Source organism: Temnothorax americanus, unplaced genomic scaffold, assembly GCF_048541705.1.
Source record: "Temnothorax americanus isolate GAGA-0224 unplaced genomic scaffold, ASM4854170v1 Scaffold222, whole genome shotgun sequence".
Classification (NCBI taxonomy): Eukaryota; Metazoa; Arthropoda; class Insecta; order Hymenoptera; family Formicidae; genus Temnothorax; species Temnothorax americanus.
In genome coordinates this window covers 14,096-83,002 of record NW_027509363.1, presented here as the reverse complement: position 1 = coordinate 83,002, position 68,907 = coordinate 14,096, and the positions used below count along the sequence as shown (strand labels likewise).

General features: G+C 37.5%; 11 protein-coding genes across 30 annotated transcripts; 5 read left to right on the top strand and 6 right to left on the bottom strand.

Moving 5' to 3' along the window:
- Window positions 1–3,597: 3,597 nt before the first annotated feature.
- On the top strand, window positions 3,598–4,800 carry LOC143898218 (uncharacterized). The gene has a single exon (XM_077407529.1). The coding sequence runs from the start codon at window positions 3,598–3,600 to the stop codon at window positions 4,798–4,800; it is 1,203 nt and encodes a 400-aa protein (XP_077263655.1).
- A 995-nt stretch (window positions 4,801–5,795) lies between these two features.
- LOC143898206 (uncharacterized) lies at window positions 5,796–6,996 on the top strand. Its single transcript, XM_077407501.1, has 2 exons — window positions 5,796–5,944; window positions 6,055–6,996. Exons 1-2 carry the CDS (start codon window positions 5,811–5,813, stop codon window positions 6,611–6,613), a joined length of 693 nt encoding a protein of 230 aa, XP_077263627.1. The 5' UTR covers window positions 5,796–5,810; the 3' UTR covers window positions 6,614–6,996.
- Window positions 6,997–8,836: 1,840 nt separating this feature from the next.
- On the bottom strand, window positions 8,837–13,471 carry LOC143898209 (uncharacterized). Of its 9 annotated transcripts, none has more exons than XM_077407509.1 (7): window positions 12,969–13,463; window positions 12,753–12,899; window positions 12,421–12,665; window positions 12,230–12,325; window positions 11,559–12,046; window positions 11,348–11,474; window positions 8,837–9,420 (listed from the first exon to the last, which is right to left on the bottom strand). In XM_077407509.1, exons 1-7 carry the CDS (start codon window positions 13,022–13,024, stop codon window positions 9,293–9,295), a joined length of 1,287 nt encoding a protein of 428 aa, XP_077263635.1. In that variant the 5' UTR covers window positions 13,025–13,463; the 3' UTR covers window positions 8,837–9,292. The 9 variants fall into 9 exon arrangements, 8 of the variants coding, with proteins under 8 accessions (XP_077263635.1, XP_077263636.1, XP_077263634.1 ...); XM_077407510.1 differs by having other exon boundaries at window positions 8,838–9,420; window positions 11,694–12,046; window positions 12,969–13,457; XR_013257139.1 differs by lacking the exon at window positions 11,348–11,474 and having other exon boundaries at window positions 8,843–8,951; window positions 9,292–9,420; window positions 11,694–12,046; window positions 12,969–13,444.
- Window positions 13,472–16,346: 2,875 nt separating this feature from the next.
- On the top strand, window positions 16,347–21,843 carry Tos (Exonuclease tos). Its single transcript, XM_077407503.1, has 8 exons — window positions 16,347–17,004; window positions 17,090–17,209; window positions 17,487–17,748; window positions 18,818–19,033; window positions 19,202–19,486; window positions 19,607–20,617; window positions 20,773–20,882; window positions 21,257–21,843. The coding sequence occupies exons 1-8, from the start codon at window positions 16,754–16,756 to the stop codon at window positions 21,273–21,275; spliced, it is 2,274 nt and encodes a 757-aa protein (XP_077263629.1). The 5' UTR covers window positions 16,347–16,753; the 3' UTR covers window positions 21,276–21,843.
- A 1,153-nt stretch (window positions 21,844–22,996) lies between these two features.
- L(3)neo43 (cytochrome c oxidase assembly protein COX16 homolog l(3)neo43) lies at window positions 22,997–25,692 on the bottom strand. 4 transcript variants are annotated; one of them, XR_013257140.1, is made up of 5 exons: window positions 25,308–25,686; window positions 25,113–25,230; window positions 24,466–24,537; window positions 23,674–23,883; window positions 22,997–23,453 (listed from the first exon to the last, which is right to left on the bottom strand). XR_013257140.1 is itself a non-coding variant. In XM_077407526.1 (5 exons), the coding sequence occupies exons 2-5, from the start codon at window positions 25,358–25,360 to the stop codon at window positions 23,815–23,817; spliced, it is 312 nt and encodes a 103-aa protein (XP_077263652.1). In that variant the 5' UTR covers window positions 25,361–25,385; window positions 25,490–25,692; the 3' UTR covers window positions 23,631–23,814. The 4 variants fall into 4 exon arrangements, 3 of the variants coding, with proteins under 3 accessions (XP_077263653.1, XP_077263652.1, XP_077263651.1); XM_077407526.1 differs by lacking the exon at window positions 22,997–23,453 and having other exon boundaries at window positions 23,631–23,883; window positions 25,308–25,385; window positions 25,490–25,692; XM_077407527.1 differs by lacking the exon at window positions 23,674–23,883 and having other exon boundaries at window positions 25,308–25,681.
- A 516-nt stretch (window positions 25,693–26,208) lies between these two features.
- On the top strand, window positions 26,209–31,327 carry LOC143898214 (uncharacterized). Of its 3 annotated transcripts, XM_077407522.1 has the most exons (7): window positions 26,217–26,315; window positions 26,401–26,551; window positions 26,746–26,875; window positions 27,280–27,525; window positions 27,863–28,034; window positions 28,130–28,200; window positions 28,314–28,486. In XM_077407522.1, exons 2-5 carry the CDS (start codon window positions 26,528–26,530, stop codon window positions 27,982–27,984), a joined length of 522 nt encoding a protein of 173 aa, XP_077263648.1. In that variant the 5' UTR covers window positions 26,217–26,315; window positions 26,401–26,527; the 3' UTR covers window positions 27,985–28,034; window positions 28,130–28,200; window positions 28,314–28,486. The 3 variants fall into 3 exon arrangements, with proteins under 3 accessions (XP_077263649.1, XP_077263648.1, XP_077263647.1); XM_077407521.1 differs by having other exon boundaries at window positions 26,240–26,551; XM_077407523.1 differs by lacking the exons at window positions 27,863–28,034; window positions 28,130–28,200; window positions 28,314–28,486 and adding an exon at window positions 31,202–31,327 and having other exon boundaries at window positions 26,209–26,551.
- Window positions 29,819–31,323, bottom strand: LOC143898205 (uncharacterized). The gene is made up of 4 exons (XM_077407500.1): window positions 31,185–31,323; window positions 30,467–30,875; window positions 30,153–30,387; window positions 29,819–29,959 (listed from the first exon to the last, which is right to left on the bottom strand). Exons 2-4 carry the CDS (start codon window positions 30,856–30,858, stop codon window positions 29,819–29,821), a joined length of 768 nt encoding a protein of 255 aa, XP_077263626.1. The 5' UTR covers window positions 30,859–30,875; window positions 31,185–31,323.
- Window positions 31,328–34,361: 3,034 nt separating the features above from the next.
- LOC143898212 (uncharacterized) lies at window positions 34,362–39,073 on the top strand. Of its 5 annotated transcripts, XM_077407519.1 has the most exons (7): window positions 34,362–34,677; window positions 34,765–34,968; window positions 35,083–35,283; window positions 35,363–35,460; window positions 37,700–37,879; window positions 37,971–38,054; window positions 38,118–39,073. In XM_077407519.1, exons 3-7 carry the CDS (start codon window positions 35,132–35,134, stop codon window positions 38,336–38,338), a joined length of 735 nt encoding a protein of 244 aa, XP_077263645.1. In that variant the 5' UTR covers window positions 34,362–34,677; window positions 34,765–34,968; window positions 35,083–35,131; the 3' UTR covers window positions 38,339–39,073. The 5 variants fall into 5 exon arrangements, with proteins under 5 accessions (XP_077263645.1, XP_077263644.1, XP_077263642.1 ...); XM_077407518.1 differs by having other exon boundaries at window positions 34,417–34,672; window positions 37,971–39,073; XM_077407516.1 differs by having other exon boundaries at window positions 34,417–34,677; window positions 37,971–39,073.
- Window positions 39,074–39,113: 40 nt separating this feature from the next.
- On the bottom strand, window positions 39,114–41,999 carry LOC143898217 (uncharacterized). The gene has a single exon (XM_077407528.1). It carries the CDS (start codon window positions 41,997–41,999, stop codon window positions 39,114–39,116), a length of 2,886 nt encoding a protein of 961 aa, XP_077263654.1.
- Window positions 42,000–49,538: 7,539 nt separating this feature from the next.
- Window positions 49,539–53,765, bottom strand: LOC143898211 (uncharacterized). 3 transcript variants are annotated; one of them, XM_077407513.1, is made up of 8 exons: window positions 53,609–53,756; window positions 53,259–53,385; window positions 53,019–53,183; window positions 52,723–52,912; window positions 52,277–52,617; window positions 52,151–52,204; window positions 51,675–51,920; window positions 49,541–49,904 (listed from the first exon to the last, which is right to left on the bottom strand). In XM_077407513.1, exons 1-8 carry the CDS (start codon window positions 53,621–53,623, stop codon window positions 49,726–49,728), a joined length of 1,317 nt encoding a protein of 438 aa, XP_077263639.1. In that variant the 5' UTR covers window positions 53,624–53,756; the 3' UTR covers window positions 49,541–49,725. The 3 variants fall into 3 exon arrangements, with proteins under 3 accessions (XP_077263641.1, XP_077263639.1, XP_077263640.1); XM_077407514.1 differs by lacking the exon at window positions 49,541–49,904 and having other exon boundaries at window positions 49,918–51,920; window positions 53,609–53,765; XM_077407515.1 differs by lacking the exons at window positions 53,259–53,385; window positions 53,609–53,756 and having other exon boundaries at window positions 49,539–49,904; window positions 52,723–52,902; window positions 53,019–53,062.
- LOC143898207 (uncharacterized) lies at window positions 53,751–56,210 on the bottom strand. The gene is made up of 2 exons (XM_077407502.1): window positions 54,096–56,210; window positions 53,751–54,022 (listed from the first exon to the last, which is right to left on the bottom strand). Exons 1-2 carry the CDS (start codon window positions 56,208–56,210, stop codon window positions 53,765–53,767), a joined length of 2,373 nt encoding a protein of 790 aa, XP_077263628.1. The 3' UTR covers window positions 53,751–53,764.
- Window positions 56,211–68,907: the final 12,697 nt, after the last annotated feature.

The window sequence follows — 68,907 nt, the reverse complement described above, 5'->3', positions numbered from 1 at the left end:
CGTTGCACGTCGGTGTTGTAATATTCCTTCCCCATGTCGGTTTGTAGATTACTAGGGCACCTCTCGCTATCTCGAATTATCTCAGCGATAGCGTCAGCCGTCTCGCTGCCACCTTTATTCTTGAGCGGCACGGCCCACGCGTACTTGCTCAACACATCGATAACGGTAAGTATGTAGTGGTAGCCTCCGTTGAAACGCGAGTACGGACGCATCTCGACGATGTCAGCCTGCCACAGGTCGTCGTACCCTCGCACTATGACGTGTCTTCGGGGAAAATTTCTTCTCGCCGGAGCGTGCAATTCGTCCACCAACCGTCGCTTTTCGATATTTTTATCCACATCGGTCGATTTTAACGGTCTCATGTTTCGTTGTCGCCGTTTCTGCTTCTAGTGCATCGTTTGTAGCAGTTTCTGAACAGTTCGTAACCGCTTCTGAAGAGTTTGTAACCGCTTCTGAACCATTCGTAACCGCTTCTTAACCATTCGTGAATCGTTCGTCGTCGTTCGTCGTCGTCGTCAGTTAACTGCTTCTTACCACTCATCGTCGTCGTCGTCGACGTTCTTTAGCCGTTTGTAGCCTTTTCTGTCTCCGCGTAGTTCGCAGCTGTTTCTAAACCGCTCGTAATCGTTTTTAAGCTGTTTTTGAACCGTTTGACAACCGTCCGACAAGCGTTCTCGAACCGCTAGACAGCCGTCCGACAACCGTTCTCAAGTCGTTCGTTGCCGTTCCTCGCCGTCGTTAATGAACCGTTTCTTCTCTTCACTCGACGCCTTTCGATAGTCGTTTTTGCTGAACCGTTTGTCCATTGTTGTTGTTGTTGTTGTTATTGTTCGTTGTCACGTCCGATTCAACGGTACGCGAATGGCGAAGCTTGTTTATCGCAGTCCGTAACGCTTGCAGATCCTTCTCGAACGCAGTCAACTTCTCGTCTGATTCTTTTCATTGATTGTTCAACATTTTAAAGAATTGATCAACGTACAGTTTGTTAACCGCGTCACCGTCAGTCTCAGGTTGCGCTACGCGACAAATCTTGCGCGACTTTGCGTCAAAGTCCGTGGCGGCGCGACGCAGAGCGTTATTGCGCACGAAATTTCTCATTAATCCGCTCCATCGATGGTACGAAATAGCGTTCGTCGCGTCTCCGCTGTGCTCGAACAATCCAAATTTGTTGATCGGCATTTCAACGCTGATTGAACGGATTGCCGTCGCATGGTTTAATTTATATTAAGCCCGGCTTCGCGAAGTTCCTCGATGATCGACATGATCTCGTTGTCGTGGGCATTGTTGCCAGCTTGACGCGAAGCGTCGAGCAATTGCAGACGATCCACTAGCTCGTTGGGGTCGTCCCAGTGCACGTAGTCGATCTTATTGTCGGTTAGCGTCATCGCGCGAGGCATGGATAATCCCTTTCCGGATTTTTTCTTCTTGGATTCGGTAGACATCAACGGTGAGATATCCTAAGATATCCTTTATCAATGATAAAAAATTGCGGCGAATGTCAACGAAAAAAAATGGCGGAGGCCTGTTAAATCGCGCTATAAACGCACTTCCGTTCGAATTACACATTCCCAGCTATCAATTTTGCGGTCCGGGAACTCGTTTACAAGAACGATTGGCCAGAGGCGATCAAGGTATTAATCCATTGGACGCGGCGTGTCGCGAGCACGACATAGCCTATTCGCGTAACCGATCTCACCGAGAGACACGCGGCGGACGAGATACTCGCTGCGGAAGCGCGAAAACGCATTACCGCGAGAGATTCGACTCTCGGAGAGAGAGCTGCCGCTACAGCCGTCTGGGCGACAATGAAGACTAAGACGAAGCTCGGAATGGGTTTGAAAACGAAAAAATCGAAAACTGCAAAGAAAAAAAATCTAACAAAAAAACGGATACTTCCGACAGCGAAACGAGGCGGCGTATTGCCGATTCTACCGTTGTTGGGAGTTCTCGGTTCTCTGGCCGGCGGAGCGGCGGCAGTCGTAAAGGCCGTGAATGATAACAAAGCCGCGCGGCGTCAGCTGGAAAAGATGCAACGTCACAATCGCGCCGCGGAAGGTCGCGGACTTTATCTCGCTCCGTACAAATACGGACAAGGGCTGTATCTCGGCCCGCACAAACGCGGGCGAGGAGTAGCGTCAAAAAATAAAAAAAAAACGTCAAAAAAACGTTAAATATGCCCGCGGGTATTACGACTAACGTACAATTGAATCGACTGGCAAGGCGTTTGCGCGTACCGTTCTTCAGAGGTGTCTTCATGCGTGATTCGTTACCGATCGGCGGTGTACGTCGAAACGAAAGCGGTATCGTGAATTTGGACGACGCAGCGGGTCCCGGTACTCATTGGGTAGCGTACGCGAAGAGGGAAGATTGAGTCGTATATTTCGATAGTTTCGGCAATCTTCGACCACCGAAAGAACTGGTGCGATATTTCGGGCCGAGCGTGACGAAGATCGAGTACAATTGCACGTCTTATCAGCGATACGATCAGAACATCTGTGGACAATTGTGCCTACAATTTCTCCGGACGATCGACGCTAATTTAAAGCCTGACGGTGCGCCGTGGTGACTCAGTATTCGTTAACGGTTTCCACCGACATGTCTATAACGTTTACGCTGACGGGGAAGAGCAGCATCCTCGCGGAGCACTATTTTCCCGCAGTGGATCTGAGCGACGGTGACTACGAACTCGGTCTAACGTGCTTTGAGACTTATCACACGATAGCGAACGTGAATTCTTCGAACAATAAATTTTATTTCGACGAGGATGACACGGAAATTACGATTCCCGAGGGATCGTACGAGATACGAGCCATAAATGAGTTTTTGAAACGCGGAATTTCACGAAAACGCCCGCGACGCGTAAATCGTTCCAACGATGATCGTACGTCGGTCGCGAATATCGCGCGAGAGGCGACCATTCGCGCAAACAGCTACGAAGACGAGGCCGCGGAATACCCGATAGTGCTCCGCGCAAATTACAATACGATGAAGAGCGAGATCAAGTGCGCTTTCAGAGTGAACTTTAACAAACCGAACAATGTCGGATCGCTGCTGGGATTCTCGTCGAAGCGTATATTGCAGCCGAGACAGTGGCACGAGTCGGACGCGTCGATTAATATTATCAACGTAAACATTATCCGCGTGGAGTGTAACGTAACCGCGGGTGCGTACAGCAACGGCAAACGCGTTCACACAATACACGAATTTTCAGCGAGCGTACCACCGGGATATAAGATATCGGAAACGCCGGCGCAGATCATTTATCTGCCAATCATCGCGCGAAGCGTTACGGATCTAACGATATGCGTCACGGATCAAGACGGACGATTGCTCAATTTTCGAGGAGAAGAGATCACCGTCAGATTGCACGTACGACGGCTACAGCGATAACGCGCGACGTGTGACATGCTCGTGTTGAACGACTCGGAGCACGCGACAAATAAGAATATCTTTACGACTGCGACGATCGACGATATCATCAAATCGACATTCGGTAGCGTTAAAACTGAGACGAAAACAGAGACGAGAAAGAAGCTCAACGCATCGAACGTTAAATTTTTACAATCTCTGGGATTCGCGGTACGAAACATCTGAACGATGACTGAAATTCTTAACATCGGAGGCGAGCCGGTCTTTGACGATCGCATCGTCAAGATCGAGACTCACACGTACAACCCGTACGTCAACACAACGTTCGAGTATAGCGACGAGATACGAATACCCATACAACAGCAGAATATGTATACGTTGCCGTGCGAAAGTTTTCTCTACGTCGAAGGAACATTGACGGTGACCAGAGCAGCTGGTCAAGCCGATAACGTGGTATTGGGTACTAATTGCGTCGCGTTCATGTTTGACGAGATTCGATACGAGCTCGACGGTATGGAGGTTGATCGTTGCAGAAACGTAGGAATAACCAGCACGCTCAAGAACTACGTTACGGTATCGTCCGACAGAAGCGTGATCCTGCGAAACGCGGGCTGGGAACCACATAATAACCCGAATGGATATTTCAATTTCTGCGTACCGCTCAACTTGTTACTGGGATTTTGCGAGGATTACAAACGTGTGGTGATCAACGCTCGTCACGAATTGATCTTGATACGAGCGCGCAACGACAACAATTCCCTGGTGGGAAGTCTCGCGTTGGAGCCTACTATCAAAATACTCAAGATACAATGGCGAATGCCTCACGTGGTATTGAACGAGATCAACAAGCTGTCGATGCTGCGCACCTTGGAAGACGGACGATATTTAAGTATGGGTTTCCGTTCGTGGGATCTGTACGAGTATCCCCTGTTGCAGAACACGACCAAGCATTCGTGGGCCATTAAGACCGCGACCCAGCTCGAGAAACCGCGATACGTCGTCTTCGCTCTGCAGACGGGTCGGAAGAACGTCATGTCCGCCGACACAAGCCGATTCGACGACTGCAACTTGACCAACGTAAAACTCTATCTAAACTCGGAAGTTTATCCGTACGACGATCTGAATTTGAACTTTGGTAAACACAGATGGGCGATTCTGTACGATATGTACGCTCGTTTCTGCAAGGGATACTACGGATACGAATATCTCGAGCCGAGTCTCACCGTTTCGACTTTTCTACGTAACGGTCCGTTTGTGATCATCGATTGCTCTCGCCAAAACGAATCCGTCAAAAACGCTACCGTGGATGTTAGACTAGAATTCGACTGCATGGAGAACGTACCGCCAAATACCTCCGCGTACTGTCTCATCATACACGACCGCGTGATTGAGTACAACCCGTTGACGAACGTGGTGCGCAAAATAGTCTGAATGTTCGCGGCAACGTCGACGTAAATATTTTCTCTCTCTTTCCATCAATCTCCGATACAATTATTGAAAGGGGTAAGGGAGGGAGAAGTATAAATCAGAGTGTCGCGAGACGGTTTGCAGAGTTGCGCGTCATTCCTCTCGAATGACGCATCGACGAGCGAGAGAAAGATAAAGAAATCTCGTCATGTCCGTACCAACGTTCGTGGACCTGCAAGGATTCCTCGTCGGGATGAAATTTGTCGTGAAGGAGGTGGCGGTGCTGAGAAAAGGTTGCGTTCTGACGCATCACATCTTTAATTACCCCATGCCGTGGAATCTCCTCACAAAATCCGACAAATCGTGCGCTACCTGGTTGATTCGCAATCACCATGGATTACGATGGGAAGACGGAAACGTGCCGTACAGTATGGTAAAACGCCTGATTACATCGGCCGTGCTTGGTATAGAAGAAGACAAAAAAGAAGACAAAGAAGACGATGACGACGAGATGCCGACTCTTGTGTACGTCAAGGGATGCCAAAAACGAGAATGGCTGGTCGATCTGCTGGAGAATTATGCGCGAAAAAACCTAATCGTCGAGACTCTGGATGCGCATTACGAAGATATCGAATCTTTGAATAAACTAGATGACACCAATACCATGCGATGCGGAAAACATAAAAAGAATTGCGCGTTACAAAATGTAATAAAACTATTTAACTGGTGGTCGCGCGCGACGCCATAAAAATTTGCGATCTTTTTTTAATAAATAAATTATATATAACTTTTTATAATGTTTTATTTCTTACTCCCCTTCCCCTCTCCAATTATCATCGATAGAGTAGGCTTTACTTCCCCCTCTCCTAAAAAAATCCACTGCGCAGTTCTATAAACATTATTTCCCCCTCTCCCTTTCCCCCACCACATCATTACTTTGGGAATTGTCGCGTATACTCGATTAATTTTATATGATCAGTCTTGTCGCGATCGTTTGTATTGACGGTCAACTTCTCAGAGTCTAGAGAGCGAAAATGTTCTCCTTTGAAGGATGCAATAGCAGCAGCAGCAGCAGCAACAACAACGGTGCAAAACGCATGAATACCATGAATTATTACGTGCCGATTCACGACGTTGAAACTCAAACGTATGAGAAGAAATGTAATAGGTAAGTTTCGTTTAGGATAAAAAAAACATATAAAGCCTACCCCAGTTTTTATATCTTAGCAAATTGTAATACTTACTATAAATAAAACTAATTTCATTTATTTTATACAGCATTTCGTTGGATCGTCGCGCGGTTCGTATACTCAGCAGACGATACGCGCTGACAGCTATGGAATACAAATTCCTCGAAATTGGTATCAACGTGGGTCCACCGAGCTACGTGGAGATCGCCGTTGGAGATCCTCGCCGAAGAAAGGAACTGCTGTTGTCTCTCGAAACGTGGAAGGCACTATACGAGCAACGGCAAAATATTCAGAATTTCTTTTGCAATGACTTCAAAGATATTCATAGTTTTATAAACGTTGGACCGCTAACGGTGAGAGTTTGTACAGTTAATAACATTAAACTCATACGTCTCGAATCTGCAAACGTATGCTTGAGAATGACCGAATCGACGATGCATCGTATGTTCGATCTCGATCGGTGCATCGATGCGAGATTCGATCGTTTGATCAGAATACTTGCGACGGTCGATGCAAAGTTTGCGCAGTTCTCCGATATCGCGTCCACTGTGAAGGATCCCAAGGAAGCGTCGAATGTAATATACGCTAGCGATGCGTTCAATATGAATCAGATCGTCGATTGTGAGCTCGCAGCTTTAGTTTTTTAGTATGTAATATATATATTATGTAAAAAAAAGAGTTAAATAAACAGGCTTTTTTACAACTAAATGAACGATGTAATTTCTTTGCGTGTATGTCCATCCCTACCTATATTTTATCAAATGTTGTTTACGACGAACATATATGTTCCAACAGGTTCGATGCGTTATCGAGTCGATCATCGTCCCGATGACGTCGTTTCTTCCTTTGTTTTTTTACGTACTGCGTCGTAAAAAATAGCGCGAAATTGTTTAGTCTACGAGATAACACCCCCATTTCCTAGAAAAATGTTGTTTACGACGAACGTGTCTCGACAGGTTCAATGCGTTATCGGGTCCATCATCGTCCCGATGACGTCATTTCTTCCTTTGTTTTTTTACGTACTGCGTCGTAAAAAATAGCGCAAAATTGTTTAGCCTACGAGATAACACCCCCATTTCCTAGAAAAAGGTTGTTTCCGACGAACGTGTCCCGACAGGTTCGATGCGTTATCGGGTCCATCATCGTCCGATGACGTCATTTCTTCCCTTTGTCTTTACATACTGTGCAGATAAATTGTTTAGTCTACGAGATAACACCCCCTTTTTTCCTAGAAAAATGTTGTTTACGACGAACATGTCCCGACAGGTTCGATGCGTCATCGACAAAAATACACGCTCCTACGCAGTGCGCTATCGAGTTAGTCTTACCCATTGTACGCTGCCTAGCGGCGTCGTTGCGAACGAGGCCCCCGCGACCCGACGGACCCCGCGGCGCAACCGCGGACCTCCACGCGGCCCCCGCGGACCCCCGCGAACCCCCACGCGGACCCGCGGCGCGACCGCGAACGCAAACGCGGACCTCCTCCCCCCCGCGCGGATCAGCGGCACGGGTGAGTCATCCCGGTGACTCATCCCGGTGAGTCATCCCGGTGGTATGTCAAGGTCAACCCCCCCTTCCCCCCACCCCGCGAAAAAATCCGATATTTTTGTGTAACCCGATATCCTTGTGTAACCCGATACCACGCCCCTCCCCCCACCCCTCACCCCAGCGAAATCCGATATCCTTGTGTAACCCGATACCCCGCCCCCTCCCCCCACCCCTCCCCCCCCGCGTAATCCGATATCCTTGTGTAACCCGATACCCGCCCCTCCCCCCACCCCTCACCCCCCGCGTCATCCGATACCCCCTCCCCCGCACCCCCCCGGGGAATCCCGACCCCCCCCCCCCCCCCCCCCTCACCCCCCGCGTAATCCGATACCCCCCCTCCCTCACCCCCCCTCGGAGCTCCCGGATTGGAACTCCCTTAGTTATACTACTGATAACTTTAAATTGGTAATTCTGGAGTTTGAGTGTCCATCTCGCGATGCGAGGGTTAAGATACGCTTTATCGACCGCGAAAACTAAAGCGTGGCAATCTGTAATCACTGTATAAATTCCAACCCATATAAATAAATATGGAATCTTTCGATCGATCTAACTACCGCTAGTGTCTCTAGTTCGAAACTGTGATAACGGGATTCAGCGTCATTCGTCGTTTGACTGAAAAAGGCTACTGGGCCCCATTGTCCTGATTCTTGCTTCTGAAGCAAAATACCTGCAATCGCGATAGCACTCGCATCTGTATGTAATTCTGTCGGAGACAAAGGATTATAGAGCCGCAAAACTGGATATGCTGTGAGCTGCTCTTTCAATTCATTGAAAGCTGCAAGACATTGATGGTCAAATTCAAAATTTATATTTTTTCGCAGAAGCTTTTGCAAAGGATAGACCGTAGTCGCGTAATTCTTGATGAATTTACGAAAATAATTAGTAAGGCCTAAGAATTTTTGCAACTCGACTAGCTTTTTGGGCTGAGGGAAATTTCTGATTGCCTCCGTGTGGCGTGCACTAAACGTGATACCGTCTGGTGAAATTTCATATCCTAAATATTCTGTGTTTTCTTAAAAATTTGCATTTCTTATAGTTTAACGCAAAACCGTAACTTTTTAGCGCGATCAAAACTCGTTTTAGAATTTTGAGATTTTCCTCAATAGTCGCAGTAGCGATTAAAATGTCATCCATATACATTAATATCTGGTCTAACAACTGGATGTTCGATTCATCAATTCGATTCGACTCGATTCGATTCGACCGTAATAATCTTCTTTCGACTTTTTGATGAATCAAACTAGCCGCGAAGTATCACAGATAGGCTCACGCATACACCAACACATACATGTATATTGAGTTAGTGTTAGTGACGCTGCCACGACAGGACTGGACCACAGTATAACCATACCCAGTAGCGACACTGAGTGTCGGCACCTTTGATGTAGTTGTCCTCAAGTCACGTGGTACGTCGCCATATTGTCAGATGTACCGGCGCTACAATTGAAATGTACATATATAATTAAAAAATGTATATGAGTATATATAATCAAAAAAGATTTTTTGCGCAATTTTAATTATAATCCAAAGAATTTCTTGAAGTAGAAGAAATGAAAATAATACTTCTGTGTATTTTGTATCATTTTATTTCAAAATTTTTCGTAACTTATTGTGTAAATAGAATTGTAAAATGTATACAAAATATATATAATTATTGAGCTCAAAAGCGAATATAGATCATTGGGCGCAAAAGCTAATATTTTTATTTGTTCTGTCATTGAGTAAAAAATGCATAAAAATATTTAAAAAAATACTTATGTTTATTCCGAATACTTGCGTTAAAATTTCATAATTTTTACTGAAAATTTTAGTAATATATAAATATTAAGATATCCATTTTTTTTAATTAATTGTTCCTCATGGACATCCTTCAGTAGAAAGAATGTGCTCCAAATGTCAATGTCAACTGAAACAATAATTGGAATAAGTGAAAACATGTAATATTCACTATCATTATGTGCTGTTACTGTATAATACTTACATAAAAAATAGTAAAAATGTTAAAAAAAGTAGCAGAAATGTTAAAAGGAGTAGCAGAAATATTAAAAATTTATTTCAGAAAGTAACACATGCATTTTGACATTCACAAAGTTGCCAAACACATTTAGTTTTATAACAATAAAATTATAAACGAACTTCAATAATAAATTTAATTAACGAAAAACACATTTACTTTTATAAAAGTAGATATTAAATAATTTGCATTTATAAGGAAAATACAGACATTAAATTCTAATCGTGACGTAAAATTATAGTTTTTCTGTGTCCGGATTGCGATTTGAAACGTTTATTAATAAATTTTAATGTATAAAATAGTCGAACTCGAGCATATAATTTCAATAAATAATTATGCGGAAAATGTTGACACGGATGAATAAATTCAACTTCTTTAAAAATGGTAATGAGGATACGAATTATATGCTTTTGTACAATCAATTCCTCATTTTTAGCAAAAATAAATTTTCCAACGTTTTAAGATATATTACGAAATCATCGTGCGGCATAGATAAATTTCCGAAAGGATTATCTTCAGTAGAATTGTAAGCCCTAAAGAAACAGTAATATGAAGTTTCATTTAAGTCGATGTACGAGTGTGCATATTGAGAACAAATCTCACACGAATGTTTTTGAAGACATTTACGTATTACGTATCCACAAATATATCGGAACGCATCTTGTTCGTTTACGTCCATCTGACGATAATCATGATCATCCAAAAGTATTGGTGTAATGTCATCTGTCTTAGGTTCAACATCCATATAATTCTTCTCTCTAAAGTTTGTAATAGCTACAAATATATCAGCACTGTCTCTTTCACAATTTCCAGTTTCAGCAGTACAATATTTCATAGAAAAAAATTTTTTGAATGAATAAAAAAACTGAAAAGGGGTAGGATTAATAACATTGCCGTTCAATCCTCGAATAGCCGAAAAAAAGTGTTCCAAACAGTCCTGAGTAAAACGGCGTAATAATAGAAATTGCATTTCTGGAAACACATTTTGCAAATGTTCCCACATTTGAAGAAGAGAATTTATATTGTGTTTCATGCATTTGAAAACTTGAACTTTATTAGAAATATTAACACCAGTTTTATTAAATATCGTTATTTTGGATAAATAATCTTCAATTTTTGAAAGAAATTCTAATTGATATTGCGCTCCCCGAAAAGCTTGTTTAAATTGTGATGGATGTTGAACCGAAGATGAATTGAATAGATCAAAGTAATCGTTCATATTTTGGATAAAATCTGCTGTTCTAAGTGCAATTGGAGCAACCGCAGGTTTAAAAAGCTCCAGAAATTACCATTTTCCTCAAGCTACTACTCACTGTAAAACTCAAAATTTGTGTAGCCAAATATACTTTCATTTTATCGAAATTTGAAAATTTCATATGCTTATCAGTGAGTTTAGGTGCAAGTCGAAATTGCCTAGTTTGATCTTGTTGAAATAAATCATCAACGCACTTCCAAGATATAGGTTTAGAGTCATACTCAATAATATTGTCATGGAAATTATTCCTGACAGCTTTAATTATATGAGGTGAATCAAAAAGATGTGAGATTCGCTCGTTATTAACAAAAAAAAATGGATTGTTCTCTGTCACACCTAAGTATTTAGCGGTTAATTTAAAATTCCCTCCCATGTCTGAAACAAACGCTACTACTATAAACCCCGCATTTTGCAGTTTTGTAATTGCTTGAGGAATAATGGTTGTTAATTTCCTAGCAGAAAATGAAGAATGAAGAAAGAAGTAAGCCAAAGGTTGTTTCCAATTGTTGCAAATCCCTCTGATCATTAAAACTGCAACATTACATGCTGGAAGATATGATTTACCATCACCCAAGTCTTCAAATCCAATGACTTCATCCTGACTTATATTATAATACAGATTTGCTTTAATTGATGCTTCATCAATGCATAAAATGCAATACTTCTCGAGAGGTGACGAAGAAGCCTGTAACTTTTTTTTCAAAACATCGAAAACAAAATCATGCAAACCTGGAGTAATTTTCAAATGTTCAATCATGCGTTGTAAGGTTCTTACACTGGGAAGGATAAATTTTTGTGCAAAAGAATTATAAATTCTGCCTCCCCCAGAAAACAATATATCTAAACAAAACTTTTTAAATGGAAGCGAATATTTTCGTCCTTTGGCTGACTTATATCTACTAAGACGTACTTGAGTTTTTACAAAATTTGCAATCTCTGGTGGTAGAAATTCGTCTGTAGCTTCACAATATTCATTCAAGGACATTTTTTGTCTTATTTTTGAAGTTTGTATCTTATTTTTCTGTCGTTCTAATTGTTGTTTTAATTTTCGAATTTCTCGATGTAACGCTTCAATTCTGCCTCTCAAAATTCTTTTGCGCGGGGAATGATTAGAAAATTTTGGCTCTGTTTGACTATATTGATGCAACTGTTGTGGTTCTGTTTGAGCATATTGATCCAAATATTGTAGCTCTGTTTGAGCATACTGATGTGACACTGATTCCACTTGCTCATGTTCATATTGCCCATGATGGTCATCGTTAACTATAATATTTAAAAATACTACATCACTTATGAAACTTAAAAAATTAATGATTATATTCCATTCATTACAAAGAAAGAACGAATATATAAATTATAATAACCATACATCAATTTTATTTTCTAATTCACAAAAATTTCATGTTACTAGCATTAGTTAATTCTATATTGAACTAAAATTATTACCTAATATTGACTGACATTCAACTTTGTCTGAAAAGCCAGTTTCAAATAATTCCAATTGTTGCTTATCATAGTTAGATTTAATGATATCACACTCAACTGAAATATAGTAATTATGTTCACAAAATTTTTGATATTTCCAACCATACACACACACACACACACACACACACACAGAGTTCAAAACTGCTTACCTGATATTACTGTATTTTCCTCAGAATCATCACTCAAATTAAATGTTGCGTTGTTTTCACTTGATAATTCAAAAGATTTATCATTTTCCATTTGTTCGGGGATTGCATGTGGTTGAAGTCTGTTTTTCAAATCGTTTAAAAACATCGACGATTTAAAATGATCACCACAAACTTTGTAATTTTTATATAAATTTTCTGGTGACGTGTTAATTTCGCGACCACATTTTTCCAACCACAATTTTGCTCTGAAAGATGTTTTGTATAAAATATTAATGAAAAAACACTTGATATATAATTCAATTAACAAATCCGCTAATGGAAATTATTTTTACCTATCTGGGTCTTTTGGAAAACGAAAAAAACTGGGACCAGATTCACGCCCAGAAATATTTGAACAATTCTTCATGGCACAACTATATCCACCTCTCTTCATTAACTTCATTTTAATGTAGCACGTCACACCCGGAATTTTCTTATCACTAATAAAAAGACACAATTTATTCAAATAAAAAATATGTCATAAAACTGTGGAGGTTGAGGTTACCTACGATGTTCGAGACGCAACTGGGCGCAACCATGTTGTGAGATGTACGGACTCGCACATGCGCACTAAAATTTTATTCCGGGTCGGACGGCTGAGTGTCGCTACTGGGTATGGTTATACTGTGACTGGACGCCATGGAGCCATCTGCCCCAAGTTTTACACCAAACATTCCTAATGGGCGTTACCGTCGCGCATGCCATCTTAACCGCGCGCAATACAAATGAGGCCTACGACCTTGGCTGACGTTTACAATATATTTATATAAATAATCCCACAAACCTCGCGCAACCGATGCCAGCTGTCACATCACACGACACATACACTTATGTATGTATGTACATACACGCACGCGACGCCACGCGAAACTCGCAGCGCGATCTCGATCGCCGCATCGTATTGACCGCACGCACGCATTGGCCAATCACGCACGCGGAAAAACGGCAACAATAGGTCTGTTTTCTGTTGCTGCACTGGGTCATGTTCCAAAACTCACTCTGGGTAACTAAAATCTATAGTTTACGTCACGTACACTATAGCATTTTAGTTAACTAGAGTGAGTTTTGGAACATGACCCTGCTGAACTAGTGCACACTGGTGCAATAAGTTAGAATGGGACAGGTATATTTTGTTTTACTTTAACTCACTGCACCAGTGTGCACTAGTTCAGCAGTGCAGCAACAGAAAACAAACCCAATACTACTCGACCACGGGCCAACTTCTCGCGTCTACATGGATTTTTTCATTATAGATTTAAATAATAATGGATATAATCGAATCCGATTCGCATTCCGAAAAGGTATTTGTGTCCAATAAACAGCGTGCTCGTTTCAAGTTTCAACGCACGCAGTTACTTTTCTTTAAAGATTTAGAAGAGTATAAAAAAAAAATATACACACACACACACACACACACACACACACACACACACACACACACACACACGTTCTTTTTGTTCGATTTTTCATATCTAAACAGCCTTTTTATTACATATAATTTGTTACATATCGTTTGAAAAATTATAAAGCTGTAAAAGCGGGATGATATTGTTACGCGATATACTATAAAAGAGAGAGAGAGAAAAAGAGAGAGAGAGAGAGAGAGAGAGAGAGAGAGAAAGAGCGGGAGATTTATACATTATATCTCCGTCTGTTACAACTCGACTTATATTTCGCGTAACCGGCGTAATGTCATTTCTTCCACTTTATTTTAGACGTCCAACTATTCTTATGCGTACTTTATTAAGCAAAGGATCTTAATATACGTTTAGATCGAACTAACAGGGCACGTAACATTTTTATCCTTGCACCTTGCAACTACACGATCGGTCCACGACACGCAGACGCGGTCGTGAACGTCGCGTTTTACATTACGTTAAATTTTCGCGTTATAGAAAGCAGCGTAGTGTACATACTTTTACTACGTTTACGCGAGCGTTACTTCTGTAGTAACTTACAATATATTACTCGTTTACGCGGAGTAAATTATCGTAAGTTACTACAAAATCCCGTTTACGCCAAGGAAAATCCCGTTTACGCGAAGGAATTATCGTAAGTTACTACAGAAGTAACGCTCGCGTAAACGTAGTATTTGTCGCAAATGAATCAAAATAGTTGATAAGTTTATCTCTTTGTTGCTACCGCTCTGGTACTGATGTTTGACGAAACGATTGGACTGTAGGATAAGACTCTATCAATGTTAAGAATGAAATATGTATTACGTTAATAGACCAAATGTTGCATTGACAAAAGACGATGCTTTGTACTCCGTCCAAAAATAAAGCACAATTATATAAAAACAGACGATTTATAATTTATATCTACGTTATTACTGCACCGAATAATTTCGTAGCTATCTCAAGTAAGAATCTTCGGAAAAGCAATGATCTTTGGCAGCAAAAAGAAGAGAAGATTGCAATTAGGATTTACAAACATTTTTTGCCAAGATGGCTGCAGTGAGTGAACAGGAGCCTTAATATTTTATCTTTTAGACAAGACCTGTTAATAAGGTAAATAATAAGGTAATTAATAAGGTTGATTATAGTTAAGTCTATATGAATATAATAATATTAAGTAACTCAAGTAACTCTAAAGTTCAAATTAGTATAAAGTCTGTAATAAATACTGCATGCTCAAATGTTTTTTTTTTTTTTTTTTTTTTTTTAGATAAAGAAAAAATTTTGCTATTTTTATAATTCTTTCTCTTTATAACATTTATTTATTTAATATTTGTTTTTCCTGTATAAAAAAATCGAAATAAAATGATGTATATATAAATAAACCAAGATTTTTATAAAGAAAAAAGAACCGTAAAATGAACCGCACGAAAGAACCGAACCGACTCATTTTAGGGAGTAAACTGACTCCGAACCGCTCACTGAGATGAACCATTTTGCCCATCTCTCTGCGCTGAATAGGCTTTAGCGTCAGGGCGCTCTGTGCCTTCGGCGACTCGCGCCGGGAAGAATTGCTCGAGCCCGTAGGGGGTCTCCCTTTATACTCGTTGGTGCAAAACAAACTCGCAAAGCTGCCCCGGCGATGCGACGTCTAGCGGCGTTGCTGCAAACTGCCGGTATTGCAGGCATCGCGCAGGGATGTATCATTATTGGTGGCGTGGACCGCCACACATAGCATAAGACCGCTGGACCAATGAGCACATTATGTAAATCAATATGGCGACTCTATGCTGGATGCTCATTGGTCCAGCGGTCTTATGCTATGCTTATGCAGCTTATGCAATTTTGTGTGCGATGGCTTTTAAGGTCTATCCAGACAAACTTGCATAGGTGCATCACCATGTGCATAAAGAAACGGATTGGTCTATTTCCTTATGCACATGCATTTAGACCAATCAATTCTCTTATGCTTATGTTTATGCGCTATGCAAGTTTGTCTGGATTGACCTGTAAAAGGCCATCGCACACAAAATGCATAGCTTAGCATAATGCCCGATCTACAATAGCTGTAGTAAGCTGTAGTAAGCCTCAAGATGTAAGAAGTTGACCAATCACAGTCGATTATTCTTCTCACATTTGCCTGTAATTGGTCAATTTCTTACGGCTTGAGGCTTACTACAGCTTACTACAGCTATTGGTCTAGTTTACACCGATCTCTTGATACGCGTATTAAATAGTATATTTGAGTTGATCAGCCAATAATCGAACTAATTTACTAGTTATTTACTATTTAATACGCGTATATCAAGTGCGCGGTGTAAACTAGGCCATTGTAGATCGGGCATAAGCGTAGCATAAGACCGCTGGACCAATGAGCATCCAGCATAGAGTCGCCATATTGATTTACATAAGATGCTCATTGGTCCAGCGGTCTTATGCTACTTATGCAGCTTATGCAATTTTGTGTGCGATGGCCTTTAGGCGTGAAGGAGTGAGAAACGGACCGAGATATTCGCTCATGCGATGCGCTGCGTTTCATGCGGTTCATGCGTGAAACGGAACGCACCCTACTTAAGGGGCCTTTTCATGCTGACGCTCGACGCTTGATTTAAGCGTCAAAACTGGTCACGTGACCAACTTCATCGGTAGGCGAAATAGCATCAAATATGCGAGCGTCGAAACAAGCAATTGACTGAAACGAGCGTTAAAAAGACTGTCACGTGACCTATCACGTGATCAAGTGACGCCCAAATCGAGCGTCGAGCGTCAGCATGAAAAGGCACCTTTAGGCCTTTCCGGCCTTTACGCTCACGAGCAATCTATTCTATAATTTATGGTATATACTTCGTTTACATTAGTACATGCGCAATGTCTGCGAATCTGGCGGCAATTAGTGTATGTATACGCCATACGGAAGATATTTGATGTTGTTTAATATTGTTGGATTTAATTGTTATAAACTGCGACAGAGATTAATTTTTGTAAATATGGGTATCACCGGGTTGCTACCATTCCTAGAGAAGTCTTCTAGAAGGACAAATATCAAAGAATTTTCTGGTGGTACTGTTGCAATCGATTCTTATTGTTGGTTACACAAAGGTGTATTTTCCTGTGCTGAGAAATTAATGATGGGACAAACAACGAACGCGTAAGTAATGATTATACTTATTTACGGATGTTAACATTCTCTTTTATGATTCTGAGTAGTTAATAACTTTTCTTTTACATCGTAGGTATGTTTTATATTGTATGAAGTATATAAACATGCTTTTAAAATATAAGATAAAACCCATCTTGGTGTTTGATGGCCGACGATTGCCTGCTAAAGAGCAAACAGAAATCAAGAGATGGGAGTACGTATAAAGAGACCTGTTTAAATATCGTGAATTTGAAAAATCAAGTCAGGATTATTCTATTTTAAAACTGTTTCAAATTCAATATATAAAAATTGATACAGGATTACTACAAATTCTGAAATAAATCTATAGGCCTGTTCATTTCTGCTGCACTTCTGAACTATGCAATAAGTTAGAATAAAACAAATATATTTTCTTTCATTCTAACTTATTGCAGTTTAGAAGTGCAGCGAAAATGAACAGGCCTAATATATACAACTGTATTTTTTCATAGATCTAGACAAATAAATCGTCGTAAGGCGATTGAACTAATACAAATGGGTCAAGTCACAGAGGGAACAAATTTGTTGAAACGTGCCATAGATATTACTCATGAAATAGCATTAGAATTAATCAAACATTGCCAGAACGAGAACATTGATTGCATTACAGCTCCTTATGAAGCTGATGCGCAATTAGCGTATTTAAATATCAATGGTATAGCTGATGTTGTTATCACAGAAGATAGCGACTTGACATTATTTGGATGTAAGAAAGTTAGTATATTGTATTTTCTCGTACTATGTTCTTACTTAATTCTTTGATAAACTTGGATTTTATTTTCTGTTGCTTTTAATAATGATGTAATTTTAATTATTTTAGATATTTTTAAATACATAATTATCATACAGCCTTAGCCAAAATTATTAGATACCCTATTAAAATAGTTTTTTCAAAATAATACTTATTTTTGAAAGAAATAAAACATTGCTTAGGTTCAACAACTTTCTTTTATATAATTTATTAAATAATTTTTAAACAATATAGAAGTCTTTATTAAATTCATTACAGCATAATGATCATGAGGATGCCTAATAATTTTAGCCAAGACTGTATAACATCTGGCAATAGAACTGTCAAAAAAAGAGTTATATACAATATATATATATATATATATATATATATATATATATATATATATGTGTGTGTGTGTGTGTGTGTGTGTGTGTATATATATATATATTTTTTTTTTTATTTATATTTATATACTATATCTATTATAAAAAGAATTTATTATTTAATAGCAATTTTGATACATTTGTACTTTTACTAACAAGTAAGATGGATGAAGGATTTATTATATGTACTTATTGTAAATTTTAATTTTAAACATATTTGCAACTAAGCCTCCAAGTTAATGAAGAATTTGATTTTATTTATTTAGTCTTATTTTGGGAATTTTTTATTGACTTTAACGATTACTACTAACAATTTGTTACTAAGGAAAAATTTGTCCAAAAATCTGTTGTAAGAAATTGCTAGATGATATACTATATATGATAATTATAACTTAAAAGTCAAACCGTGATAAACTTATTAATAACAATAATAATACTGTTATTGAGATATTAAATGCTAATATGTATAGTACTAAGAAATTAATAGCTTAATGTCTCTCTTTGTGTCTTTACATTTATTTCCTATTATAATAATTTTTTTGCTAGACATCAATATTCTAAAAATTCTTAAAAACCAACACCAATACCAACTACTAGATAAAAATTTTAAACATGAGCTTACTTTTCTATGTATTAATGAAAAGTATTTTGCTCCGTTTTATTGTAGATATTTTTTAAAATGGACTTTAATGGAAATGGAGTTTTGATCGAGCAGGACCGATTATATTTGGCAATGGATATGAGACCTGAACAATTTGATATGGATAAGTTCCGTCATATTTGTATTTTGTCTGGTTGTGATTATCTTCCTTCTCTTCCTGGTATCGGATTGGGAAAAGCACGAAAATTTATTACGAGAAATACAGATGGCAACATACATAAAGTTAGTTGTTATACCAAACTTAACAGTAAAGAATTTTCTAACTTTAACAGCAAGAAAAACAATTTAAAATTTTATATACATGTAAAAGAAAATTTATTTCTGAAATATGAAAAAATTCTGTGCCTGTCTTATCTGATTTTAAGTTATGTTAACCCAATGTTTTTTAAGGCATTGACACGTATAGGCTCGGTTCTCAATATGAAATCGCTAGTCGTGACACAGGAATATAGAGACGCATTTATATTAGCCGATATAACGTTCAAGCATCAATTAGTATTCTGTCCGTTACAAAGAAAACAAGTACGGTTGAATCCACCTCCTACTAATATTACTGAAGACCAATTGCAATATGCTGGGAAGGAATTAGATGTAGACGTCGCTTTACAACTAGCCCTCGGTAATTGCGATCCAGCTACTTTAAAAATGGTTCATGATTTTAATCCAGACAAAATCGTAAGTAGTTGATTTAACTGTTACAAAATTGTACATTAGATTTAGATCATCTTTAGAAATAATACGGTACTCTAATAATCAGAACAAAACGTTCGTCATATTTTTATTATACCTTTGTAGGAACGAAAAAGAAAGCGAAATGCAGAGACAGAACAAACAATGGTGATTCAAACTAGCATTTGGTCAAGCAAATATAAATTGAAAATGAAATATCAAATCACTTCTCCTGAAAATGTTTTAAACTCGTCGGTTATTGTTGGAAAAGAGCTTACTAGAAAGAGAAAGTCTCTAAAAGACGCATATGTTTTATTAAATTCGCATAATGGTTCAATCATACAAAGTGATAAGCTTCCAGAGGATCAAGATTTAAACAAAACTGCTATTTTGGATATATATAATTTGAGTCAAGATGATAAGCTGATTGCCAATACTAAAGAATCAGAAGATTATTTATGTTTAGCAAAAAATAATACGTCTCCAGAGTTATTTAGACAAAAAAATCCATTTATTAAGCGAGTGTCCGATCTTACAACTTCACCAAGTGTTTTGTCCAACGGAAATTGTCGAAAAAGAGGAAGAAATTTAATACGCATCAGACGAACTATAATAGATGAAAATGCTATGATAGAAAGTAAATATTTCTTAAAACAAGATAACAAAGAGCATAGTGTACTTGAGTCAAAGAATAAGGAAATTGAAGTCAATTCAAAAAGTACAATATACAATACAATTCCAAACATGGATGCGAGTGTACATGATATAAGTCAGGAACAACTAGAAAAAACATCTAAAACAGACATTGCACAAAATACAAGCTTAATAGAAAATGTTAATGATGCAATTTTATCAAATCAAAACAATTATTTGGCTAACACTTACAGAAATATTCCTGAGAAATCAAACTCTAACAACAGGATGAACGATGAATCATCAATGACACATCCAACGATTGATGAGAGTTACATTTCAGATAATTACTTAGTATCAAGTTCTAATATGGAAATTAATGATATAACCAATTATGAAAATGCGGGTCGTTTGCAAAACGATTTATCTAAATGGTTAAACACGGAAAATAATCAAAACTTTTCTAAAAAAGATATATTTAAGAAACAAGATTCAACGAATCTGGTAAATATATATATACATATATATATATATTCATGCATATATACATACATACATATATACATGTAAACATATATGTATGTATGTATGTATGTAAACAAGTTTTTATAAAAAAGTCAATAGGAAATATTAATAAATTACTTAAAATATCCCTTTAGGTATTACGAGTTAATTCAGTAACAAAAAGGAAACAATTATGTCAAAATAAACAATTGCCATCAATTCCCAAACAACAAAGTTTATTAAGTATGTATGGATTCCAAAAGAGGTAAGGTAAAAAAATCATAGTCTTATATAAAATAGATTGGCTCCTGCAGTAAGAGGCATCGTGGCAGCATATACGGTGCAGACATTAACTTTCTGATGGATCTGTCTCTTTCTTGTGGTGTTCAGAAAGGCTATATCTATACACCATATATGCTGCCACAATGCCTCTTATGGCAGGAACTGGTCTATCTATATAAGTATAGTAAAAATTATGCCAAGTATTGGATATGAGTTTTTTTCCCAATATATATATATAATATAATATTATATACTCTTTTATGTATACATATTATATGTAATTTTATATATAAATATATATATATATATATATATTATATATATATATATATATAATTTATATAATTTTATTTATAGGACATCTCTGAAACATTGATTTTGAGAGTCTGTTAGAAGTATTAGACCTACATAATTTGGTGTTTTGCAAAACTCAACGTGTGCTATCAGTATTTTAGCGTGATAAGTATTGACAAGTGTTTTTCAAAAAAATTCTATAAATAATATTCTATAAAAAAGTAAAATCAGAATTATGAAAAGAAAATTGTATTGACTAGGAATTAAAAAAAGATGTAATACGCTTATATTGATATAGACAAGTATTAATATTCATTTAAAATGAGTTTGAATTACACATACACACATGTGAATCCTACAGAGCAGCTCGAATTTTCATTATATTACTTCACTATCATATGTGTATAAATTATCAATTAAGTATTATCAATTAAGCATTAGTTTTAATACTTTCTAATGACATACATCAAAATCCTTTAGAATAATCCTCCACACTCTACGTGACTCACGAGGTGAAATCATCCTCTTAACATTTATCTTAAATGTATAATCTCAAATAATTTCGAAAATAAAACTAATTTTATACGAAAGAAGATACAAAGTCTATGTAATAAAGGAAAAAAGAATAGACGTTGTTAATTACTTTTATATGAATTGCTTACATTAATTGTTTCATTTTCCTCATATATCCTTTATTTTAAATTTGCTTCATCTTTTACTCAATTATATGTATTGAATTTGGCTTGGATTGTTTCTTTATAAGTGCATCTTTCTATAGCATACATATAATAATTAATAATCTCTAAAAAATTTATTTAAGAAAGGATTTACATTTAGTTGGCTAAAGAATTAAAATTTTTACAAAGTGTTTTTTGTGATGGATATCTTGCAGTATATTTATGATTAATTAATTTATCTGTGTCTATGTTGGGAACTAAAAATTTTAAGATATTTCATGGATGAAAGTATTTAAACCATAGATGAATTTATCCTTTGTATATAATTAATCTTTATATCACACGTGCGTGGAAAGTGGCCCATGGCGTGCGCGCGCAATAGGCCACTTTCCACGCACTTTGTAATATAAAATAGGGTGTGTAACACGTGCGGGTTGAAACTCGCCTTTGGCTCGTGCGTCCACTCCTCACTCGTGTCCAATTCTCAACTTCCCGCACTTGTTACACAAGTAATTATTAAGGGGATCCTAAAGCCGTCTGTAATACCGGCTTTTTTTCTTAGCACTAATCTTTTAATTGGCTTTATAGAAATGCAAAATTCTTGTCTAGAATTAAAGTACGCATCAAAATCTAGGTCATGGTGGTCGAATTTATATCGAAAACAAGAAAAAATTAATATTTTTGTTAATTTTTGGTATACGTGACGACAATATTTGCTTTGTACAAAAATTCCACAATAAATATCCACAAACTTAAGACTGGCATGACTTAGGGACAACATTCAAGAACAATATCGTGCATTTAGATCTAAGATTAAAAGCCTAGAAAAAAAGATTAGTTTAAATAAACTTTTATATGTGCAAAAGCACATTCAGGTTGACATAAATATCCCAAAGAAAAATACCCTTAAGGTGGTCCTTTAAATATCCCAAAGAAAAATCCCCTTAAGGTGGTCCTTTCGCGGACCCAGCTAGTCAAGTAACAGTCCGTCATGAGGTAATTGAAAACAAACATAGTGACAAACATTTCACAACATCCCAATAATTATAATAATATAATATGATTTTACACGCACGATTTAATCGTATTTAATTATATACTAATTAAAAAAATATCACAATAGTAGTGCTGTTGGACTCGATTTATTATAGATTAGGTCAGGCATGACAGTACGAGTAAAGCAATATGCGATTGGATCCACTACTTATTTAACCTCATATATCAGAGCAAAACATTCGGCAAGCCCTTATTTTCAAGGTATGTACGAAATCCGGAAACTTCAGGGAATATTTTAAGACATGAATAATGTATTCATCTGATCGCTAAGTACACATGTATTATTCGTTGAAAACCTCGGTTGTGGCGATTTGCATCATTCTATCTTTCTCGTTCATTAGATGTAAACAAGGATAGAATGACAACGGCACGCTCCGCGAACGCACATTTAAGAATGACTTATTTCTTGTAAAGTGTCGGTAACCTCACTTGATTTTTCGTACACATGTCCCTTATTACTGTATATTTAACATATATCAAATTTAGGTACTTGTTCTCACGAAAGGGCCACCTTAAAACTGATCAACCTATGAACGATATCATTTGTTAAATTTATATTTATATTTTTATGAAAAGGATTTATTTATTATTAATTTTATTACATTTATTTACTATTAATTAAAAAAAATATATATATATATATATATATATATATTATTGAAAGGAATTTTATTTTACACCCACGAAATATACGTTTTGCAAGATTGAATAAAACTCAATTAATTATTAATTAATATTTATAATTACAATTTTAATCTTCCATTTCCTTCGTCCAATCAAACCCCTGTTTCATATACAATTTTTTGAGATTCGGTCAATTAATTTCCGAAAAATTGGAAAATTTCGGTACCGGCTTCCAAAAAGATCGGTAACAAAAAATTATACACTTTATGGCACTCTCCGGAAAATTCTATCCCTGTTTGATCTATAAATCTTTAAGATTCGGTCAATTATTTCCTGAAAAATTGGAAAAATTAAAAAAACCGGTTTCCAGAAAATCGGTAACGAAAAACTATACACTTTATGGCACTCCCCGGGAAATTCTACCCCTATTTCATGTACCCTTGGTAAAAATTCGGTCCACTAACGAATGAGTAGTTCGCGGTCAGACATACACACATACAGACGACGGTACTTTATATATATATATATATATATATATATATATATATATATAGATTTATATTAAAGATAAATGTAAGCTTCTTTTCTCATATGTTGCATTAGTCATTTATAATCATAAACTTGAAATTTCTTCAAAACTATGAACATTGTTCATGTAAATCTAATTATATATACATAATATATCAAGAAATAAGAATTTATCGGTTACTATTGTCATTAAATTTCTTAAGATTATAGCAGAACAGACTACATGAAAAATTATCATATTTATTTAGTAGTAATATTTAGTAAAACAAACTCATGTAATTAAAGTGATATTACGAATATTTATTCTGAAGTTTGATGAATTAATCACGTGTTGTTTCTGCTAATTGTATAATGATTACTATGTGTCAAGAACATTTTTATTCATACTTGAGCTCTTGTATTTTCTGATTCTTCCCATGGTCTTGATATCCGAACGTTCTTCCAGTTGTCAAGATCCATCTGAACATAAGATATATTGTAGATGCTTTCAATTTTTAATGACATGTTTATCTTTGTTATTCATTGAATGGTAAGAAAGATAAAAGGTTGTATCAATTTCATTGTCATTAAATGAAAAGAACTCTATACAGACAGACTGTATGGAATTACTTTCTTTGTATATATAAGAACTAATGATTTATATAGTAAGAAGTATATTTGTAGTATCAAAATTGTTTACTCAATATTTATATGTAGATATTATTTAACAAACAAGCAGGTCAATCAAGTATGTCTGACATATCATATATTCTTACAAATAATGGATGGTTAAAAAATATTTTTCATAAAAAAATATAATATATATTTTTAGATTAATCAAAATATTTTATTAGTCATTTAAATGTTTTATAACCATCTCTACTACTTATACTTTTAGAGACTCTAGCTTATGTTATTATTGTTATAATTTACTTAACTGGTATAACAATAGCTTAATAAGCAGTAGAAATAGTTTTCGACATTCTAATCGCTCATAATAAATTTACTTCAACCTTTGTTCACCAATTTAATATAGGTAATACTAATCTACATACCTTTTCCAACTTTTCATATTCTTTCTCTAAAGTAATTTCTTCTGGTTGTTTCATTTGAAGTCCTTTCTTTTCTAATTCGTCGCGTACTTTATGTTCATGTGTACGTTTATATCTATAACTGAAAATTCGTTCAATAAAGAAATCTTGATAAAAATGCTTTGATTAATAAACTCAAGTTTATCTCCTAACAATTACCGTAATTCCGTAAATTCTCGGAGGCCAAGCGATCCACCGAGAACAAAAATCATAAATGGTATGCCATACTGCCAAATTCTAGAACGTGACATGACATTCTTTATTTGATATCACATAAAGAAGCATGACAATTAAATCCTTGATTTAGATTAGATTTCTCTTTCTTTCTGTTTCTTACGTGCCTTATGTGGAGTAGTTAGGTTAGGTTCAGTAAAACACTGGCGTCCCATGAAGCAGATAACGCGGAACGGAACGAGGCGTATCACCAATCACGGGACCGTTTCGACGGAATCTGACAGGGTTTTATCAGAACAATCCCGTGATTGGTGATACGCTCGTTCCGTTCCGCCAAATCCGCTCCATGGGAAGCCAGCTGAGTCTCGGGCCAATTTCACATTCGACTGTGATTGGTCAATTTCTTAAAGATTACGGCTTAAATCAACGGTAACGGCCTCTATAAATTAGCCTTAACAAAGTTTTAGTTATAATCGAAAGGCCGTAAAAAAATAGACCAATCACAGTCGATTATTCTTCTTGAGCTCGAAGAATAATCGAGTGTGATTGGTCTATTTTCTTATGCCCGGTGTCCACGATGCAAGAACTTGGTCCAAGTTTTGGTTTAAGCCAATGAAACTGCTGCTTTTCTGTAAGAGCTGCTAGTTGATTGGCTTAAACCAAAACTTGGACCAAGTTCTTGCATCGTGGACACCGGGCATAAATCAGCCTTAAAGCTGGCCACACACACTTTTTCGTAACAGTAACAGTAAGATTTCGACCAATCACGTTACTCGATTCGAAAACGTACGGCCATACGTTCCCGAATCGAGTAAAAGTCTAACTATTTAAAGGTACCATTTCATGCGGCAGCGTGCTGCCGCAGCAGTTTGCTGCTATTGGTTGAAAATTTGTTACTAGATCACGCAAGATAAATTTCACCATATTTCGCTTCATCGTTATGAAGTTCAACTGAATGAACAGCAAAGCAGCAAAACAGTACAGGGCCATTGTGTAACTTGAGTCTTAACGGCGTTATTGTTAATTGTCATCCTATTGTTATATTGTCAACTTTAACGCTAAATATCTCGCTTCGCAGGGGAGACAGCCGCATATTTCTGCCAAATCCTTTCGTTTCGTCGTTTTGTGTCAAATCGCGTCAAATGAGCATACTTTTATTGATATTCGAGGTGCAGCGCGTATTCTAAATTACCAATAATCTTATCATGGAATCGACTGGATCGAGTGAGGTAAGAAAATATAATAATTATTACTAAATTTTTGCACAATGTCAATAATATAAATTTTAGGAATAGAATAATTATAAGAATATAAACGTAAATATAACCTCAATCTTATAATGGCCAAAAAATTGAACACTTCTATAATATAACAATGTCGACAAGTTTTGTTAACTATTAATTATGATTCTTTTTAATTTCAGATTACACTCGTTAATACTTGCGGGGTTTGCGAGGAAATTGTGGAAGAATCTCTAGTTCCTACACATAAATGCTTGGAGGGATTCGATACATACTGTTTTGATAAAAATCGATATTTTTATCCAATATGCGGCAAGTATAAATAAAAATAATATATATTTATGAAGAAATTATGAAGATAAATCGAAGATAAATCAATATTCTCTCTCATAATCAGATCTTATATAATATATAAGATCATCTTAAGTTCATCTTTATAGGTACTATATATAGCGAACAATACGAGTCGTACAGCATCTAAAGATAAACTTAAGACAATCTTAAATATAAGATTTAACTATGAATACCGGCCTAAGTATTTAACATTCTGTTACATAATTCTAGGCTGCGTTCCAGAACCACGGTCTTAATGCTCGAGTGTCTTCTATCTTTGTTACTTATTACGGAAAGTTAAAAAAGGACAGAGCATGCTCTTTGCGCTAAGAACGTTGTTCTGGAAGCCCTATAATATTTTATGTAATAATTTTTTAATACAGATGATGGAAAAATAATACGACGAAGTGCAATGAATAATGGCAAAGAGGACATCATATTAGATGAAACTAGTCAGTACGAAGAATCAACGATGGTCGATAATTCTTCTGAGTCTACGGATATAGACGAATTACTTATTGAAGAAGTTTCTAAACATGAAGTATTATATAATTACAGTATACCTGTTCAACAACGTAATCGAACTGTAACTACTGAAACGTGGACAGAAGTTTCAAAAGCTTTGGAAGGTATGAAAGTCATATTATTAGATTATATACAATATATACATACATACATACATACATACATACATACATACATACATTCATGTATACATACATACATGCATACATATGTATGTATATACGTGTGTGTGTGTGTGTGTGTGTGTGTGTGTGTGTGTGTGTGTGTGTGTGTGTGTGTGTGTGTGTGTGTGTGTGTGTGTGTGTGTGTGTGTGTGTGTGTGTGTGTGTGTGTGTGTGTGTGTAAGGGTGAGTCTGTGTGTGTGTGTGTGTGTGTGTGTGTGTGTAATCATCCTTGTGATTAAAATAGTTTTTTACTAAAATGTTTTACGTATCCTTATAGGGCGTTTAGACCCGAAACAAGCCGCCAAAAAATGGAAGACGCTACGAGATAGTTACTCTCGTGAGCTAGCCAAGGAGAAATTGCCAAGTGGAGCAGCACGTCCTACTTCAAAGCGAAAGTAGAAGCATTTCGATAGAATGGATTTTTTGCGTGATACAATTTATAGAAAAAAGTATATACTACATTATCTGAAACTAATTGTATTGTGTTATTATATTAAGTTTATCATATATTTAAACTATATAAACATAAATATTACAATTACAGAACAAGTGATAATCTTCTTGGTGACGAAAATGAAGAAAATATACCACCCATACCAAAAAGACGACAAAATGGTAAGCATTTTTTTGTTTTTAATGTATATTTATATTAAAATGCTCAAAACAAATGTATTATTTATTTGTTATATATTTCAAATGTATTATTTACTTATTTCTTTATTTTTTAGCGACCGTGTCGACGGGTGGCACAGCGTCAACCTCTGCACTTGATAAAATTGCAGATGCAATTACTGCAATTAGCGCAATTCCTAATGTGCAATTGCCAACGTTACCACTTCCAGACAACAAACAGGATGAGGTAGATGGATTGATGATTATAGTCTCGGCGCAATTGCGAAGACTCCCGGAACGAGAAAGGAGAACTTTGATATTCCAAATATTTTCATTCGTAAATGATAAAATTTCAAATATTTAGTTGTTTCAATAACTTTTTCAATTATGCAATAAATTGTTACACGGTTTTGCATTCTGATAATAAAAATAGATTAAACGTTCAAAAAATTAAAAAATAAAAAATTAACTTCAAAAAGTAGTAGATGCATCAAACCATCTACTATTTTTTAAGTTAAATATTTACTTATAATCTAATTTGTGATACATGCAATGATGTTAAAGACTAAACTGAATGTAATTTGTTTAATTAAAAATTAGGAATACGGTGTTTATTATAAACATTAAAATAATTGAGTTTTTAATACATTCAATATATTCATTTGTTTCTCAATAACTTTTATTTATGGAATGCAGAACTGTGCAAATTTTTATACGTTTTTGCATTCTAATAATGAAACAAGACTGAGCGTTCAAAAAAATCTAAACATTAAGTTTAAAAATATTTAAAATATTACGTTTTGAAAAATATATTATGTTTATTTAAATATTACTTATAGTCGAATTTGTGATACATGCAATTGTATAATGTTAAAGGCTAAACCAAATGTAATTTATTTTATTTACATTTAAAGAAATATGGTGTTTATTATAAACATTAAAATAAATAAGTTTTTAATACACTGTGTTTTTATATCAAACAGTTCAAAAATGCTATTTTTTTATTGTTCATATTACTTATACAACTTTATAATATATTTAGGTGTTAATTTATCAAAAACATACATTTATTAATTTTTCAAATACAGAGAAAAATAAATTTCAAATTCTATTGCTTTTCGAGTCATTTTTTACTGATAAATTTGTACAAATTGCCATGGGACGGCGCCTTCTTCATTGAAATAATCTGTAAATTTATTTCGAATATTTGCAGCCACTCTTGAACACGTATGATTGGAACTAGCAGCAATACTTTGTAAAGCAGAATTATTTGTTTCAACCATATTTCTCCAAGCACCTGGTATAATTGATCCATTATCTATTTCTCTATCGACCATGTCTGGAGTTATAAATGTTCCTCTTCTTGTTAGATCTTGCTTACGAAGCCAGTTATGCAAAACAACTGTTGCTTTTACCATTTTTTCAACAGTATCGACTTTTGCAATTGTACTTTTTCTATAAATTCGCCATTGAGCTGCAAGTATTCCGAATGTATTTTCGATCATTCTTCTTGCTCGGGATAGTCGATAATTGAAGACTTTTTTTTCAGTTGATAGTTTCTCTCTGCCAGGATATGGTCGCATTAAATATGAACTCAATGGAAATGCTTCATCTCCAACAATCACATACGGATAATTGGAACTTCCTTCATAAATTTCATCTGCACATGGAACATGCATGTTTCCTTGTGCAAATCGTTGACCCATTCGAGAATTCTTAAAAATACCTCCATCGCTCTGACGGCCAAAAGCTCCAATATCAACTAAAGTGAAGAGATAGTTAGCATCACACATCGCTAATAATACAATGCTGTGGGTTTTTTTATAGTTGTAATACATCGAACCGGAATGTTCAGGACTCTAGACAATATAAACAAATAAACATTTTAGTGAAATTTTGGCAAATATATGCAGTGTTCACACTTGCATGAAAAAAGTGCATATCATACTTGATACCTGTATAACGACATGCTTTCCATCTAAAGCTCCAATACAATGTGGAAACTGCCATTTTTCATCGAAATCATGAGCAATTGCTTTCCAGTCTAACTGATTACATTGTACCAATACAAGTGGTGATAATATTTCCCATAAGATTTCACACGTTTCGGCAATAATTTGAGATACTGATGTCAAACTAACAAGATAGTGGTACGACATTGATGTCATACTATCTCCACTCGCTAAATATCTATAATAAGAAATAAAATGACTAAAAACTTGAACTAAATTTAAGAAAAATTGTTTTACATTTTAATAAAATTTCAAACCTTAAGCATATTGATAATCGTTGTTCTGTTCCAATTGGTTCACGAATGACATACTGTCGAGTAATTCTTGGACCTATTAATTGCAATAACTCTTCAAATTGAATAGTACTCATTCGGAAATAATTTCGAAAACGCAAATCTTCCAATTTTAATATGGGTAAAGCAGTATGATAAAATCCATAACGTCGACGTTGTTGAAACAATTCAGTTACCCAAGTCCGTTTCTTTTTATAATGCCGCTTCGCTTTTGAAGTTTCAGTGACCCAAGCTACAATTGCACTAGTTGCTAGTGCAATGGCAATTTTTTGTCTCCTCCAAGTTTCAACATTATGTTCTTGAACCGCTTTCTCACATTCTTTGTACCATTGATACAATCTTTGATTGTACAACATTATTAAACCAAATAAAACTGTAAAAATTATGTTAAATTAAGGAAAAATTTATAAACGGTCAGAACTAGATTTTGATTGCCTAATAATATTATTTGCGTAAATTTATGTACAATTCATCGCCCCAGCGAACCACGCACCGTTACTTTCTGTGTTGAAACGTAACCTCACTAAAGCTAGAACAGTACCATCACATAATTAAATTGATAATCAATTATTAAGCAACCAAGATCCTAACCTTAGGCTTTTCTTTAATTTGATTGTATATCATATATATCGTATGCTACTTATTTATAAATTTAAATTGTTTAAATACACTAACAACTCACCACAATATTATTTTTAGGTTATAATTTAATGTCGTGCTGTTGTGCTGCTGCTGCACCTTTTCATGAGCAGCAAATACGCTCTAGTAAATTTTGGGCACGTGACTGATTTGCTGCTGCAGCATGCTGCATATGAAAAGGCACCTTAAGAAGTCGACTTTTAGTCGACTTAGGGTGCCATTACATGGAGCGCGGAAACGCGGAAACGCGGAAACGCGGAAGCGCGGAAGACAAAATTTACTAGATTTCCGTCGATCCGTTCCGTCTGTTTTGAATGCCTTAATATTACATGGAGCATATTTTGAGCGGAAAAGCGGAACGGAGAATTATAAAATATTAATTTTTAACGGTATTTATTGATTAAAATGCTTGTATTCAATAGATAATCTATTGAATTTATTATTCAAGCTTATCTATTGAATACAAGCATTTTAATCAATAAATACCGTTAAAAATTAATATTTTATAATTCTCCGTTCCGCTTTTCCGCTCAAAATATGCTCCATGTAATATTAAGGCATTCAAAACAGACGGAACGGATCGACGGAAATCTAGTAAATTTTGTCTTCCGCGCTTCCGCGTTTCCGCGTTTCCGCGTTTCCGCGCTCCATGTAATGGCACCCTAAGTCGACTAAAAGTCGACTTCTTAAATAGTCGACTTATAAAAAGACGGAAAACAGTCAAGCGACGCATCATGCATCATCAATATGGCGGCGAATCTCAAGGAGGCTGGAGGAGCACATGCATGAAGTAGTATACTACTTCATGTGCGCCAGATAGTTCTTGCAGGGCTGCGTTCCAAAATTCACTCTAGTTAACTAAAATGCTACAGTGTACGTGACGTAAACTATAGATTTTAGTTACCCAGAGTGAATTTTGGAACGCAACCTAGGTATGGCGGGTCATGGTAGAAATACAAGGGTATGCTCATACCGTGTCAGACCACTGCGCATTCCCACCACTTTTGTTTAAGCTTACGTCATATTCGTGTAGCATCGGAATGAATCGGATGTACTCGGTGATTCGCAATGGCTGCGTTCGCTCGGTTCGCTGTTTATGTCGAGTAATTCGTTTGTGATTATTACAGTGTACGCAATGACGTGTAATGTGAAAGGGTGTGGGAACTATCTGGCAAAGACCAGAAAGATCGAAGGAAATAAAATAAAATATTTTTCCTTCCCAAAGGATCCAGCACTGTGTAATAAGTGGCGTCAAGCATGCGGAAAAGAAAATATTTCACCAAAAAATGGTATGTACTTTTGTATAGTAATAGTTGCTTTCCATTTACACTCAAGTGATCTGAGTCACTCAGATATGTGAGTATTTTTATACTCAGGTAAGATATGTCATTTTGTATTTACCTGCTTATTTTGGTGACAAAGCTATCGCATAATAATAATACCGGTCCATAGCCTCACTTTTAATGTGAGTTTATTAGATTCATTAAAGCACATGGTCTCTGTTGAGGACGATTAGTTTTCGCGCTTCTCGAACTTTCGCGATCGGAATGCTGACACGAGGTCGGCACGAGGCGGGCCGGGATAGACCAAACCACCCCTCTCTTATCACCTGTGCTTCTGCTCCGAATTCTGTCGCAGATATCAGCTACCGGCGTGCGAGTGTGTATCGTCTTCAGAATAAATGCGACTTTCATACATAACGGTCTGATTTCTCTGTGCTACCCTATCTCTCGCAACCGTGCGTTCCCAGATTATCGCAACAGTCTCGATTGTGGATAAAAACTCAGCTGAATCTCACTTGCCATCATGCAAAAGGAACGTGCATTTAACTGAGTTATGACGTCACAAGTGAGAATTATCTGAGTTTTGATGTAAATGGAAAGCAACTAATATTGTACCACAGATTTCTCTTGTTTATTATTATAAGCATATATTTAAGAATCTTAAACCTTGTTTGCTTCAGCTAGGATATGTTCGAAGCATTTTGCTGATGAAGCTTTTACGAAGCCCTTACAAGAACATCTACTAGGTTATTCACCTACACGAACTAGGAAGATACATCCTGATGCTATCCCGACGTTGCATCTCCATGCAGTACCTCCACTAACATCAAACGAAAATGTGTTAGCTGAAACAATGCCTTTGCCTGTATCAAATGAAGTTTCGATGGATGTTGAACAGACACCAGCATCGTCCAGTATAGAAGAATAGACACCAGCATCGTCCAGTACAGAAAAACAGACAGCAGCATCGTCCAGTACAGAAGAACAGACACCAGCATCGTCCAGTACAGAAGAACAGACAGCAGCATCGTCCAGTACAAAAGAACAGACACCAGCATCGTCCAGTACAGAAGCTATCATGTTACAAATGTAAGTTATAAATTACTGTTCCCATCAAGCACAAAGTATATCCAGCCAATAAGAACCGTATATGTGTCAGTAATATAACATCGATATGTAATGTCAGCTCAACCATATTTACACAGTTACATAACAAACCACATAAATGTGCTGACATTACATATCGTTATTATATTACTAATACATAAATATATATAGTTCTGGTTTGCTGGGTGTAGTTTTAAAAGTAGCACTATATAGTTTTATGCTTTAGACGTCGTCTAGAAGCCCAGGTAGCCGCACTGAAAATACCGAGAGAGGCATTACTATGCCTCATTAGGACTAGGACATATATTAGGCTGCGCGAAATGAACCGAGCGATTGCAATCGCAAATCACAGGCAAAAAAAAAGAAAGATGTCAAAATTTACTAATAAAAAACCTGTATATTAAATATTTGCATTTATTGTTATTTGATCTTTTATCTGCATCTTTCCTCTGCATATATAGTTCTTTATGTCGTACGCCACAATATATTTTTGTTTTGCGTCTCAGCTGACAATTCTTTTCCAATCGTTTTCCGACCAGTTTTGATTAAAACTAATAATTCGCAGAATTTTAATAATAAATGACTGGAAATTAAAATCTCGTTTTATGTGAAATTTTTCCGTACGTCGCAATGATTTTTATTCAATGCACACAATTCTTTTTTTCTTAATAATAATAATATTTTCTGTAATATCATATATTTAGACAAACCCACATAAAATAATTATAAAATTCGTCAAATAACAATAACGTTTCTAACATCTACAACGAGAGACAAATTCGGGAAACGATGAGCGTTTATCTGTATGTCACGTGCGTTTTTTATATTTATATATTTTCGTTTATATATATTTATTTATTTATAAAACAGAATTTTCTCTCACATAAATGATCAACATTATTTTGTATTCACATATTGTCCGCTCAAAATGCTTTTATAAATGACTATTATAGATTCGCTGCTTAAATGTGCCGCTCAGTGTGACGTAAGCTTGAACAAGTCGCTGATTGGCTGGGTTCGGAAATATGCGCAAGAGCATACCCTTGTATTTCTACCATGTGGCGGGTCAAGTCGCGAGAAAGGTTTCGCCCGACGAGGTAAATGAGGATCAGGATAAGGCCAAGTGGAAACATGCTTACAGGTTAGGTATGGTGTGTTATTAATTGTCATCGATAATGACGATAATTAAGACCTATTGAATGCGACAGCACTCTATTCTGAACCATCTTTCAGAACACCAGAAATGGAGGAACCTGTGTTCATGCATTCTTCGTGCGTTCTACGAAAAATCAGTCCGGAATAGGTGGTTTATAAAGAGATGTACGAAACGAATAAAATGTACATGCGAGGTGTCACAACGATAGAACCCAAATGATTGCCGAAATTCGCTTCCATGCTATGCCATCTTAGTGATCCATTGGTTGATCCACCGCCAAGGTATATATTTTTATCACAATTGTTGCTTTATAATGTTTTTCCTACTTATTTAGAAAGATATTACTTAATCTTCATTATAATCGAATATTATTCTCATTTATACATATAATCAAGGAACTGAGAAGATAATTTGCCGCGTGTCTGGTACATTCGGAAAGGCTGGATGGACACTATCATTGATGGATATAAAGCATCCGTGGACGGTGTCAAGTGGTTCGCGTATTTCTTCTTGGAGGGTCAAGTGTGCCCTAAGCTGAAACGATTTGTCCCGTCGCTGCTGACGACACCTGGGAGCATCACCAAGTCATGGGCCAGGTAAATCGTTATTCTATCTCCTTTCAATTTCACGTTGATTCATCGAATAGATTACATCAATTCAATACGTTTTTTTCAGATTGATACCACGCACTCAAGCAATAGTACAAACGCTGCAGTCGCAAGGAGTCGTGTCCAAATACAAACTGCTAGAAATCTGGGGTTTGGATGAAAAATGTGAGAATTTAATTTATAAAATAACATTGAGATATTATTATAGAGTAGACTTCTATACAATACTAGACCGCTGACAGGCATCTCGGCCGTGATGCTTGCCGCCATGTTGATTTTAGTCAAGATATGCTATACTACAGATTCTATACAAGTGGTTTTATACAAGATTTCTATACAATAGTCTGGCATATACAGAATGTCCAAAAAAAGGGTTTAATACTACAGGAGTAGTGGTTCGATTTCGGCATCCAAGTACGCTACACGTCGAAGGCATGACTTACAAACTTATTGATAACATGTACCAATATTTAACACAAAAACATTCGCTTGCTTCGTTATGTACTGTAATAACGAATGCAGATAAACGCACATCATGAGCAATTGAACACCCAACAGTGACTTAATTCAATATGGCCGCACCCTTCACTACCACTTGCACCTCGCACTCGCATCAGCTTTTCGGCAATGCGTCCATAGATGTTAGTGGTCTAGTATAAAAGTCTGTAGATATTATTATATATACATATATATATATATATATAAGACAATATTATTATATATTTACAACATTATGTGATAATATGATATATATATATATATATATATATATATAATATATATATTTATATAGCTCTAATTTTGCATATTGTTTCGCGATTAACGCTGGAATGTTTTAATTTTAATTCTGTTGTCAGCTTACCAGACCTTTGTAATTAAGAATAAAACATTAGGATTGTAATTATACAGTTTTTTTTTAGATAATTAAATTATTTTATATATGAAAAAAATCGAAATGCATCAGTTTTAGCCCTCCAGCAAGGGGTCGATTGTGTATCTTGAAATAATGAGATAAAAATTACAAAAGTGAGAAAATTCATTTGCGTATCTACGATTTTATTTATCAAAATCTAGTAAAATCTGTTAACTTTTGTTATTTTCACCTCGTTTCAAGATACACAACCGACATCAAGACGTACGCAGCGGTTTATTTTATCGACTTTAAAAGTTGGCGGGAAGTCGACTTTTCATCATGACGGGAAGTCGACTTTTCATCATGACGGAAAGTCGACTTTTCGTCATAACGGGAAGTCGACTTTTCGTCATGACGGGAAGTCGACTTTAAATCGGTGGTTTTTGCGACATTCGCCAACTTCAAGTCGACTTTGCTAAAGCTAAGGCTGATGGCAGAGAACGAGACGTAAATGTCGTAGTCGTGGACGTAGGGTAAAGCAGAGAAAAACGTAGTCGTAAGGCTATTGTAGGCAATAGGCGTTACGACTACGTTTTTCTCTGCCTACGTCACCCTACGTCCACGACTACGACACTTACGTCTCGTTCTCTGCCATCAGCCTGGCCGAACTTCCTCGATGTCGGTATAATGGCCGCGTTCAGGCAACACAACTGTTGAGTGAGCGCTCATTATGATTCTTACACTTAGATCCGGAGAAGAACCAAAGGTAAGAACCAATCATATTAAAGAATCACTGACTGCTCACTCAACAGTTGTGTTTCCTGAATGCGGCCAATGTCAACTAAAGCAATAAGGACGTGAAAACGCCACCACGTAAGGTGGTGCCACTGGTGGTGACAACGCGAAACTCCGTACACTCCGTACACGTACACACACCACTGAATTGCTCACACGGACGCACGGTGGTAGTGGGTGGTAGAGATGTGCTATAGACGCGGCAACGCCGCGCGGCGTTGCCACGTCTATGGATTCTTAGCGGCCTGGGTAGCGATCATGTAACTTTTTTCCTAGAGCGGAAACGTGAAAAGTGAAAACTTTTATGTAACTATCTCTTTCTATTGGTGTTGAATAGAAAGAGATAAACTTTTCACTTTTCACATTTCCGTCCTAGGGGAAAAGATACATGATCGATCCCCTGAACCATGGTGGAAGAAAACAAGGTGAGTCAAGTCAGGCGATCAATTTTTGTTCGCTTTGCGCAACTCACCAAATCTGCCATCTTGTTTCACAAACACATGCTTGATCGTGTATACGTGTTGTATACAAGCTATTGACAGCTGTGATCTGAGAATTGTCAAAACTTCTAAAAAGGTGTATTTATTTATTCAGATAGTTTCTTCGGTGACTTTTTCGACAGGTAATTTCATTTTTAATTTGTTATTTTGATATGGAAGTTTGGCACGGTAAAGAACCTCTCGAATACAGTACTGAACGAACATCAGTGCGAAGAGATTAGGAAACCTAACCTGTCAATAAAATATCATTTTCCAGATTTCCAGATTTATTTTCTACCAATCATGGTCTACTGCGCTATTAAAGGGTGTAAGAATGATTCGAAAAAAACGAAAAATTCCAGCTGTAGAAAAATAAGTTATTTTCGTTTTCTCAAAAATCAACTTTGGAAAGAATGGGTGAAATTCTGTGGGAACCCAAAAATTAATCTAGCAACTGGTGAGTGAAAATACTCGATAAAATCGGAACTTAATCGTCTGTTCATTATGATTATCATCATTATCATTTAAAAAAATATTTCATTCCGCAGCGAGAGTATGTTCAGTTCATTTTCCGGAAGGTGCGTACCGAGAAAAAACATGGGTGCAACAACAGTATCCTGAGCTAATGAGATGTGAGTCGCGTCTGAAAGATGATGCTGTACCATTCAAATTTTTGGCTTCCGAATTTTCCACAGCTTGTACCAAGCTCACGTCGCAAGGCATAATTGAAATTGACTGCAACGAAAATTCCATTGTGTCACTGGGAGAAACTAACATCACTTCTCAATTAACAAGCTTGGAAATTCAAGATTCAATTCCAGCCGGTAGCTCTCAATCAGAAGACTTCATCGAAGACAGCAATCAATTGGAATTATTAGAAAAATTAGAAAGGTTGAAGGAAGAAAATAAAATCTAAAAGAATCACTTTATCAAAAAGTTCGATCGATCAATGAGAAAGACAAAGTAATTCATGAGAGAGACAAAATTATAAATGAGAAAGATGAAATTATTAATAAGAAAGATAAAATTATCAATGTGAAAGAAAAAATACTTGAGAAAAAAGAAAAACTACTCGAAAAGAAAGATAAAACTCTTGGCGTGAAAGAGAAGACTATAAGCAAATGTCAGAGGCAGGAAAAAAAATATAAGGAAATATTGAATAGAATTTTTACACCTGGACAGATTAAAATGCTCACCAATGAAAATCAAAAACAAGTTAAATGGTGTTTTTGATTGTAAATAATGCTCACAATGAATGTCGATCTATAATTCGCTTTATTGCACAGACTTCGCGCGCTTTCGTTACATGCTCTTCCGCCATTATTACTGTTCTGTCTTCTCCTCTATACTCTAGCCTCGACTCCCTTCACTCTAGCCTCGACTTCCTACACTCTAGCCTCGACTTCCTACACTCTGCACAAATCGAACAAACTCTCGCGAACATATGCCGCCCCCTTGAAAGGACTATCTTTCAACAAAATCTGCCTTAAACTTCCAGATGCTATTGTAGTAAATATTGATCTTAGAAACATCGAAATTAAATCAAACTGCAAGATGATTGCCTGTATGTAAACTAAATCAACTAAATGCTATAAGTCGTTAAATAAATGTAACTCAAATCTGCTAATAAATGTCTTAATACTAAATATAAGTTTCTTATGCTATTTACTAAATGTCTTTAACAAGTTCAATTAGTTCTCGTTGTCTGCACTTGGTAGTGGACAAAGCTTCTTGACTGGCCTTTTGAAGTCACCGCTCTTAGTCTTAACGGTAACCACTCGCACCACACCGTCCTGTCCAGGATGCAAGGCTGTGACTCTACCCAGAGCCCATTGTAGCGGAGGGAGGTGGTCCTCTTTTATCAGAACCACGGTATTCAGTTCGATGTTGTCTCCTTTATCCGACCACTTTGTCCGCTGCTGCAATTCGTTTAGGTATTCTCTGTGCCAGCGGATCCAAAACTGCTGACGCAATTTTTGCAGGTTTTGCCAACGGGTGAGATGCTTCTCTGGAACCTCAGCGTAATCATATTGTGGTGGCTGTATAAGTAAATCACCTATCAAAAAATGAGAAGGTGTTAAAACAGAAAAATCGTTTGGATCGCTAGATAGCGGCGTGAGGGGCCGCGAATTCATTATCGCTTCCACTTGATACAGTAGTGTACTACATTCCTCGTATGTAAGTACTCTCCCTTGGGTTACCGTATATAAATGCCGTTTAGCGACCTTGACTGCCGCCTCCCAAATACCTCCAAAGTGTGGAGCGCGTGGAGGAATAAAGCTCCATTTTATCCGTTGATTGGCCAGGCTGCGTCCTATTTCCAAGCTCTCCTTTTCTAGAAACGTGTATACCTCTTTTAATTCTCTGGATGCTCCTACGAAATTTGTCCCGTTGTCCGAAAATATCTCCGAACAAATTCCACGACGAGCCGTGAACCGATTCAAAGCCGCCAGGAATGCTTCCGTTGTCAAATCCGAGACAGGTTCAATGTGCACCGCCTTAGTGTTTAGACAGGTGAAGATCGCTATGTATCCCTTTGAAAGGTGAGGTCTCCCTCTGCGTCGACTTTCGCGGAGTTGAAGCGGGCCTGCGTAATCCACACCAGTTCTTCTGAACGGTCTGTCGAAGCCGATCACTCTTTGTTTAGGAAGATCTCCTATTTTTATGCCTGGAACTGTTGGTCGAAATCGAAAGCAGCTTAGACAGCCTTTAACTGTTTTGCGGGCTTCTCTGCGACCGCTCAAAGGCCAATAACGTTGTCGCACTGCATTGAGAAGCTGCTCAGGGGGACAATGAAGCAGACGCGAGTGTTCTTCTCGCATGATCAGACTGGTTACTCGATGCTTTGCTGGTAATACGATAGGGTGCATCTGACTTGCTGGCACACTCGCGTGTCGAAGCCTTCCACCTACTCTCATCAAACCCTCTTCATCTATGAAAGGATCTAGAGATCGCAATTTGCTTTTTCGCGACAATCTTCGCTCTCTCCTTAGGTCGGCGAGTTCCTCGGAAAACGCTTCCTGTTGCACCTTCTTTAGGATCGTCCGGTCTGCCTTTTCCAGATCTTTGATTTTGATTGCGCTTACTTGCTCCTTATCAAGAGCTCTGGCCTTAAACTGGTGACAGCGAACAATCACCCGCTGAAGTTTTCGGTACGTCGAAACCCTCGCCCACAAATCCAGTGTCCCGATAGTCGTCAGTGTGACTACTGTGGATTTCCGTTCCAGAAGATCGACTTCCGGCTCTTCCACAAGTTCCGGTTCTTGACTCTTACTTACGATCCAGGGAGGCCCATGCCACCAGAGCTTACTCTTCTCTAGCACGTCCGCGGTGGTACCTCTTGACAGCAGATCGGCTGGGTTCTCATCCGTCGGCACGTGACCCCAATCGGTGTTTTCTGTTAGGTTTTGAATCTTGGTTACGCGATTCGCAACAAATGTCTTCAGTTCATGTGGTCTCGCTCGAATCCACGCAAGCACTATCTGGCTGTCGGTCTTTAGTTTGACGATGTTGATCCTGTTGCCGTACGCGTCGTTTGCGAGGGCATATAATTTTGCGAGCATAAGTGCTGCTTCGAGCTCCAAACGCGGTAGCGATATTGTTTTGAGCGGCGCCACTTTCGTTTTGGCGCATATGAGATGTGAACTGATAACTCCATCTTCATCCCTGCTTACTGCGTACAAGCATGCGCCGTAAGCCTTCTCCGAGGCGTCCCCGAATCCAAATATGTCGAATTTATCGGACGCGTTCTTTGGATTGACGTTTCGTGGTATCTGTAGATCACCAACCTTTGCTAGAGCCTGATTGTAGTCTTTCCATGCAGGTACGAGCTCCTCCGGAATCTCCTGATCCCAATCTAGGTCGAACAGCCATAGACGTTGCATTATTATCTTCCCTTTGATCAACAGCGGGGCGATGAGTCCCAATGGGTCGAACACTTGCGCTATTTTTGACAAAACAAGTCGTTTTGTCACAGTTTGACTTTCTTCCGTTTTGATTTGATACTGTAGACGGTCCGTTTTCGCGTCCCACAGAAGACCCAGAGTCTTGAGAGCTCCTTCCTTATCTATAATTAATAGTTCTTCGGTTTTGCTCTGCTCTGCGAGATGCGCCAAAACTCTTGGGTCGTTGGAACGCCACTTACGCAAGTGGAATCTGCCTCGTTCCAACAATTGAGTAAGCTGTCGTTGTAATTCGATCGCCTTTTCTAATGTCTTAGCTCCGCTGGTAACGTCATCCATATAGGTGTCTTCCAAAAGCGCGAGCACCGCTAGCAGCAAGTCCATTCCGTATTCTTCAGCCAGTTTTCTCAGCGTTTTGATTGCTAAGAATGGCGCACAGGTCGTTCCGTATGTCACTGTGTTCAATCGAAATATCATCACGGGATCCTCTGGATTTCTTCGCCAAAGTATCAATTGCAACAATCGATCCTTTTCTTCAACTAGAATCTGCCTAAACATCGACTCTATATCCGCTGTTACGACGTATTCATGTGTCCTGAACCGAAGAATTATTAGGATCAAATCTCCCTGTAGATTTGGTCCCGCGATCAACTTGTCATTCAAAGAAGTATTCATGGTCGTTTTTGCAGAGGCGTCGAATACTACGCGTAATTTCGTCGTTACGCTATCCGGACGCACGACAGCCTGGTGCGGCAGTATGTAATGCTCAGGCTGCTTTCACATGCGGCGTAAAATTCGTACGCCAGCGTACGCGTAACCTGCGTATTCTAGTAATATGCCAAAACTTACGCTATTTAAAAAGTACCCAATTCACATGGAGCGTATTGCGTTAAATTTCGCGTAAAGCGCAACAATCCTGACCAATGATAGATCAGGCCTTCTGTTGTACAACAGAGCAGAAATACTAAAGTGATTTTTGATTGGTTGTTAATATTTAAGCGTATTGCTAAATACGCGCCATGTGATTGAGGTACTTTGCATGTACGAATGTGTGAAAGCGCAATATATGTAACGGTATGCACGGTGGGGTTAGGAATGCAATAAAGAATAGCATTTATAACCTATTGTCACTGGCAACGATTGCATTACTTGCAATCATTTGAGATCACTTGAGATCATTTGCGGATTTAAATTTTTTGTTGCCTACTGAAAATCTTGAAGGTAGGAAAGATTATTTTTTCTATTACTTTTGTCACATATACTTAGTCCCTCTGCTCTAAAAAAAACTAAATTTTTTATTTCTTAATCTTTATTAGGCTATAAGTATATTGGACGAACTCGTTTTTTGGAAGTTCATGGAATCCCTTGAATATGGATTCCAACATCCTATTAGCGATTATTGGCATACGATTGAAGAAGTGGAGAAAGGCGAAGCAAACACTTCAACACCGGAAAATTAGAAAACCGAATATACTGAAACTCATTGCACTATGGAGACTTCTAGTAGAGCGTGAAGAAAAAGAAAGCCGAAGAATATGGGTTCGCCCAATATTCACACAATCTTGAAGATATTTGCAAGGAGCAAGTGACAATCTGGTCAAAGAAATGGAGCTACAAGACCAGGAAATGTTCTACAATTGCTGTAGAATGTCTACAGAAATGTTTGATCAGTTGCTGAGTATAGTTGGACCTTTCCTTGAAAAACAGATTGTTGTTCGAGACCCAATACCGGCTCGCACACGGCTTCTGGTGTGTTTGCGTTACTTAGCCTCCGGTGACAGTATGGCCTCAATATCCTATGCATTTAGAATTGGAGTAAACACTGTTTCAAAAATTGTTTCTGAAACGTGCGAGGTATTGTGGAATTATTGTCTCCACGAATTTGTAATGCCACCAATGAACAAAGAGGATTGGTTGAAAATCGCGGAAGAATTTGAGAGAAAATGGAATTTCCCTCATTGTATAGGTGCAATAGATGGCAAACACGTTGTGATTCAGGTGAGTTCTTTTTTTCAGAATTTATTTGTTATTTGTTTATACTGAGAAGTGCTAGAAGATTAATTGTGATAAACATTTCTGTTTGCTTTTCAGGCACCACCGCATAGCGGGTCGGTATATTATAACTACAAAGGAGCTCATAGTATTAGTTTGTTAGCAGTTTCGGATGCCAATTACTGCTTCACACTATAGTCGACATTGGAGCCGAAGGTAGACAGAGTGATGGAGGTATCTTTGCGAACTCAAAGTTTGGTCAACGTTTTGAAAGAAATGAAATAAATTTGCCACAACCGAGTGAAATAGAACCTAGCGGACCCCTTTTACCATATGTATTAGTGGCAGATGAGGCATTCGCACTGAAGCAGTATATGATGCGACCGTACCCTCGAAGTTACCGATTAACTCGTCAGAAAAAAATACTTAATTATCGTCTGAGTCGAGCGAGAAGGGTGATCGAAAGTGCATTTGGAATTCTGGCGGCACGATGGCGAATCTATCGGCGGCCAATAATCTCGTCCATTTCCACTGCAGTGAAAATTGTTCAAGCGACTACATGCTTACACAATTTTATAATCAAGAATGAAAACAAGTTGCAGAACTTCCAAAGGCGGTACACTCGAACTGGCACAGAGATGACGCGAAACCTCGATTGGCGGTGCATTGCAAGAAATTAACAATGCTGGCCAAGCTAACGCCCACACTCGACTTGCCTCCAGAATCCGGGACGATTTTGCGTCACACTTTGAACACGGCGGAGCAGTACCTTGGCAGTGGCAAAAAGTTCTTAACAATGATTTTTAATAATACTTTGAATCTTTCTACATGAAAATGATAAGACTAAAACGTTAGCAAGTCCTAAGATAATTGTTACAAGCAATATCTTGTATGTATAAATTTATTAATAAAAGAAGTTCAGTTCAATGCATATTTATTCAACGATTAACATTTTAAAATACACATTACATATTATTATACTTTATGCTTATACACTTATTATAATATACTGTATATATTCCCTTAACTAATATCACGCGTTTGTACTTTTACTTACAGTAATGTGACTACAAGCGAATATCAAATTTTAAGTTAGGTGACGTACAATCACAATCTTTGGTTTACTTTAAGGAAAAACAATTTGTTTACAGATCAAATCACTAAAGCTTTACCGTGCTATGTATTTATAACACCCCGCAAAGATGTTTTCTCTAGAATCAAGAGACACGGTAGTGTCTCGCGCCAAGTACACGCGGAGCGAGACCGACCGTGACTCTTTTACGCGACGCGACGGGTTGCGAGTACCCGAGATGTTGAGATCTCGATAACGAGTGAACGGATCAAGTTCTAAGTAGGCTTGATCGATAGCTTGGGGTCCAATTAGGGGAGGGTTTCTCTCATAATATTCCGCTACGTGCCCTACGAGCGGAGATATTGCGACGCAAAGTCCAAATGTGAAAATTTATTTTTAAGATACGTATACTACTTCTAACGCCGACGTCTGATATGATGACGTCATAATCAGAAACGTTACTTTCACTTTTTCGACGCTGGCGGCGCAGGTATCGCCAGTTTCGATATCGCGCGCGTATTTCGAAATTAGGTCGATAGACTTATCGGTCAGAAGGAAGATTTCTATTTAGGTAAATTAGGTATATATATAAATAATATATATTGAGTTAACGGAAAAGAAGATTCTCTACGCTTGGCAGAAAATGCCGCTAGGGAATTTTTAAGTCGATTCTTATGAATTAAGCTTGAATTCGATGTCTAGGTATCCCAGATTGCCGATGACGAGGTCCAGATAGTGCGCTTCATAGTTTTCGGTGTCCAGGTGTAATAACACATTGAATTCGATGTCTACGTGTCCCAGGTTGCCGATGACGAAGTCCTCATAGTGCGCTCCGTAGTTTTCGGTGTCTACGTGTATTAATACCTTGACTTCGATGTCCACGTGTCCCAGGTTGCTGATGACGGGATCCAGATAGTGCGCTTCAGAGTTTTCGGTGTCCATGTGTAATCGTACGTTGAATTCGATATCTAGGTGTCCCAGGTTGCCGATGACGAGGTCCACATAGTGCGCTCCGTAGTTTTCGGTGTCTACGAGTATTAATATCTTGAATTCGATGTCCACGTGTCCTAGGTTGCCGATGACGAGGTCCTCATAGTGCGCTCCGTAGTTTTCGGTGTCCAGGTGTAATCGTACGTTGAATTCGATGTCTAGGTGTCCCAGGTTGCCGATGACAAGTTCCACATAGTGCGCTCCGTAGTTTTCGATGTCTACGTGTATTAATACCTTGAATTCGATGTCCACGTGTCCCAGGTTGCCGATGACGGGACCCAGATAGTGCGCTTCATAGTTTTCGGTGTCCAGGTATAATCGTACGTTGAATTCGATGTCTAGGTGTCCCAGGTTGCCGATGACGAGGTCCACATAGTGCGCTTCGTAGTTTTCGGTGTCCAGGTGTAATAATACGTTGAATGCGATGTCTAAGTGTTCCAGGTTGCCGATGACGAAGTCCACATAGTGCGCTTCATAGTTTTCGGTGTCCAGGTGTAAGAATACGTTGAATTCAATGTCTACGTGTCTCAGGTTGCCGATGACGATGTCTAGATAGTGAGCTCCGTAGTTTTCGGTGTCTACGTGTATTAATACCTTGAATTCGATGTTTAGGTGTCCCAGGTTGCTGATGACGAGGTCCAGATAGCGCGCTCGGTAGTTTTCGGTGTCCAGGTGTAATCGTACGTTGAATTCGATGTCTAGGTGTCCCAGGTTGCCGATGACGAGGTCCACATAGTGCGCTTCGTAGTTTTCGGTGTCCAGGTGTAATAATACGTTGAATGCGATGTCTACGTGTCTCAGGTTGCCGATGACAAAGTCCACATAATGCGCTTCATAGTTTTCGGTGTCCAGGTGTAAGAATACGTTGAATTCAATGTCTACGTGTCTCAGGTTGCCGATGACGAGGTCCACATAGTGCGCTTCGTAGTTTTCGGTGTCCAGGTGTAATAATACGTTGAATGCGATGTCTAAGTGTTCCAGGTTGCCGATGACGATGTCTAGATAGTGAGCTCCGTAGTTTTCGGTGTCTACGTGTATTAATACCTTGAATTCGATGTTTAGGTGTCCCAGGTTGCTGATGACGAGGTCCAGATAGCGCGCTCGGTAGTTTTCGGTATCCAGGTGTAATCGTACGTTGAATTCGATGTCTAGGTGTCCCAGGTTGCCGATGACGAGGTCCACATAGTGCGCTTCGTAGTTTTCGGTGTCCAAGTGTAATAATACGTTGAATGCGATGTCTACGTGTCTCAGGTTGCCGATGACGAAATCCACATAGTGCGCTTCATAGTTTTCGGTGTCCAGGTGTAAGAATACGTTGAATTCAATGTCTACCCAAGCAGCATTTTTCGGTTAACTTTCCGACTAAGGACTACTTTTCTACTAATCACAACGTTGTAAGCGGTTCAAGAAAGTTATAAAATGTAACTTATAATTACTAACGTTTTTTGGACGTTGTCTAAACGTTAAAATTACGACGTGCTTTTTTTATCACTTTCCCAACGTCAAATTCGAATCAGTTTAAGTCCTATTACCCGACGTTAAGATATTTAACGTTCGCCTGACGTTATACTCTGCACTACACTTTTCGAGCGACTTTAATACGTAATTCCCAACGTAAACCAACGTTTTGTTATCAAACGTTGTAAAACGCTAACGTTGTGAAACGTCGCCTGTGGTCATTTCTGACTGACGTTAAGAAATCGCGAGAAATGGTAACAAATTCTGCCTAAAAAAATGTAGAGCAGATTACTGCTGCGTCAAGCGGGCATCGTCGACGGCAATTCGCGGCGTGAGCTACGAGGACTATGCGACGAATGTTGACGATCCACGGCCAAACCGGTCCATCTCATCTCACGCGGTTATCGTCGCGTCGTCGGAAAACAACGCGCGCGCGCCGCGCGGTTCACAGCTCGAGAGCGCGTTCGCTCGGCGCACGGCTGCCATAACCATGCTCTAGATCACCATATAGATGGTATTGCATAGGTCGGATTTGGTTAAGATATACGACTCATTCGCAAATCTAGTATAGAATTTTCAACTAATTAATACTTTATCGACATGTTAAGTCAGTTTGGCGACCTTGTTAAGACTTTTAGTCAATATAGGTACAATTTTGCCTACAGTGGTATACTACTTAGTTTGGAAAAATCGGAAAAAGTTAATTATTTTATACGAAAAGACAAATTTTAGTAGAATTTATCGCACTTTTTACTACGTAAAGTTTGATATAGTGTAGAACGCTGACTTCGCCATTTTCATTCCTCAAAGAGGAAGGCAAATAATCCGCCATTTTCCAGTATATTTAGATTTAAATTTTTTAACGCACTTTATTAACAATTTAAAGCATTTATATAATATCTGTTGTTAAAGTTTTGACAACATATTTATCTTAAAAGTAATTTTGATGAAAAAAAATTAAAATCTACACTTTGAAAAATTTTAGTTATTTATTAGAATATTTAGTAAATTGGAATATTTTAGAAAGGATTCGTCTAATTTTGACCTATCATTTCCACATTTATCAATAAAGTGGGTTTTGTTATACAATTTCAGTGCTGGGTTCGTGTATTTATGGCAAAATTACAATAGTATCAAAGACTGCGCAAACTATATTTTTCCTATAAAGCCATTTTATTTGTGCCAAATTGATAAGTACATATTATGATACATTTATTACACCAATGCCGTCATATGGTTTGAATGGAAGCACGAAAACTACACCTAAAATGTACGTTGTGAAAAAATAACCTCAGGTCTAGCAGAGTGTACAAAATCAAAGTTTACATACCAACGTTAAAACTGGTGGAAAAAATGTAACCTCAATTTAACTTATATAAGTCGGATTCCAACGTTGGTACAACCTAAATTTGATTCCCCAAATTAGTGCAAAAGAGGGTTAAAACGACGTAGCAAAAACGTTGGATACCAACGTTAAGTGTGTTTATCTTAACGTCGGGCGGACGTCAAAATGCTGCTTGGGTACGTGTCTCAGGTTGCCGATGACGAGGTCCACATAGTGCGCTTCGTAGTTTTCGGTGTCCAGGTGTAATAATACGTTGAATGCGATGTCTAAGTGTTCCAGGTTGCCGATGACGATGTCTAGATAGTGAGCTCCGTAGTTTTCGGTGTCTACGTGTATTAATACCTTGAATTCGATGTTTAGGTGTCCCAGGTTGCTGATGACGAGGTCCAGATAGCGCGCTCGGTAGTTTTTGGTGTCTAGGTGTAATAATACCTCAAATTTGATGTCTACGTGTTCCAGGTTGCCGATGACGAGGTCCACATAATGCGCTTCATAGTTTTTGGTGTCTAGGTGTATTAATAACTTTAAATCTGAATGGGTGCGTTTAGCCGATACTCCGCTAGCCTAGCAATTGTGAGCAGTCGCTCGTTTTCGCTCGTTTCCTCTCCTTTTAATCCATTAGGTCAAAAGAGAGGAAACAAGCGAAAACGAGCGTCTGCTTACGATTGCTAGGCTAGCGGAGTATCGGCTGAACGCACCCAATGTAGGACACGTAGATATCGAATTCGAGATATTAATACATGTAGACACTGAAAACTACGAAGCGCACCTTGTGGACCTCGTCATCGGCAACTTGGAACACGTGGCCATCAAATTCAAGGTATTAATACACCTGTACACCGAAAACTATAGGGCGCACTATGTGGACCTCGTCATTGGCAACCTGGGACACCTAGACATTGAATTCAAGCTTGATTCATAAGAATCGACTTAAAATTTCCCTAGCGGCAGAATTAGAATTGTCATGACATAATAAAAATCGCTAAATTAAAATTATGTCTAGACATAACAAAAATTGGACAAAAATTATGTCTAGATATAATAAAAATTGGATGAATTAAAATTATGTCTGACGTAAAAATAATTATCAAAAATATCGATACCTGAAGATATCGGTACATACATATACAGTTGCGAACAACATTCAGTAAGACACGCAAATAAAAATAAATAAAGAATTTTACAGTTAACGACTTATTAACATTAATCATGCTTTATTGCGATTATGTTTTATATTGAAATTGAAAAATATATACAAGGTGTACAACTAAAAGGGTTACAGATTATTATTTTTAAAAAACTAAGCAAAATATTAAATTGTTGTTTTCTTTAGAAATAATAGTCCGTAACAATTTTAGCTTCATACCTTGTATTATATACTGTTTATAAGATTATAAGATATATTGTTTATAAGATTAAGATGCGTAACACTATAAAATGGCGTGATATCCGTACAAAATTACCTTTTTAAAAAAAAGGTAAAAAAGAGCGCCAAGTACACGCATATTAGTGTATATGTATTATGTTGTTACCCTGTTATGTTGTTACCTCGAAAAAAACAAAGTGGTAGTATTATACCTCCAAATAGCTTTATCCTGTACATACTGTTTATAAAATGCGTAATATACTACAAAAAGGCGTGATATCCGCACAAAATTACCTTTTTTAAAAAAAGGTAAAAAAAAGGCGCCAAGTACACGTATAGTAGTGTATATGTTGTTACCTAAAAAAAAATGAAAGTGGTAGTATTATACCTCGAAAAAACTTAAGTAACAAGTGGTAGACTTTTATATCTCGAAAAATCTCGAAAAAATCTAAGCAGTAGTATCTTTATTTCCGAAAAATTATAACTCAAGTGATACACGTCACAAAATTAAGTTTCCTTATCAAAAAGAAGAGTCGCGCTTCAAGTGATCTATTACAATTACAAAAAAGAAATGATATCTCTTTAAATTAGAGCGCCAATTACAGAGAGAACATGTATATTGCCTCAAAAAATAATTGTTGCACTACTTTGAAAAATCTTTACATTGTGTCAATTAGAAAAGAATGTATGATAACAATTTTATAAGATTAAAAAATTTTATTTAAATTTAACAAGGGAATACAAGATATTTAAATACAAAGTTTACATGTGTATTTTTTAATGGTCACAAAAATTTACAGAGGTAACAGTACAAAATACAAATATTTTATTAAAATATTTAATCCAACGAGGGAATACAATTTGTATTTAAATATAAAATTTATATATGTATTTTTCAATAGAATAAAATATTTAATCACAAAGAATTACAAAGGTAACAGTACAAAATAAAAATATTTTATTAAAATACATAAATTTTTCTTGTAAAAAAACTTGGCGCTGTTAGACCTCGAAATTTTAAATAAATAAATAAATTTATTCTATACTTAATTATAAGCCGCATTATCCGCCGTCCGCGTCGTCACGCACACCCATATCATTCACTCCCACATCCACGCTGATAATCATTTTATATTACTCCCATCGCATTTTTCTCTGAATTATTTTTATTTACTGTTGTCCTTATTTATTTAAAATTTCGAGGTCTAACAGCGCCAAGTTTTTTTACAAGAAAAATTTATGTATTTTAATAAAATATTTTTATTTTGTACTGTTACCTTTGTAATTCTTTGTGATTAAATATTTTATTCTATTGAAAAATACATATATAAATTTTATATTTAAATACAAATTGTATTCCCTCGTTGGATTAAATATTTTAATAAAATATTTGTATTTTGTACTGTTACCTCTGTAAATTTTTGTGACCATTAAAAAATACACATGTAAACTTTGTATTTAAATATCTTGTATTCCCTTGTTAAATTTAAATAAAATTTTTTAATCTTATAAAATTGTTATCATACATTCTTTTCTAATTGACACAATGTAAAGATTTTTCAAAGTAGTGCAACAATTATTTTTTGAGGCAATATACATGTTCTCTCTGTAATTGGCGCTCTAATTTAAAGAGATATCATTTCTTTTTTGTAATTGTAATAGATCACTTGAAGCGCGACTCTTCTTTTTGATAAGGAAACTTAATTTTGTGACGTGTATCACTTGAGTTATAATTTTTCGGAAATAAAGATACTACTGCTTAGGTTTTTTCGAGATTTTTCGAGATAAAAAACTAAACATTACGCCAAAATATATAAAACTAAAAACATAACTAAAGTTTTGCACGATTACGTAATACTAAAATCTTATCGTATTGAATGTTTTATCAGTTTTTCACTCTCTTTGACGATAAAATTAAATTTCAAGAGTATATTAACAAAAAAAATTGTTTTAATCAACGTACGCGTAGGTACAAAAAAAATTATACGACTAAGGGCTATCTTACGGTTGTACATTGCACGGATTTTTTGGCACGAAATCTTTGATTAAAAAAAAAAACACACATTTAAAGGTGTTGGTTCGATGATGATATGGAATGAGCGACCTATCGAACATTTTCAAACATGCCTTTTGAACAGTTACGTTGATCTCGATCGTCGGAATCTTGATTAAAGCAACGATCTTCCATTTCACCTAGCAATGTCAAAAACTGTATTTCTAGTTTGGCTCTGTTTCGATATGGCAGTTTTCGCATCCCTTCTCCCAAGCGGATAAGAAATCCGTCCAGCGGATCAATCGGTTGTGTTGCTGGCTCATTTCCGCTTCTTATGGCTTCTATCAAAGCTTCTTGCAAGGCAGCATCATTTTTTTTTTCTAAAACACGAACGCAAATACGTCAACGTACATTTTGACACTGAAAACGTTTCTTTGGCTATGGTCAACGTGACGCTACAAATGCTTTGGAGCGTTCTTCTTCTCCTTCTTTCTTCATTGAAAGAAAAGAGAAGAGGAATGCTTCGAAGCATTTGTAGCGTCACGTTGAGCATAGCCTTTATGACACACATTAAGTATATGTAAGGAACTTAGGTAAAAAAAACTCATACTTTTTGCAACAGGCGGCTCATAAACGTCGATGGAGTCGACGATTTGTACTGATTCTACAAAGATATTAAAATGTTATTCGCGCGGTAATTAAAAAAACTGAGAGATGATAATATAAATGAACAAACGTTTCGATCCTGTGGTTCGTGGTCGTGTAGGCACTCTGTTTGTAGTTGATGTCAATGGAAAGTCTTTCGTTGGTGTCGGGGTTTGTGAAAGGACGTCGATGGAATCGAGCGAACGTGGAGAAGTATTTGTAGAAGTCGGCGTTCGTGAAGGAACATAGGGGGATGCATGAGTTTGTGGAGACTTGTTGATAGCTGAAGTTGAAATTTTGAAGTGTCGAAGTTGAAATGTTGAAGTTTCTTGAAGTGTCGAAGCTATGGCATCACTCTCGTGTTGCTCGTTTTGTGTGTCAAGTGAAGTTACTACTTCACTTTCATTGGCATCTGTCAAAGAACTCACTGTCCTGAAATACATATATTAATGAGTGGGTTACACCTGTGACAAACTTTCTTTTATTTCTGACTAAATAAGAATGATAGTTATGTAAATATTAAAAGTAAGAACTTACGGCCGTGTCTGCAATGAATCGTCAAGGAATCTCATAAGCTCGTAATATTGAAACCTTGACTTAAAATTGGTATTAGCAACAGTAGCTGCCGATCCGCTGGGTATGTACGCTCGAACCTTCTTGCGGGCTTTTATGTAATTATCTCGTAAATATTTCCATCGAGCCTTAGCTTCTTCTGGACTGAGGGATCCTTTATAAATAATTTGATTTTAAAGCTTATTCTACTCATTTACATTTTAAAGCATTATATGCAATAAAATAAAAGAAAAGGGTTTCTACATGTGTAAAATATATACCTCGTAGTATATTTGAAACTTTCATCCATAATGCATTTTTACGCAATGTAGTTCTCTCTGAAGCAGGTACATGACGGAAGTCGTAAAGCCCACGCTTGCTTCTAACTGCTTCGATCAACAGCTCGTTTAAATTTTCTTTGCCAACAACCGTTGGATTGTTTTCGACTGTTAAATAATTATACTAATTAATTCATTTAATAGAGCAAAATATACATAAAGAGTTATATACAGCAATCATACCTATTGTTACGACACAGTTTTCGTCAATGTTGATGCGGTCTACATCTTCGATGTAATTTTTGAAGCATTCGTGATCGGTGAAGTTTGTGGTAAACCTAAACAACCACCCGCAGTATCCACATTTGTGCTACATTAAAAAAAAGGAAATATATAAGTCAAGATGTATATGCCGCAGCAGATTGCTAAAACTAGCCCAAACATGCAAATGATAGGATAATACTATAATTATCAAGCATAACCTTGAAATTATTTTGTCATATTGGCAAGCGATTACCGAATACTTCTAAGCATTGAATGGATTATTTTTAGAAACTTTATATAGAATTTGTTAGAAGAATTTGTTGACTTACCCGAATTTCATCCATTTCTTTATATTCGTCCAATCCGTCTGGTCACAAATGTTACTCTCGGCGATTGTCCACAAACACACACACACACGTCACTTCATCAGTTACGTGAGAAATTGAATTTGGCATATCGGCAATAGCGTAAAACGCGTAAAATAACTAGGCAGATTTGCGTATGATAGCTGAGATGATTTGATTGGCTGACGTGGTTTGGCGTAAGTTACGCGTACGCTGGTGTACGCATCTTACGCCGCATGGGAAGGCAGCCTCAGACTTCAGAACTTCGTCCTCAACCTTTGTCATGTGTTCTTGATCGATATAGTCCTGCATGAACTTGCAATATTCCCTTTTTAAATCAGGATCTTTAGCAAATCGACGCTCCAATGCGATGAGGCGTTTGAAAGCAAACTCTCTGGGCTGCGTTCCAAAATTCACTCTGGTTAACTAAAATGCTATAGTGTACGTGACGTAAACTATAGATTTTAGTTACCCAGAGTGAATTTTGGAACGCAACCCTGGAGTCTCCGAGTGTTACATTAGGCCGAGTAGGTAAGCGCACGATGAACCTTCCCGTCGCGTCCCTCTTGTATGTGGTCTCATACAGCTTCTCACACTCTTTTTCTTCTTCCGACAGTTGTCGAGTTCTTGGTATCTCTTCCTGAAGCCAAAACCTTTCTATCTGTCGCAGTAACATTTCATTAGTCACCGCGAGACAGATTGCTGATGACGGCGGTTGCCTTTCGGTCATTTCCCCGCCTATTATCCATCCGAATTGCGTCTGTTGTACTGATGGTTGTCCCTCGATTCTATTTTTCGGCGACCCGATGAGACACTTCCAATATAGTCCCGCACCGATAAGTAAATCAATTGGACCCGGTTCGTTGAAACATGGATCCGCAAGTAAAGCGTCTTTTGGTAGAATTATTTTCCTTACGTCAATCTTACTCTGCGGAAGTCGCTCTGTTATCGTCGGTAATACCAAACATTGTAATGTCGTCTCGAACTCGTTGTGGATGGACTTGATCCGTAGTTGCGTTATCTTTCGAGCACTCGTTTCCTTTTGCCCTATGCCTGTGATGAGCCGTTCTTCTTTGCTGCAAGCCAAATTGAGTCTATTCGTCAAACTTGTTGTCACTATATTTGTCTGCGATCCGGGATCTAGTAACGCACGACAGACTTGCACGTTGCCCTTCGAATCGTATGCATGTACTCTAATTGTCGACAAGATCACTCGAGTTTCTGTCCTTTGCGTGTAGTAAACACTTAAGGACGGTTCCTCTGACTTTTCGCTCACTAAAGTCTGCGTTTTCAATTCGCTTTGCATGCTCGTTCCTTGAGTAAGGCACGTTACGACCGGCGTTTCCTTTTCACTGCTCTCACTTGTTTGCGGCTCAGATTCTCTATGAAGCAGCGTGTTGTGGCGATTGTCGCACTTCTTGCACGTCGCTGATCGGCAGTCCTTTGCGTAATGCCCGGGATTCAGGCAATTTATGCAGAGTCGTTTGTCTCGTATTGTCTTCATTCTGTCAGGAGTTGATTGCTTTAACAATTCTTCGCATTTGTATATCGGATGTCCTCCTTCGCAGATCTTGCATCTTGCTGTTGTCGTCGTGAGTGAGACTTTCTTCTCGCTCTTCTTTTGTGTCGCTGGCTTCTCACTGGACGTTTGCTTTCCCTTATTCTGATTCAAAACTCTCAACGTGTGACATCGCTCCGTCAAGAATTTCAGAAACTCTTCTATCTTCGGCATGTTTCCTGGCGTTCTGTTCTTAGTCACATTCTGCCAGTCACGCTGTTCAGGAAAATCCAATTTCTTCTTTGCCAGATGAATTATCATCGTGTCCCATTCATCTACTGGCTGCTCTAGCGCCTGCAGTGATGTCATGTGCGTATGAATATGCCATATAAATTGTCGAATTGAGTCAGCCTTATTTTCCTTTGCAATATTTGGAAATTGTAACAGGGCATCAAGATGAGTCTCGATAATTAACATCTGATTATCGTACGTATTCTTCAGGAGTGTCCAGGCATTCTCGTAGTTCTCGTCCGATATATTAAACCCCTGAATTACTTGAAGAGCTTCACCTTTTAGAACACCGACCAAATATTGGTGTTTTTGCATCGGCGATAGGTCGATATCGCGATGTATTGTCGTTTCAAAACTGTTCTTAAAAAACATCCATTTTGTATAATCGCCGCTGAACTCTGGCAATTTAATTTCAGGCAACTTCGGCTTATTCCGTCGCTGTCCTTCGTCTCTTGGCTCTTGTACGTGATGCTGATTAGCTGCTTGCTGTGCAGCTGCTTCCGTATTTATTATTTTCCGCGCTTCCGCTGCAGCCTTGTAGTAACTGCTTTCGAAGATCTCTCGTTCCGCTTCGCCTTCGACCTGTCTCGCCTCCGCTTGTTCGTCCGTTTCTGCTGGCCGAGCGTCTATTTCGTCTTGTATTTGCTCGAATTTGTTCCATAACTCTTCGAGCTTTTGTAATCGCACTTGTGCTTCTGCTGCGCTTTTTACGTCCTCCGTGTCGAAATATATCCTTATTCTGGTGACTTGTCCCTTTATCTGGGCCCTTTTTTGCTTTAGCGTTCTCATTTCCGACATTTTGGAAAGAATCTGGAATGCACGTGAGTTAGAACGGTATTATAGACCGATTTACTCACCTTCTTGATTTCGATGCTTCACGTCTCGTTAACCGCCACGTTAAGGTTATGTTGCGGTATCGCTTCGTATCTGTCGTCACTACGCGTGCGAAATCCCTTGGTCCGCCAATTGCTGTGTATCGTAATGCATCCGCGTGAGTCTGCCTCGACGCGTTCAATCTCGTACGTGGTTGCGACGCCTTGTTTCACGCGTCTCATATGCCTGTATGCGCCTGCCTCAAGCGCGTTTCGTATCCTCCTCACTTTTTCTCGATCTCAATCGTGTATTCAATAGCCGTACCGTTGGGCGCCAAATGTTTTTAATTGTAAATAATGCTCACAATGAATGTCGATCTATAATTCGCTTTATTGCACAGACTTCGCGCGCTTTCGTTACATGCTCTTCCGCCATTATTACTGTTCTGTCTTCTCCTCTATACTCTAGCCTCGACTCCCTTCACTCTAGCCTCGACTTCCTACACTCTAGCCTCGACTTCCTACACTCTGCACAAATCGAACAAACTCTCGCGAACAAATGGTGTGCTGATGATATTACAACAGCCATGTCTTTACATAGTGTCAGTCCCAGAGCTTATAGATTCATACGAAAAACGATGAAAGTCCCTCTACCTTCGGTATCAACTTTAAGAAATTGGGCTCAGAAGTTCGATGTAACACCAGGAATCTTGAACGATGTTCTGCGTATCATGAAACTGAAAGGAGAGAGTATGACTGTTTTCGAGAGGCTTACAGTTTTGTCCTATGACGAAGTGTACATATCAAATGACATTGCAATCAATCGACGAGATGAACAAATCGTTGGACCGCATAAAACAACTCAGGTAGTTATGGCTAGAGGATTGTTCAATAAATGGAAACAGCCAGTGTTTTATGATCATGACCGAGCAATGGACAAAAAACTGTTGGACAATATTATTATGAAATTGTACGAAAGTGGATTCACAGTCGTGGCAACGACATCCGATTTGGGATCAAGTAATTCAATTGTACAAAATTCTTTGAAAATCGGGACTGAAGGAAATCAACAGTGCTATTTTGAACATCCGAGTGACAATAAACTCCTCATTCACGTATTTGCTGATGTACCTCACTTGATAAAATTAGCACGAAATCACTTTCTCGATAGTGTTTTTTTTTTTACAAAGGAATTCATCTTACGAAGAAAGTCTTAGAGCAGATTTTGCAGTACAGAGGGGAAGGTGATGATGTGACTATGGCCTACAAGTTGACAAAAAAACATTTAACTGTAAGAGGTACCGAACGACAAAGAGTTTCTATGGCCGTACAAGTGTTTTCGAATTCCGTTGCTGCTAGTATTAAATCCTTTGGTACGAAAGGTTATATTGAAAATTGGGAAACTGCTTCTTATGTTGTGCAACTCTTCAATGACTGGTTCGATGTTTTAAACAGCCGAAAAATGTATGGGACGCATAAAGGACTTCACGCGTATGGCATTGAGCTTGAATATCAGAATCGAATCTTACGAGAAATGGATCAATTCATCAAAGAGATGAGAGTAGGCACACATAAATCAATGATTCCTTTTCAACGAGGAATTTCTCTGGCATGTAATTCTCTGCCAAGTTTGTTCAATTACTTGCAAGATACCTTCGGCCACGATCAAGTTCAATATCTAATGACTTATCGCTTAAATCAGGATGTATTGGAAAACACCTTTTCATATATTCGCCGTATGGGAGGCAATAATGATCATCCTAACGCGCTTGGATTCCAACATCGGCTTCGGTGGTACATCCTTGGGAAATACTCGATGGATTTCTTTTCACTCCAGGCTAACACTGTTCCTGTTGACAAAGATTCAAGTTTGATTAATGCGTACGATATTTCCAACTACATGGCGGATGACGCCTATGTTTTAACCACTATTTTTCCGGAAAATTCGTCAATCAAAGAAAATAGTGAATCAACGGAAACAGAGGAATCGGAGGAATTGGAGGCAAGAGAAGATCCTGCACATATCGCTGATTGTGAATCATTGAGAATTACCGAGGGATTCGCATATTCTCCTATAGAGATAGATGATAATTCTGAAGGTTAATATTCAATTAAAAAATAATAATGAACTATGATTTAATTCGCTACTTTTTTTTACATTTTTTAATTCGCTTTTTTAAAACCAATTTTGTACAGAAAAAAATCATGAATTCTACGAACGAAAATGGAACAAAATAATTTGATGATTTGCAACTTTTGTCAATTTGTTATCATCAAATCACTTCCCTCACCATCATCGTCACCAACTTGGCACGAGAATGGTATCAAGGAAAACATTTTGTAATTTCAAAATATATCCATTTATATTTTTTTGTTAGCTTCGAATATAACTAGCTACAAGCCATCTAGTCAAGAAATAGATCTTTTGAGCCAATTAGAAATTGTTGATGCCCAGGAGTGGAACGCTGAACAAGGTTTGAAGTATGTGACCGGTTATGTTGCCCATCGTTTTAAAGAAAAATATTCGTTCTTGGAAGATAAAAGTAAAATGTTGGTCGCAACTGAAGAAGAAAATTATATTTCCATCTTATCAAGGGGAGGTCTGACTCATCCCTCTGAGGTATTCTTGGACGCAGCAAAAATAATGGAGCAAGAATTCAAAAAATTCCATCATAAAAGTTTGAGTCCAGAAAAATACATTTTCAAGAAAGTCACCGAGCTCGTGGAAAAACGAGTGAAAAATATTCCACACGAGGTTTTGCTTTGTTTGGTTAGGACCAGAACCTACATTAGATTAAGAGTATTAAACAAACTTATTTGTGACGAAAGTAGGAAAAGAAAAGAGAAGAAACTGACGAAAATTTGTAATAAAAAATAATTTTAATTTCATGTCAACTTTTTTTCTGTTCAGACCTTAAGGAAAGCTCAACTTTATTATAAGAATCCTTTCTTTTTCGTGCTATTAGTCATACGACCAATGGCGTGAGCGCACGGTATTTTCTATTTTTTAGGAAAATGATTGACCACCATACGTTTTAATGATTATATTCGTGACCACCAAACGATTCCGCGTCGAATGAGTTGTAAGAAAGTCAATTTGATTGATAAATAATCTTTAGCCATCAAATTATCGAGCTAACGTCACGGAGTCATGCGACCAATGGCGTGAGAGTACGGTTTTTTCTATTTCTTAGGAAAACCATTGACCACCAAACGTTTTAATTACAATATTCGTGACCACCAAACGATTCCGCGTCGATTGAGCCCTATCAAAGTCAATTTGGGTGATAAATACAATTGTTCCGACTAGTGGCACAGAGGTGCATGATATGTCCGGCATTATGCGCATACGGTTTTTTCTATGGTCACAAAAATTTACAGAGGTAACAGTACAAAATACAAATATTTTATTAAAATATTTAATCCAACGAGGGAATACAATTTGTATTTAAATATAAAATTTATATATGTATTTTTCAATAGAATAAAATATTTAATCACAAAGAATTACAAAGGTAACAGTACAAAATAAAAATATTTTATTAAAATACATAAATTTTTCTTGTAAAAAAACTTGGCGCTGTTAGACCTCGAAATTTTAAATAAATAAGGACAACAGTAAATAAAAATAATTCAGAGAAAAATGCGATGGGAGTAATATAAAATGATTATCAGCGTGGATGTGGGAGTGAATGATATGGGTGTGCGTGACGACGCGGACGGCGGATAATGCGGCTTATAATTAAGTATAGAATAAATTTATTTATTTATTTAAAATTTCGAGGTCTAACAGCGCCAAGTTTTTTACAAGAAAAATTTATGTATTTTAATAAAATATTTTTATTTGTACTGTTACCTTTGTAATTCTTTGTGATTAAATATTTTATTCTATTGAAAAATACATATATAAATTTTATATTTAAATACAAATTGTATTCCCTCGTTGGATTAAATATTTTAATAAAATATTTGTATTTTGTACTGTTACCTCTGTAAATTTTTGTGACCATTAAAAAATACACATGTAAACTTTGTATTTAAATATCTTGTATTTCCTTGTTAAATTTAAATAAATTTTTTAATCTTATAAATTGTTATCATACATTCTTTTCTAATTGACACAATGTAAAGATTTTTCAAAGTAGTGCAACAATTATTTTTGAGGCAATATACATGTTCTCTCTGTAATTGGCGCTCTAATTTAAAGAGATATCATTCTTTTTTTGTAATTGTAATAGATCACTTGAAGCGCGACTCTTCTTTTTGATAAGGGAAACTTAATTTTGTGACGTGTATCACTTGAGTTATAATTTTTCGGAAATAAAGATACTACTGCTTAGATTTTTTCGAGATTTTTTGAGATATAAAAGTCTACCACTTGTTACTTAAGTTTTTTCGAGGTATAATACTACCACTTTCATTTTTTTTTAGGTAACAACATATACACTACTATACGTGTATTTGGCGCCTTTTTTTTACCTTTTTTAAAAAAGGTAATTTTGTGCGGATATCATGCCTTTTTGTAGTATATTACGCATTTTATAAACAGTATGTACAGGATAAAGCTATTTGGAGGTATAATACTACCACTTTGTTTTTTTCGAGGTAACAACATAACAGGGTAACAACATAATACATATACACTAATATGCGTGTACTTGGCGCTCTTTTTTACCTTTTTTTTTAAAAGGTAATTTTGTACGGATATCACGACATTTTATAGTGTTACGCATCTTAATCTTATAAACAATATATACTATAATCTGATCAATAGTATTTAATTTTAGGTATGAAGTTAAAATTGTTACGGACTATTGTTTCTAAAGAAAACAACAATTTAATATTTGCTTAGTTTTTTAAAAATAATAATCTGTAACCCTTTTAGTTGTACACCTTGTATATATTTTTCAATTTCAATATAAAACATAATCGCAATAAAGCATGATTAATGTTAATAAGTCGTTAACTGTAAAATTCTTTATTTATTTTTATTTGCGTGTCTTACTGAATGTTGTTCGCAACTGTATATGTATGTACCGATATCTTCAGGTATCGATATTTTTGATAATTATTTTTACGTCAGACATAATTTTAATTCATCCAATTTTTATTATATCTAGACATAATTTTTGTCCAATTTTTGTTATGTCTAGACATAATTTTAATTTAGCGATTTTTATTATGTCATGACAATTCTAATTCTGCCGCTAGGGAAATTTTAAGTCGATTCTTATGAATCAAGCTTGAATTCAATGTCTAGGTGTCCCAGGTTGCCAATGACGAGGTCCACATAGTGCGCCCTATAGTTTTCGGTGTACAGGTGTATTAATACCTTGAATTTGATGGCCACGTGTTCCAAGTTGCCGATGACGAGGTCCACAAGGTGCGCTTCGTAGTTTTCAGTGTCTACATGTATTAATATCTCGAATTCGATATCTACGTGTCCTACATTGGGTGCGTTCAGCCGATACTCCGCTAGCCTAGCAATCGTAAGCAGACGCTCGTTTTCGCTTGTTTCCTCTCTTTTGACCTAATGGATTAAAAGGAGAGGAAACGAGCGAAAACGAGCGACTGCTCACAATTGCTAGGCTAGCGGAGTATCGGCTAAACGCACCCATTCAGATTTAAAGTTATTAATACACCTAGACACCAAAAACTATGAAGCGCATTATGTGGACCTCGTCATCGGCAACCTGGAACACGTAGACATCAAATTTGAGGTATTATTACACCTAGACACCAAAAACTACCGAGCGCGCTATCTGGACCTCGTCATCAGCAACCTGGGACACCTAAACATCGAATTCAAGGTATTAATACACGTAGACACCGAAAACTACGGAGCTCACTATCTAGACATCGTCATCGGCAACCTGGAACACTTAGACATCGCATTCAACGTATTATTACACCTGGACACCGAAAACTACGAAGCGCACTATGTGGACCTCGTCATCGGCAACCTGAGACACGTACCCAAGCAGCATTTTGACGTCCGCCCGACGTTAAGATAAACACACTTAACGTTGGTATCCAACGTTTTTGCTACGTCGTTTTAACCCTCTTTTGCACTAATTTGGGGAATCAAATTTAGGTTGTACCAACGTTGGAATCCGACTTATATAAGTTAAATTGAGGTTACATTTTTTCCACCAGTTTTAACGTTGGTATGTAAACTTTGATTTTGTACACTCTGCTAGACCTGAGGTTATTTTTTCACAACGTACATTTTAGGTGTAGTTTTCGTGCTTCCATTCAAACCATATGACGGCATTGGTGTAATAAATGTATCATAATATGTACTTATCAATTTGGCACAAATAAAATGGCTTTATAGGAAAAATATAGTTTGCGCAGTCTTTGATACTATTGTAATTTTGCCATAAATACACGAACCCAGCACTGAAATTGTATAACAAAACCCACTTTATTGATAAATGTGGAAATGATAGGTCAAAATTAGACGAATCCTTTCTAAAATATTCCAATTTACTAAATATTCTAATAAATAACTAAAATTTTTCAAAGTGTAGATTTTAATTTTTTTTCATCAAAATTACTTTTAAGATAAATATGTTGTCAAAACTTTAACAACAGATATTATATAAATGCTTTAAATTGTTAATAAAGTGCGTTAAAAAATTTAAATCTAAATATACTGGAAAATGGCGGATTATTTGCCTTCCTCTTTGAGGAATGAAAATGGCGAAGTCAGCGTTCTACACTATATCAAACTTTACGTAGTAAAAAGTGCGATAAATTCTACTAAAATTTGTCTTTTCGTATAAAATAATTAACTTTTTCCGATTTTTCCAAACTAAGTAGTATACCACTGTAGGCAAAATTGTACCTATATTGACTAAAAGTCTTAACAAGGTCGCCAAACTGACTTAACATGTCGATAAAGTATTAATTAGTTGAAAATTCTATACTAGATTTGCGAATGAGTCGTATATCTTAACCAAATCCGACCTATGCAATACCATCTATATGGTGATCTAGAGCATGGTTATGGCAGCCGTGCGCCGAGCGAACGCGCTCTCGAGCTGTGAACCGCGCGGCGCGCGCGCGTTGTTTTCCGACGACGCGACGATAACCGCGTGAGATAAGATGGACCGGTTTGGCCGTGGATCGTCAACATTCGTCGCATAGTCCTCGTAGCTCACGCCGCGAATTGCCGTCGACGATGCCCGCTTGACGCAGCAGTAATCTGCTCTACATTTTTTTAGGCAGAATTTGTTACCATTTCTCGCGATTTCTTAACGTCAGTCAGAAATGACCACAGGCGACGTTTCACAACGTTAGCGTTTTACAACGTTTGATAACAAAACGTTGGTTTACGTTGGGAATTACGTATTAAAGTCGCTCGAAAAGTGTAGTGCAGAGTATAACGTCAGGCGAACGTTAAATATCTTAACGTCGGGTAATAGGACTTAAACTGATTCGAATTTGACGTTGGGAAAGTGATAAAAAAAGCACGTCGTAATTTTAACGTTTAGACAACGTCCAAAAAACGTTAGTAATTATAAGTTACATTTTATAACTTTCTTGAACCGCTTACAACGTTGTGATTAGTAGAAAAGTAGTCCTTAGTCGGAAAGTTAACCGAAAAATGCTGCTTGGGTAGACATTGAATTCAACGTATTCTTACACCTGGACACCGAAAACTATGAAGCGCACTATGTGGATTTCGTCATCGGCAACCTGAGACACGTAGACATCGCATTCAACGTATTATTACACTTGGACACCGAAAACTACGAAGCGCACTATGTGGACCTCGTCATCGGCAACCTGGGACACCTAGACATCGAATTCAACGTACGATTACACCTGGATACCGAAAACTACCGAGCGCGCTATCTGGACCTCGTCATCAGCAACCTGGGACACCTAAACATCGAATTCAAGGTATTAATACACGTAGACACCGAAAACTACGGAGCTCACTATCTAGACATCGTCATCGGCAACCTGGAACACTTAGACATCGCATTCAACGTATTATTACACCTGGACACCGAAAACTACGAAGCGCACTATGTGGACCTCGTCATCGGCAACCTGAGACACGTAGACATTGAATTCAACGTATTCTTACACCTGGACACCGAAAACTATGAAGCGCATTATGTGGACTTCGTCATCGGCAACCTGAGACACGTAGACATCGCATTCAACGTATTATTACACCTGGACACCGAAAACTACGAAGCGCACTATGTGGACCTCGTCATCGGCAACCTGGGACACCTAGACATCGAATTCAACGTACGATTACACCTGGACACCGAAAACTACCGAGCGCGCTATCTGGACCTCGTCATCAGCAACCTGGGACACCTAAACATCGAATTCAAGGTATTAATACACGTAGACACCGAAAACTACGGAGCTCACTATCTAGACATCGTCATCGGCAACCTGAGACACGTAGACATTGAATTCAACGTATTCTTACACCTGGACACCGAAAACTATGAAGCGCACTATGTGGACTTCGTCATCGGCAACCTGGAACACTTAGACATCGCATTCAACGTATTATTACACCTGGACACCGAAAACTACGAAGCGCACTATGTGGACCTCGTCATCGGCAACCTGGGACACCTAGACATCGAATTCAACGTACGATTATACCTGGACACCGAAAACTATGAAGCGCACTATCTGGGTCCCGTCATCGGCAACCTGGGACACGTGGACATCGAATTCAAGGTATTAATACACGTAGACATCGAAAACTACGGAGCGCACTATGTGGAACTTGTCATCGGCAACCTGGGACACCTAGACATCGAATTCAACGTACGATTACACCTGGACACCGAAAACTACGGAGCGCACTATGAGGACCTCGTCATCGGCAACCTAGGACACGTGGACATCGAATTCAAGATATTAATACTCGTAGACACCGAAAACTACGGAGCGCACTATGTGGACCTCGTCATCGGCAACCTGGGACACCTAGATATCGAATTCAACGTACGATTACACATGGACACCGAAAACTCTGAAGCGCACTATCTGGATCCCGTCATCAGCAACCTGGGACACGTGGACATCGAAGTCAAGGTATTAATACACGTAGACACCGAAAACTACGGAGCGCACTATGAGGACTTCGTCATCGGCAACCTGGGACACGTAGACATCGAATTCAATGTGTTATTACACCTGGACACCGAAAACTATGAAGCGCACTATCTGGACCTCGTCATCGGCAATCTGGGATACCTAGACATCGAATTCAAGCTTAATTCATAAGAATCGACTTAAAAATTCCCTAGCGGCATTTTCTGCCAAGCGTAGAGAATCTTCTTTTCCGTTAACTCAATATATATTATTTATATATATACCTAATTTACCTAAATAGAAATCTTCCTTCTGACCGATAAGTCTATCGACCTAATTTCGAAATACGCGCGCGATATCGAAACTGGCGATACCTGCGCCGCCAGCGTCGAAAAAGTGAAAGTAACGTTTCTGATTATGACGTCATCATATCAGACGTCGGCGTTAGAAGTAGTATACGTATCTTAAAAATAAATTTTCACATTTGGACTTTGCGTCGCAATATCTCCGCTCGTAGGGCACGTAGCGGAATATTATGAGAGAAACCCTCCCCTAATTGGACCCCAAGCTATCGATCAAGCCTACTTAGAACTTGATCCGTTCACTCGTTATCGAGATCTCAACATCTCGGGTACTCGCAACCCGTCGCGTCGCGTAAAAGAGTCACGGTCGGTCTCGCTCCGCGTGTACTTGGCGCGAGACACTACCGTGTCTCTTGATTTTCTGGGAAAACGGTTGACCACCAAACGTTTTTATGATGATATTCGTGACCACCAAACGATTCCGCGTCGAATAAACTATAAAAAAGTTAAATTGGTTGAAAAATAAAAATTGTCCGGTTAACTTCACACCGGAAATTTCATTTTTATTTTACAGGAAAACGACTAACCACCAAACGATCGGACTAGACTACCAAAGACCACCAAACGACCACCAATCGATTCCAATTAATGAAAGTTCGATACGTTGAAGTTGTCCGGCCAACTTCACAGAGGTTCTGGCCACATTCTGGCCGTCCGTAGCTGAAGGCAGTAACGTATCAATAAGGCTAATAAGCACCCGCTTTTTATAAATTACATATATTCTTATGCACACATGTGCGTATATATATATATATATATATATATATATATATATATATATAATATGTATCTAATTATTATGTGTATGTTTATAATTGTCTGATGACAAATAATAACAGTAGCATAATTGAGAATGTGAATTAGTATACATAGTATGTATTGACGCGGGTACTTAGACTTGGCAATTTACTGCATCTCTTGCACCTCTAATAATTTTTTTCTTGTAATGTAAATGAATGATGTAAAACTCTTTTAAAGGATCTATCCATTCTTGATGGGGTAAAATAATAACTTTTATAACAAATGCAATAAATATTAATTATAGTATTGATTTATATAACTAATTTTATTCCCAGGTAGCACCTAATGCGTTTCAAAAACGTTTTACAAATGTTTCTTCGAAACGTTTCATATAACGGTTAAAATGTCCACTCGAAAAACTTTAAAGTATACGTTTATTTTCAGGTTCGGAGAATCTATAATAGATTCTCAAATGTGAAATTTGACCAGAGACGTACATTATACATAAAAGTCTTACGGCAAAAATTTGTCACTCGCTGTGTTCTATACATTATTGCAAGCCACATAAAAAATAAATAAATAAATAAATGAATAATAAATATTAAAGTGAAATGAACTTTTAGTGAAGTAAAATTATGATTTATCGTAGTGGAGTACGTACATCTTTTCGGCTTAGAAACGAAGACGATGACGACGATGACGATCAAACGAACGCTTCCGTTCTTGTCCCAAACTTGTTTTCGTTTTCTCTTGGTAGAAATCTGCATTGCTTCCTCTATGAGGAAGCCAAATTAATAAATATCTACTTATGCATACAAAAACAGGCTTCCTCATAGAGGAAGCAATGTGCAGATTTCTACTTGCACACTTAAAAACTATAAGGAAGCAATGTGCGAGTTTCTACTTGCTCACTTAAAAACTATGAGGAAGCAATGTACAAGTTTCTACATGCACATTTAAAAACTATGAGGAAGCAATGTGCAAGTTTTTTTAACATCTTCATTTCTTAAAAAGGAAACGAAAACTGTAGAAGAAAATTATTAAACTTATTTTTATCGTGTTGGGAATTCATTCAATTTTATCGCTACGTGTCTCAGCTTCTCTTGTTAAAAACAAAAAACTAATTTATAGCTTTTGATTTTACATATAATTGTTAAATTTCAGTTTTGTCAGATGCGATTTGTGCGAGCTTATTTCGTGGAGCAAATATTTTGTTGCGCTTTCGAGAAAGTGTTTATCTGATCATTAGCAAAGCGACGCGATGCATTTATATTCGATCACGAGGGACTATTCGCAAATTTTTGCATTGTTTGCGGATTTTATAACTTTATTGACAAATATAAGATGTAAGATCTTTCGCATAATTGATTTACGATTAAACTCGCGCTTCATTGAGGCTCAGATGTATGTACACCCGTCTGTATCACGTCAATAAAAATCTGGCAGCAAAACGTGTATGAATTCATTCGTTTAGCAAAGGATGCGCGTTGACCTTAGAAGCGCACGTTGGAATTTTATCCGGAGGGAAAAAAACTTTGTCGCGTTTTTTTAATCTTTCTGATTCTCAAAGTAAATTCTTCGTGTATATTTTTTCGTGCTCATAATATTATTTGATTTTTGCAGATTAATTTTCTTTTCATGAAATATATTTTGGCAACTATGCCGTCTATAGAAAGAAATCTGTCGGACTGTGCTAACTCGGACCACGTGCGTTACTGACGTTTAGATATTAGTTATTAGTGAAATTCGGTTAGAGTGATTGAATTCTCTTAGAAAACAAAAAAAAATGACCTGTCTCGTTTTGTGATAGACATTTGAGATGCTATAAATACTAATTTATTGGGCGGCGTTCGGGAAGACGCTATTAGTGCTATTTGTTTATTTTATCCTTGTTTTATACCTGATGAGCGATAAAGATAGAATGATGCAATAGCGCTAATAGCGCGCTTCCCGAACGCAGCCATTGTGTTATAAATTTGACGTTCGCTTTTCGCGTGAGACTGGCATCGGCTTCCTATCTCGCTAAACGGGCCTTTTTTAGTCGGATACGTTTCTTTCATTTTAATATAGAGAGGAGAAGAAGCTAGGAAGATTTTACGCGAATTTACGCGATGGCAAATGTATATTGTTACGCCCGTGCTGGACACTGAGTAGAGAAGTCGGGGAAACCTGTGAAGCGCGCTCCTTGACAACGGGAGTTTGTTTATGGATTTATTGATTTTCTGTCTGGCGGATTTTTGGAATCCGCACGCGTTCTGTTTTACGAGCTTAAAATAAACGCATTTCTTAAGTTCTTTTGAGTTCTCTTTCCTTTTGCGAGTTTCGCAAAATACGTGCGCGAGTGTGGAGTGCGCGATAGTATTACGGCGGCGAGCTTACTCGACGAGCGTAACATTTTCGGGGCTCGTCCGGGATACGAGGCGACGAACGCAGTATCCCGAACAGGATGACGACCACGCACACCCCGCCGAGGACCCGTTCGCAGGCCGCGGCGTCGGG

Bases quoted from the DNA above. Each gene is read 5' to 3' on its own strand.
- LOC143898205 (XM_077407500.1), bottom strand. From the start codon at position 30,858: ATGTTGTACAATCAAAGATTGTATCAATGGTACAAAGAATGTGAGAAA. The intron at 30,388-30,466 runs GTTTGAAATTTT...TTCTTATTATAG, and splicing joins CGATTATCAATATGCTTAAG to ATATTTAGCGAGTGGAGATA. The intron at 29,960-30,152 runs GTATCAAGTATG...TCTTCACTTTAG, and splicing joins GAAAGCATGTCGTTATACAG to TTGATATTGGAGCTTTTGGC.
- LOC143898206 (XM_077407501.1), top strand. From the start codon at position 5,811: ATGTTCTCCTTTGAAGGATGCAATAGCAGCAGCAGCAGCAGCAACAAC. The intron at 5,945-6,054 runs GTAAGTTTCGTT...TATTTTATACAG, and splicing joins TATGAGAAGAAATGTAATAG to CATTTCGTTGGATCGTCGCG.
- LOC143898217 (XM_077407528.1), bottom strand. From the start codon at position 41,999: ATGAATACTTCTTTGAATGACAAGTTGATCGCGGGACCAAATCTACAG.
- LOC143898218 (XM_077407529.1), top strand. From the start codon at position 3,598: ATGACTGAAATTCTTAACATCGGAGGCGAGCCGGTCTTTGACGATCGC.
- LOC143898214 (XM_077407522.1), top strand. From the start codon at position 26,528: ATGGAATCGACTGGATCGAGTGAG. The intron at 26,552-26,745 runs GTAAGAAAATAT...TTTTAATTTCAG, and splicing joins AATCGACTGGATCGAGTGAG to ATTACACTCGTTAATACTTG. The intron at 27,526-27,862 runs GTATGAAAGTCA...GTATCCTTATAG, and splicing joins AGTTTCAAAAGCTTTGGAAG to GGCGTTTAGACCCGAAACAA.
- Tos (XM_077407503.1), top strand. From the start codon at position 16,754: ATGTATACGCCATACGGAAGATATTTGATGTTGTTTAATATTGTTGGA. The intron at 17,210-17,486 runs GTACGTATAAAG...ATTTTTTCATAG, and splicing joins ACAGAAATCAAGAGATGGGA to ATCTAGACAAATAAATCGTC. The intron at 20,618-20,772 runs GTAAATATATAT...ATATCCCTTTAG, and splicing joins AACAAGATTCAACGAATCTG to GTATTACGAGTTAATTCAGT.
- LOC143898207 (XM_077407502.1), bottom strand. From the start codon at position 56,210: ATGTCGGAAATGAGAACGCTAAAGCAAAAAAGGGCCCAGATAAAGGGA. The intron at 54,023-54,095 runs GTAACTAAAATC...TTTGGAACGCAG, and splicing joins CGTTCCAAAATTCACTCTGG to CCCAGAGAGTTTGCTTTCAA.
- LOC143898211 (XM_077407513.1), bottom strand. The intron at 53,184-53,258 runs GTATGATTGCTG...ATTATTTAACAG, and splicing joins AAACTGTGTCGTAACAATAG to TCGAAAACAATCCAACGGTT. The intron at 52,618-52,722 runs GTAAGTTCTTAC...TATGTATTTCAG, and splicing joins GATTCATTGCAGACACGGCC to GACAGTGAGTTCTTTGACAG.
- LOC143898212 (XM_077407518.1), top strand. From the start codon at position 35,132: ATGGACACTATCATTGATGGATATAAAGCATCCGTGGACGGTGTCAAG. The intron at 35,284-35,362 runs GTAAATCGTTAT...CGTTTTTTTCAG, and splicing joins ATCACCAAGTCATGGGCCAG to ATTGATACCACGCACTCAAG. The intron at 37,880-37,970 runs GTGAGTGAAAAT...TTCATTCCGCAG, and splicing joins AAAAATTAATCTAGCAACTG to CGAGAGTATGTTCAGTTCAT.
- LOC143898209 (XM_077407504.1), bottom strand. From the start codon at position 13,024: ATGTGCGAGTCCGTACATCTCACAACATGGTTGCGCCCAGTTGCGTCT. The intron at 12,900-12,968 runs GTAGGTAACCTC...TCTTTTTATTAG, and splicing joins CCAGTTGCGTCTCGAACATC to TGATAAGAAAATTCCGGGTG. The intron at 12,047-12,229 runs GTAATAATTTTA...TAAATATTATAG, and splicing joins TGAATGTCAGTCAATATTAG to TTAACGATGACCATCATGGG.